Source organism: Balaenoptera acutorostrata, chromosome 20 (assembly GCF_949987535.1).
Source record: "Balaenoptera acutorostrata chromosome 20, mBalAcu1.1, whole genome shotgun sequence".
NCBI classification, from domain to species: Eukaryota; Metazoa; Chordata; class Mammalia; order Artiodactyla; family Balaenopteridae; genus Balaenoptera; species Balaenoptera acutorostrata.
In genome coordinates this window covers 41,100,329-41,155,905 of record NC_080083.1, presented here as the reverse complement: position 1 = coordinate 41,155,905, position 55,577 = coordinate 41,100,329, and the positions used below count along the sequence as shown (strand labels likewise).

Genomic DNA, 55,577 nt, shown 5'->3' with positions numbered 1-55,577 from the left:
ATATGTGGAATCTAAAAAATAAACTAGTGAATATAGCAAAAAAGAAACAGACTCACAGATATAGAGAACAAACTAGTGGTCACCAGTGGGAAGAGGGGAGGCGGGAGGGGGGAGATAGGGGTAGGGGATTAAGAGGTACAAACTTCTGGGTATAAAATAAAAAAGCTACAAGGATATATTGTACAGCACAGGGATATAGCCAATATTTTATAGTAACTATAAATGGAATATAACCTTTAAAAATTGTGAATTGGGGCTTCCCTGCTGGTGCGGTGGTTAAGAATCCGCCTGCCAATGCAGGGGACATGGGTTCGAGCCCTGGTCCGGGAAGATCCCACATGCTGCGGAGCAACTAAGCCCGTGTGCCACAACTACTGAGCCTGCGCTCTAGAGCCTGCGAGCCACAGCTACTTAGCCTGTGCTCTAGAGCCCCTGTGAGCCACAACTACTGAGCCCACCTGCCACAACTACTGAGCCTGCGTGCTGCAACTACTGAAGCCTGCATGCCTAGAGCTCGTGCTCCGCAACAAGAGAAGCCACTGCACTGAGAAGCCTGTGCACTGCAACGAAGTGTAGCCCCCGCTCACTGCAACTAGACAAAGCCCGCGCCCAGCAATGAAGACCCAAAGCAGCCAAAAATAAAAAAAAAAATAAAATAAAAATTGTGAGTCACTATGTTGTACACCTGAAACATATAATATTGTAAATCAGTTATATCTCAATTAAAAAAAAAAAAAAAGACTTCACCTCTGGCCAGAAGACAACTCTCTCAAATTCCCTATCTCTTCCCCCAACTTCTCTGAATGCATCTATCATTCATTTAATAAATTTTTATCAAGTACTCGCTACATGCAGGCATTGGATAGACTTTGGGAATACTGGAATAAAAACAAACAAAACACAGTTCCTGCCTTCAAAGAATTTGGTAAGACAGAAAGATGAAAAACGACGTGTAGTGTGGTAAACGTTATGGTAGAAGTCAGTCCATGCAGCCTTGGGAACACAGAGTGTATGTTCCTAACCCCAGACGGATGGATCGGGTACCTGTGGCAGGGGCAAGCCAGATTTCCCACATCCTCTGCAGGGCAAGCCTAGATATCGGCCCAGCCCTCCCTCGCTCCAGAGGCCACTGCTCAGTCATTTATTCCCTTCTCAGATTGCATTTATCTTCACTTCTCCCCTTCTCCTCTGCTCTTTCCTCTTGGCTTATAAACATCTTCAGGAGTCTCACATCTCTCAAGCCGCAGCACCCCCCCCCCAAATATTCCCTGTTCCTCTCTAGCCTCTACCCTGTTTTTTGGGAAGAGAACAGTAAGGGGTGCTCTTCACACTGCCGATGGTAATGAAAATAGGTCCAACATTCTAGAGGACAATGTGGCACCGTGTATCAAAAATCTTAAAAATGTGAACATCCTTTGACCCAGTAATTCCAGTTCCTGGAATTTACCCTAGGGGAAAAAAAAATCATGGATGTGTACAAATAACTGTCATAAAGATGTTTATTAAAATGCGGTTTAAAAACAAAGTACTGAAAACAATCTAAGTGTCTATCCAAGTGAGATGATTAATTTAAAAAAGTATAGTGCAACGTGGAAGGTAATACTGTTGAGCAGCTATTTAAAACTGTGCTCTGATGCTACAAAAATATTCACCAACATGTGAAATGCTTTATGGTAATAGCTAAGTGAAAATAGTAAGGGACCAAATATTGGCAATAAGATTATATTTTATATATATATATTATATATATATATAATACATACACACACACATACATAGAGGGGGGAGAGAGAGAGGGAGGGAGAACTGGATAACTTTAGCTATACCACTAACTGCATAATTTGGACAATTATTTAGTCTCTCTGAGCCTCAGTTTCCAAATCTGTAAAGTGGATACAATATGAGGTACTTGATAGGGCTCCATGAGAAAATGTATGTGAAGTGCTTAGCACAGTACCTGGCATATAATAAACTCTCAAAAGCATTAACAGTGGTTCAACTCGGTGCTTTTTCATTCCCTCAAATATTTATTGAGAGCCCTCGAGCCTGCTGTTCTCTCCATTTGGAACTTCACTTGGTAAATCTGTACTCATTCTTCAAAATTTTCTTTAACTGTACTATGATGCCCTGCCTTCTCCTGTGTTCATCACAACAAAAACACTAAACTTTAAATCCAAAAGGTACATTTATGCAGAAATTGAAACAGTAACTTTTATCTCACAAACATAATGTTGATCAAAAGAAGTCAGACAAAAGAATTGAAAGCAGGGACTCAAACAGATACTTGTACATCAGTGCTCACAGCAACATTATTTATAATGCCCCGAAGGTGGAAACACAAATGTCCACTGATAGATAAATGGATAAAGAAAATGTGGTATATACATACAATGGAATATTACTCAGCCTTAAAAAGGAATGAAATGATATGGTCTACAACATGGATGATCCTTGAAAACATGCTAAGTGAAATAAACCAGACAAAAAAGGACAAATATTGTATGATCCCACTTACATGAGATACCTAGAATAGGCAAATTCATAGAGACAGAAAGTAGAAATAAAGGGGGGAGGAGGGAAAGGAAATGGATAAATAAAGGAAATGGATAGTGATGATGGGTGCACAACATTGTGAATTAATGCCACTGAATTAGCCACTTAAAAATGGTTAAAATGGTAAATTTCATGTATATTTTACCACAATAAGAAAAGACTGAAAAAGAAAAAAAGAAGCCGGACACCAAAGAGTACATACTGTTTGATTCCACTTATACAAAATACAAAAACAGAAAACTATGGTGACAGAAATCATAGTAGTGACTACTCTTTGGAAGTTAGTGGCGAAGAGGACTGAAGGGCAGTTCTGGGGTCATTTTCTATTTCTTTCTTTCTTTATTTTTGGCTGCGTTGGGTCTTTTTTGCTGCGCACGGGCTTTCTCCAGTTGTGGCGAGTGGGGGCTACTCTTTGTTGCGGTGCGCGGGCTTCTCATTGCAGTGACTTCTCTTGTTGGGGAGCACGGGCTCTAGGTGCACGGGCTTCTGTAGTTGTGGCACGCGGGCTCAGTAGTTGTCGCTCGTGGGCTCTAGAGAACAGGCTCAGTAGTTGTGGCACGTGGGCTCAGTAGTTGTCGCTCGTGGGCTCTAGAGCACAGGCTCAGTAGTTGTGGCGCACGGGCTTAGTTGCTCCACGGCAAGAGGCACCTTCCTGGACCAGGGTTCGAATCCGTGTCACCTGCATTGGCAGGCGGATTCTTAATCACTGTGCCACCAGGGAAGCCCTCATTTTCTATTTCTTGATCTGAGTCCTGTTTCCACCCATGTGTTCAGTTGGTGAAAACTAACGAGCTCTTCGCTTTTGAGTTTGCCCGTCAATATTATTTACACTTCAATCAATAGTTCACCGGAAAATAACAGCAAAAACCCCAGAACGTCTCTAGAACAAATTTTAATTTCAAAAATCCGGATAAATTCTTGTAAGCTGAACCTTTTTTCCCTGTCTTTCTTGGGGCTCCTGCTTTTCCTGTGTCCTAAGCCTTCAATGAATCTGTGCCTTCTTTTGAAATGCTTTCTTGCCTTATTTACCAAGCTTCCACACTACCTGGGGCCGCATTCTCGGAGCACCCGCTGGTGACTAAATTGTCTCCTTGTCTGTCATCTCGACTAGTCCTGAGTTGAACTCTTTGAGATCAGAAAGACCAGTCCCGGCTGATTCCGCTAACCTGGAGCTCAGTGCGCGTTGCAGAGCAGTAATAAATCAAATCAGCCCGGGAGGCTGGGAGCAAGGCCGGAAGAAATATGCTGCGAAGAGGAAAGCGCCACTCTGGTCTACCCAGCGGTGCCAGCCCGCTCGGACATCCAGACGCGAAGCCACACCCCTTGCCCAAGCACCTCCCCTAACTCCCTCCTGGCCCCGCCCCTCACCCGTGGGCTTCTTAGGCCCCGCCCACCAGGCGTGGCCCTGCCCCGGGAGGGCCAGGATCCCGCCAACAATAACTCCGCCCCTCCTTCCGCTGAGAAACCTGTCCCTTTTATTTAAAGAATACGTTTACGTCAGCCCGCTTTACGTAGCTTGTCGTCATCAGTGCAAGGCGCGGAGGCGGAACTTCCTGTCTCTGGTTCTAACAGCTTCCGGGAGAAGCCGGAAGAGACCGGACCCTGGACAGAATCAGGGCTAGCCAGCCCCTCCCCCGGCCCCTACAGAAAGGTGAGTCCACGGGCCGTCTTGGCGAAGTCAAAACACTTAGTCTGGACGTTTCAGGTGAGGATCTCCTTCCTTATCCAGGCACAGTACCGGTCCAGATCCCCTTTAATTTCCCATGTTCCCCTGCGTACTCAAGCCCCGCCCCCAATCTCCCGGCCCCGCCCCGAAGTGTGAGGGGTGTGGATGGTTTGTGAACCCCTCAACTGACTACCCGTTGTGGGCTGGGAGAAGAGGGTTTGGCCACGGCGGCCGGAACTAGGCAGCCTTTCGGCTTGGGTGGACCCACGGACTCCTCTCCAGCGCCGCGGGAATAGGACCGCCCAAACGCGGAGCCTTCGCGTCAGAAAAGGCAGGATCGGGGACCCCTCCTCACCGCGCCGTCAGGGTCGCTAACGGGTTGAGGAGCGAGCAAAGGCCTCTGAGGAGGGAGACCTGGGGTCCTGCCCAGTCCCTCCCCTCGAAAGTTCCCTGTGCCTGTGCCAGTCGTTTTTGCCTCTGTTCGCCGCAGTTTCCTTTTCTTTAAATCAGGGTTAATGACGTTAACCTTCTTACCATTAGGGGTTAGTTGTGGGAGTGATAAATAACTGCTACTGTTTGTTTACTGAACAATTGCAATGTGCCAGGCACTGAGCTAAGTATTTTGCTTCGATGATTTCTCGTCATCTTCAAAACAACCTTATGAGGTAGGTACTATTTTTAACCCCATTTTACTGATGAGAAAGCTGAGGCTCTGAGAAAATTGTTTGAGGTTACAGAGCTAGTAAGAGGCAAAGGGGGTTATAGTTAGTTTGGGGTTTGTTTTTGTTTTTGTTTTTTTCCTGATTCCAGGGCCCATGTACTAAATAAGGATGTGAAAAGTATTCAGATGTTGATATGTTCCGCAGTATTCTTTGAGCAGCTACTGTGGGGTTATGCTGGGCACTATGGTACATAGAGAAATACATGTGAACCTTATCTTCCAGGAGTCTAGTAGAGAGATGGACTGGTAGATAAGTATAATGAAGTTTTATAGGTGCTGTGAGAATAGTCTGGTAATGATAATCATCAGACTGGATTTGCCCAGGGACAGCTTCGAAAGCAGCAGATTCTCCAAGGGAAAGAGTAGGTACTCCAAGGAGCAAGCAGATATCCTTCCTACCTTTCTAAGAAACTGCCGAGGGAGAACACAGGACAAGGGGGGAGATTGCGATATGGATTGTGAGAGCCATTTTGGAATCTTGTCCGAATCAGTTCCGTGCAGGTAGTGGTTTTGCATTTGTGAGCCTGCAGTGACCCAGGAGGGTGGTGCTTCTGGTGTCTGTTCTGCTTTGCTGCCAGAAGAATTTCGGAGGAGGCAGACACAATGTCCGCTGCATAGTGTCTGTTGATGGCCCCTACAGAGCTGTCCCTTTGGGGTGGCCTGACTTTGCTTTTGATAAATTAATTTTCTTTGGCTCTTGACATCTGGACCTAGATCCATGACCATGAATGAGACTGAGTTCAAATGACACAATCTGGCAAGAGTGGCTGCACTATGCCTCCAAAGGGGCCCCAAATAAAATATTCCGGGCTTTTTTGGTTTCTCTGAAGCCACCTTAGAGGCATCTCGGCGGGGGGGGGCATAGTTGCTTTACCAATAGATAAAAATCCTAGAGAAACTCAGGGCTCAAAGAAGCAAATGTTTTCCCCACCTGCCAAAAAAACAACGAACAGTAGCAGTAGCAGCAACAAAGCTGTAAGGTTTTCCTGATGATCCATGCTTACTGGGGGGTTGGAATGTGAGAGAGGAAGGGCGTGGAACCTGAAAGCTAGCGTTTCACAGTAGAGGCAAGGGGTAAGTCCTTAGCTGTAGATTGGGGGTCCGGAGTTCGGAAGGTTTGTGTCTCTACAGGACGCTGAACTCCATTTTCTTTCAGGGCTGGGTCAGTTAGAGCCTAAGTAAACAGGAAACCCGGTTGCAACCCCTCATGCCCTGCTGATGCTCTCCCCCTTTGTTCCTGCAGTGTGGACCCAGTCAGCACCCAGGCCATGGAGCTCTCTGATGTCACCCTTATTGAGGGTGTGGGTAATGAGGTGACTGTGGTGGCAGGTGTGGCGGTGCTGATTCTAGCCTTGGTCCTAGCTTGGCTCTCTACCTACGTAGCCGACAGTGGTAGCAACCAGCTCCTGGGCACTATTGTGTCAGCTGGCGACACATCCGTCCTCCACCTGGGGCATGTGGACCATCTGGTGGCGGGCCAAGGCACCCCAGAGCCAACCGAACTCCCGCATCCATCAGAGGGTAATGATGAGAAGGCTGAAGAGGCTGGCGAAGGTGGGGGAGACTCCACAGGGGAACCCGGAGCTGGGGGTGGTATTGAGCCCAGCCTTGAGCACCTGCTTGACATCCAAGGCCTGCCCAAAAGACAAGCGGGCCCGGGGAGCAGCGGTCCAGAGGTGCCCCAGAGATGTGAGGATAGCACCTGCCTCATCAATGTGCGGCTCAAATTCCTCAATGACACCGAGGAGCTGGCTGTGGCCAGGCCAGAGGATACTGTGGGTGCTCTGAAGAGGTAAGTGGGCTGGGAAGTGGGAGGCTGCTTGTACCCCATGCCCCCAGCCTTTGGTCTTCTCGGAGGAGGCTGATACAGACGTGGGAGCAGCAGGGAAGCATCAGGTGCAGCCCTTACAGGGCGGGTGGGGGAATACTTCCTTAGAAAGCCACCCTGCAATTTCCCCCCAGTGCCTTGCTTTGTTGGTCCAGGCCTTTCGGCCTTCTCATTCCTTGCCCTCTGTCTTTCCTTCTATCTCTCTCATCCTTACAGTAAATACTTCCCTGGACAAGAAAGCCAGATGAAACTGATCTACCAGGGCCGCCTGCTGCAGGACCCAGCCCGCACACTGCGTTCCCTGAACATTACCGACAACTGTGTGATTCACTGTCACCGCTCACCCCCTGGGTCAGCTGTTCCAGGCCCCTCGGCCTCCCTGGCCCCCTCTTCAGCCACTGAGCCGCCCAGCCTCGGCATCAGTGTGGGCAGCCTCATGGTGCCTGTGTTTGTGGTGCTGTTGGGTGTGGTCTGGTACTTCCGTATCAATTACCGCCAGTTCTTCACAGCACCTGCCACTGTCTCCCTGGTGGGGGTCACTGTCTTCTTCAGCTTCCTAGTATTTGGGATGTATGGACGATAAGGACCGTAGGGAGAAAATGAAAGGCGTGGTCTTCCTCCTTTATGGCCTCCCCCCTTTCCTGGCCAGAGCTGGGCCCAAGGGCCTGGGAGGGAAGGGTGGAAAGGATGTGGTGGGTCCCCCTCCATAGGACCCAGGAGGCAGGCATGGGGCCTCTGCTTCACGTCCACGAGGGTACAGACATCCCCTCTGTGCAAGCACAACTCAGGTAGAAATGAGAATGTCATCTTCCTTCACTTTTAAGGTCCTGAAGTTAAGAGCTGAGCTGGTGTTCCAGCTCAGTGGGGAGCCTGGGCTCTGAGGATTCCCTCCCAGCTGTGGCCCTAGCTCTTTCCATTATCCTGCATGTCTGCTCCTCAGCCCCCAGCGCTGCCTGTCAGGGCAGCTCAGCATGTCCCCAGCATACTTCTATAGGGAGCCTGGAGTATCTTTCGGTTCCCTAGTGGAATATCCATCTTTTGAGACTGAAATCACATGGGCAGGAGTCAGCCTTCCCTGTAGGCACCTGGGCACCTCTACCTTCTCCCTCCACCCCATAGCAGGAATAGGGTGTTCTCTGTGTTCTGGATGGTTTCCAGTGTTCTTTTTTTCAAAGCACTTTGCTTATATTCTTTTTTTAAAAAAATAGTCCCTTATAGAGCTCAGTCAGGAAGGGGATTGGGGCACAAAGCCAAGCCCCCAGCATTGGGAGAGGCCGGGCCACAGCTGCTGCTACCCTAGGCCTAAGGCTGTAAAGAGGCAGCTCTGGCCCTCAGCCAGTGTCCTACTCTGCCCAGCTCCAAGGACGAGCTCTGGGTATGGAGCACTGGGCCCCAGGCCCTTGCCTCTGGGGCTCTTGGATGGAGGGCCAGTATCTGTGACTGAATAAAGTTCCATTTTGTGGCCGTGGAGTCTCCTGTGACATTAAGAGAATGCCGCTGCTCTGCCCCCAGCAACATGGGAATGAGGGTGGGTAGGCTGGGCTACCAACGGGAGATGCAGTTTATTTACACCAGCAGCCATGGGGGCAGGGGGAATACACAGCGTTTACAAAGTTAGCTACCTGTACAGGATGGATTACATATGCAAAAATAAAAATCTCAAGACCACAGGACAGCGTGAGCCCCACCCCCCTCCCCCAATGACCCCAGCATGCGGTAATGCCAGGCGGGTGGCCCCTGGGCATGCGGGGGGGAGTGATGCATGGAAGGAAAAGCCACCGGCCATGGAAATTAGTACAGAACCCCCACACACACACTCAGACACATGATAGAATACAGGGTGGACGACACCTAGCCGGGGTGGGAAGGATGGGAATTGAAACCCACACAGCCTGCTGTTAAGAGGGAAGGGAGTGGGGAGCTCCTAGCCCCTGTTCAACTACATGGTAGGGGGGGGCACACTCTCCCCGGAAGGAAAGGGGTTTGCTCCCTCAGGGTCTCTGCTGGACCAAGCCCATCTCTTACCCAGCCTGGGCAGGGGGCTCTGCCCTGAGAGCGGGCCAGGGAACAATGGGGAAGTGGATGTGGACAAACCAGTTCCCAAACTACTTCCCACTTCTCCCTCCTCCAACCAGAAGGGGGAAAGGGAGAGGCCAGAGGTGAAAGGGTGTATTAGGGCCTGAGCTGCAGCTGCCTCTCAGAAGGAAGAGTGGCCCGCGGCCTTCCTCCCTTCACCTTCAACCTACTCCCAAGTCTTCATTTGGGAGCAGGCTGGAGGCTGGCTGAGATCCTCCTTTCCCTCTGGCTTCCCCTTAGAGGGAGAAGGCTGTGGAAGAGCGAGAACAGAGGAGCCCAGGCCCCAGGATTTATTCTAACTCCCGCCAAAATTTGGCTTTTTAAAAAATAATCAACAATTCTTGGGTTAAAAACCAGTTTGTAACCAGGCGTCAGCCACAATCAGAGCCACCCCAGGGGGAGATTGGGGTTCCAGACAGGGTACTACAGCCCTATCTCTGTTGTTCCCTTAACCCTCTAGGGTCCCTAACCCGAATCAGTCCAACCAGTCCTGGGTACTAGCTACCCAAATGTGGGATGGCTCCTCCTGGGAGGAGGACAGGGGACACGTCCTGCAAGTGCCAGAGAACATGGCTCAGGGTCAACTCCATCCCTGTGTCAGTCAGCTCTGCTCCCTGCCCAGACTGCAGTCCTCCAGCTCGGCTCCTGAGAGCGATGGTGCCCGTGTGGAGGTGGGACGATACATCTCTTCAGGATGTAGACCAGGCAGGTGGGCACACTGGCACCACAGTCCCACAGAGGGGCACTATCTGGGCATGGCACCCCTTCCCCCTCCGCTGACAGCCCAGAGCACAGAGACCACCCTCTCTTCCTGCCCCACTCCTAGCAAGAGGGGAGAAGTAAAAGATCAGGATTTTCCTCAGAGCCCCAAACCACAAGTACAGAATAAATAACTTAAAAGCGGCTAAGGAAGGGGAAACAGGGCAGGCTTCAGAGGCAGGAGCATCGAGAGAGGAACTGGAGCTGGTCAAGGTGAAAGAGGGGGTGGCAAGCAGCAGTTGGGAACTTGGGCTGCCCTGGTAGGGCAGTGGGGCAGGGTAGGCAGGAGCAACATGGGGCCACCCCAGGAGGGTGAGGCTGGGCCCCTTCCTGGGGCAGGGAATGAGGTAAGAAAACATTTCAAATAAAGCAGCACCGTTCCCTCTCACCTTGGGGCCCCACTCCTCGCCAGCCCTGGGTCAGGGAGGAGAGGTAGGGGGGGGAGTCATTTTGATACACAGCTCCCTCTTCCTACCCTCCCCCTGCCCTTGAAGCTGTAGAGGCTGGAGGCCCTTTCCTGGCACCCAACAACAAAAGGACAGCTCCTGCTGCCAAGGAGGCCCATGGGGACTGAGGGGAAAGGGCTGCCCCTGTGAGGGGCAGGGAAGGCGGCGGCAGTTCTGGACGCCTACCTCAGCAGACAGCTCGCTGTGCCTGCCTACCCCTGGGGTGGGGGCGTTTGATAGGCTTCTTCTGCACACAGACAGGACACGCCCAGCCCTGCTCCTCAGCTCCAAGCACCGGACCCATTCACATTGCTGAGGGCAGCTGGGGGAGGCCCCCTCCAGGCTCAGCTTCCAACCACCGCCTCCCGGGTAGCCACGATGCTCCTCGGCAGGGCTTAGTCCAGTTCCTGGCGTGGGGGGGCGGCAGTGCCCTGGCACAGTGCCCAGGTCAGGCCCCTGGCCTAGCTGGACATCCAGTAACTCACAGAATAAATAGGAAAACCGCCTCCCCACCGAACTTATGTCCAAGGCATAATATGTCCAGGTCTGAGTCCTGCACGCCGAGGGCTCGTGCTCCGGCGCAGAAGACCCTGACACCCCCCAGGGGTGCATAATTGGATCCTCTGCCTGCCTGGCCCACCAAACTTCCCAAGCCCAAACCCCCAGCAGCCGTCCATTTGCCAGGCTATGCCACCTGGGTGGGGGTCGGGAGGGAGGGCTCTGCTCAGCCAAAGGCTATCCCTTGCACCCAAGTCAGTTGATGTCATCATAGATGCTGGGCGTCGGGGGTGCCGGAGGCTTTGGCTTTTTCTTCTTGTTGGAGCCCAGGCCAGAGGCAGTCCCTACCAGGCTCAGATGGGATTTCTTTTTCTTGGTTTTCCGTGACTCGGAGCTGTTGGTACCTGAAGAGAAAGAGGCGCGAGGGTTGAGGGGAGGGTCACGGCAGGGGAACGCAAGGTGCTCCCCCTCCTCGGCTTCGGGCAGAGAGTCCCTGGGGCCCAGCTGTATCACCTACCTAGACCCCATCCCTGATTCTCACTCGTCTTGGAGGAACCTGAATCAGAGGGTGAGAGATCAGAGGAGCCATCCCACTGAAGCCGGCTGATCAGGGCCTGGCTGTCAGTCATGTCAAAGCTGTCATTATCCAGGGAACTCTCGACCTCTGGAAGGACGCTGGAAAGGGAAGAGGCCAGAGAAGGGCTTCAGGGATACCAATCATCATCCTTATCCTCCACAACCCACCATCTTTCCTGGAGGGTCACTCACGCTGAGGGTCCAAGGAAATAAATCCGCACGGCTCGCCGCTGCTCATCCGTGTGCTGGGGGCAGCGCAGGGACCTGGTGGGGAGAGAATTATCAGACCCTGACAAGGCAGGCAGGGTCTGAGGAATACAGGTGAAGCCCCTCCCCTCAGCAGAGGTGGGAGGGGTGGACACAGGCAGGGAAGGGATGAACAGAGAGCCCCCAGATTGTGGCCCAAGGCCTGACCATTAGAAGAGGGGAGGGGAAGGGTGGGAGTCCCGCTGCTCAAGTCCAGGGGTACTCCCGACCCGTGCCCAGGGTGAGTGTGCAGGAGGGCCCCCTGGCCCTGTTCCTAGGTTCTGAGCTCACCTTGTGCACATCTTCTTGGTGTGTTCAGAAATCACCCCACATTGCTGGAAGAGGAATATAAGCTGAAAGGAGGGATGGAGGAGAGCCTACTCTAGACACTAGACATTCTCTTCTGTACAAATGCTAGACTGTAAGCAGAAATGGCCCCAGGGTGAATACGGCAGACGGCCCCAGACGACCAATGGCCAGGAAACCTAATTCCAGAGAGAGACCTAGGTGCCCTCACTGCTATGTCAGCAGCCTCTTTCAGGGCCTCAACCACTGCCTGTGGCTCAGCGTGCTCCCGAGGGCCTCCCCTTCCCTGGTCCCTCACCGTGGTGAGCAGGCTACGCAGCTCCTCCGGCCCCAGTGTCTCGTAGCTGATCCCAGTTGAGTTGTTATACTGGGCAAGAACCAGAGGTACAGGTTAGAGAAGGGGCAGCCAAAGAAGGGAGGGTGGGGGGTGGGGGGCAGAATCAGTCCCTCTCATCCCTTCCTAAGTGAGAAGCCCCTAAGACTGCCCAGCAGTTTTCCAACAATCCCTTCCATCCCACCTGCACAGGGGTAAGGGGTTGGGACCTCAAAGAACATAAATATGCAAGACCTAAATACCCCATCTAGTGCTTCTGGCTGTCAGCATTCTGATCCCCACTTGTCCAATCCCACCCAACTCACAACAAGGACAATGAGAGGGAACCTACAAGGGGCAGCCCCTACTCACCTTAAAAGGATCCGAATTGCTAAGTTCCCCTGAAGAAGAAAAAAGAAGGGGAAGGGTGTTTGATGCAGAGGTACAGACAGAGAACCCTGAAAATAACCAGAGAGGAAGTGGGGGTGATAGAAGGATCACAGGCCCTCCCTCGATACCCCGGCCCGGCCCCTGCCCCCCCCACCCCGCCCTCCAGCAATGAGTCCCAGAAGACATAGCTAGAATCACTTCTGTTGTTCCAGCCCCACTTACCATTTTTGTGTTTTAAAGACTTGGATCTTCGAGGGGAATTGGGGTTCTGGAATGGGAGATACCATAGCTTTGGGGAAAGGGTAACGATAAGGGGGAGCCGAGAACCCAGGGAAGGAAAAAAGATTTGACAAAGAAACATCCTCAAATTCCTACTCTTCCCCATCAGTAAGAGGCCCGTCTACCCATATTCCCTCCTCCCACCTTCCCTCAAGGCCTCTGCTGCCCTCCTGCCCACCAGACACCCTCATCCCAGAACCCAGAGAGGTACCCAACGACCTCAGACTTGAGTCAAGACACCCGAGGACTCCCTACCCAAAGGGGAGGGTATGTGTCCTTCGCCCAAATCTCCCTCATGCTTGCCCCAGCTCTCACCTTGTCTGATTTCCTCTTCTTGGCTGTGTAGGACAAAACGATAAAAGGTAGGGTCACTTTAAGTTCCCAATCTAAGGGCACCTAAAGGAAAGTACAAAGCTACACTCTCCCCCCTCATTCAGGATAACAACTTGTGACCGTTATGTACCCAATTCCTGCGTGCCCGCCTCACCCCAGTGGCCCCCAAATTCCCCAGATCCCCAAACACCTTTCTTCTCTGAGCCATAGGACCAGTCGTTGTCATTGATGTCATCGTTATCCTCTTGGTCACTCTCAGACTTGTTCATGTTGTTGCTATTGGCAATCCTGCCAAGGGTAGGGAAGAGGAAGGGTCAAGGCTGCCACCTCTCTGCCCCCGACTTCACAGGTATAGTGGAGCATCTGGGGCCAAGCATGACCCACCCTCTGTGCCCTACAAATGCCCCTGGGGGGCTACACCATGGGACGGGCTGCAAAAGACGAGCCGCTCTGGTTTTAGCAGGGGGAGAAGCCCTCACCGGCGGTTGGCGATTCGACTGCTGTTCCGACCCATTCCCAGGCACTTCTCCAGATGGGGAGCAAAACGGGAGGCGGCAATGCTGCGGCTGCAATTGGGGCAAACACACTCCTTGCTCTTCCACTGGTTGAAAACCTGTCCAAAGATGTCCAACCCCGGCTGGTCCACGATCTCTGGGGACAGGAGAGGCGTGTCGATCAGGGCGGGCGGGCAGGGGACCCTCACCTCTCGTTCCCACCCATGGCCCCATGGCCTCTTCAAAGCCCCTGCCTAAGCTCACAGGAGCTCCACGTTCTACATGTGGTGCGGTTGCCAGAGGACGACCCTCCAGGCACTCCCAGGACAGGGCTAGACTGCTCTCCTTCAACCCTGAAGCTCACCAAAATCCTTCATGCTATCAGGGTCCGTGTCGTCCAGGAAGAAATAGCCACACTTGACAGCCCGGTGTACCTCAAAGCAGAATCCCAAACAAGAATCCTCGACCAGGTCCGCATATATCTCCTGAGCGATGGCCTGGGCCCGGGGGAGAACATCCAGGGTCACAAGAGTCATAGTCCCACGGACTGAGAGCAACTCTCACCAACCAAATCTCCTGCCAATTCGCCCTGGTCAGAAATAATGCCTTCTTTGCCATTTTCCCCATCTTGACTTCGAGTTCTTTCTTCTTCTGGATCCTCGGGCCTTCTTAGCTGGCTATTCCCTTTACGGAACAAGGCTGACTACCCAAATTCCTCTCTGGTGTGGATGCCAGATAAAGTGACGAAGAAACATCAAGAGAAAGAACTGGAGGCACACGTGGGGGAGCCCTCACCTCTAGTTTGCTGTTATCCAGGCCAGACAAAGACATTTCCTCCATTTTCATTTGTAAACTCTTGTGGAGACGGCGCTCTGACTGCTCATAGCACAGCGGGCGGCAACACGGCTGCACACATGGGGGTGGGGGTGTTGGTGTGAGTCCAAAGGCACCTCTGATGACTGCCACCTCCCCTCCGCACCTCGCTGCCCAGAGCTCAATGGTGGCATCAGGATCTACCTCTCCCTAAAGCCTAGGCTCACTAAGTCTGGATGGTCCTTCAGGGCCTGAAACCCAAGGGCGGCCTAGTCCTTCCCAAGCCTGAACTCAGGCCCTGGACTCTACTGCCAATCAGAGTCTGGGTCTACAGGAGGCAGCAGCTCCCCCCAGGTCCCCAAAACTCAAACCCCTCTTCGATACCCATGGTGCAATGCAGCAGGGGGAGGAGAAGGAACTCTAAGGCCTCAAAGCAAACCCACAGGGTGTGGCAAAGAACTGCACAGACTCCTAAATACACTCCCCTCCCTTCCCTAGGCTCTCCTCAGAGTCACCTCTGCTTTCAGCCAGGATGTCCACTTGGGGGGGTACTGCTACCAGAAGTAGGAATGGCCCTAGGACCCTACAACCTTCACCCCACTCTATCTTCCCTTGAAATAAGCCTGCCACTACAGAAGGGGAGCAGAGCCCACAGAAATCTAGAGCTAAAGGGGCATTTCTAGCCACCATGAGCAAGAGGAGGTAGAGTCCGGTGGGATGGCAGGCCAAGAGTGGGCACTCCCCTTACCTGTTCTTCTTTTAGATAACCACCCTCCCTCCCTCAGGACCAGCCCGGAAGTCTCTCCAAGAGCCCCAAAGTCCAGAAATCCCCACCAAAGGATTCAGAAACAGCGCCCACAGTCCGGGGCCCCTCTGAACGGTGGGTACGAGTTTAAGGAGCTGCCGGCCTAGAGTGGGGTGGGGACTGACAAATGAGCCGGGGGCACTGGGGAGGGTAGGAGGCCGGGCCTCAGCTCTTCCCCCGTCCCTGCGGCACTGCTGCTGCATCATACCAACTGGGGGGAGGAGAGCCGAGCCGCCGGAGGCCGGCGCCGGTCCGGGACAGACCGACCCCTAGAGAGTGGGCAGAGTGGGACGCGTCCCGGCCCTTCTTCTTCCCCGCCCGCCGACAGCCCCGGCCGGCCGGGGAGAGGAGTCCGGGAGGGTGTCTCTATTGTCCCGGGGGCTGGGGCCTGGCTCCCTAACAAAGGCCCCGCGCCCCCTCCCCGGCCGGCCCTGCCCCGCCCAGGGGGGACCCAGACAGGGGGAGAGCGGGGGGCCCCGGCCGGGCCGGGAAGCCGGGGGAAGCCGGGCGTTTCCGCGTCGGCCCGGGGGGAGGGGAAGGGGCGCTGACCCAGACCTGGGGGGAGGGGGCCCAAGCCCCGCCTCGGGCCCCGCCCCCCGCCCCCCGCAGGCCCCTCCCCCGTCCCCGTCTCCGTCCCGTACTCACCCCGCCCGGGGGGCCGCGCCGGGGCCCGGCGGCCTCTCAGGGCCGCGTCCTCCGGCGGCGGCGGCGGCGGCGGCTGCTCCGGAGCCCCATGTCCGTCGGTCCGTCCTCGCCTCTCCCCGGGGCCCAGGGCCCGGGGCCGGGGGGTCGGGCCGCCCCCCCGCCTCGCCGCCTCACCGGGCGGCCATGGCCCCTTCCCCTCCCTTCTCGTCCCGTCGCCGCCTCCTCCTCCTCACCTCACCCCGCCCGCGCGCAGTCCGCGCGCCGTCCGCGCGCCCCTCCCCCCGCCCCCCACTCCAGCCCGCCTCTCCCGGGCGGGGGGTGCGGCGCGAGCCCGGAGCGCGCGCGCGTGCCGCGACCGGAGGATGGATGGATGGAGCGAGCGAGAACGCGAGCGTGCGCGCGCGCGCCCCTCTCCCCCCTCCCTTCGCGCGGGCGCGAGGCCAAGCGCGAGCGCGCTCCAACCTCCTCCTCTTCCTCCTCCCGCTCCTCCTCAACACCCCGCCCCCGCCCTCCCTTCCTCTTCCTTCTTTCGCTTTCGCGCGCCCAGCGACTGCTCGCGCCTGCTAGAAGGGCCCGAGCGCGTGCATCTGCCCCACGGCCGCAGCTCGGCAGCATTTGCTCCAGGGGGCGGGGACCGGGCGGGGAGGAGGGGCGCCACGCCGCCGTCCAAAGTACCGGCGGACGGGGACGGGGGCGGGGAGATGGGCGGGGCCTTCGGGAGCCACCTCGGCCAATTGCCGTCTTGCCTCGGCCCGGCCGGCCCAATAGGATGGCGGTGGGTGGAGCGGCGTTCAAGGTGAGGTGCGCGGTGCGCTGGGGGCGGAGACGTTGTGCCGTCCCGGCCGGCTCCGGGGCGGGGGCAGCGGGTGGCGTCGAAAGAGAGCGCCGGCTCCCAGCCGAGCCTGGGACGCCTTCCGGCCCAGGCTCCCCCGCCCTTCCCTCCGGGCTCCCGGCTCTTTTTCCCCCCAGCGCCCCCACCCCGGAGTTCACCCCGAAGCGTGCAGCCGCTGTGAAGAGGCCAGAGTTGAAGTGGGACGCAACTCAGGCCAGAAAACCTGAAGGGGGCTCGTCCGAGCCTCGGTTCCCCGTGTTCCTGGGCGGGTCTCAGCCCACTCCAGGCCTGAGAACCAACAGACGCCCGAGATGAGGGTCCTCCGCTGAGGGCGGAGGCCGAGCTGTGCCAGTCTGAGCGGAGCGCCCTCCCCGCCCTCATCCTAATTTAGATCCCACACCTGCTCGCCTTTCCTGCTTCCGGAACCCACGATGGACCCCCCCCACCACCACCTCTTCTCTCCACAGCTTGCCAGTCAGTGGCCAGACCCAGTTCTACTCCCCAGGGTGTGCCCATATCCGCGCGCTCTCACAGTCCCTGTTCTGGAGTAAAGGGCCTTTCCCAGCCGCAGTAGGTGCTTAGACTGGCGCTTCCATCTCAGTTACTCTCTGTGTCTGGAGTCCTGGAACGGGTATATGACAGCCCTCTTCCTTCAGAAGATGAGATTAAATGAGGAAAGTCTTAAATCATATACTTTGGGACCATCACTGATTCTTTAGTCTTCAGCAAGCATTTATAGAGGCAATAGTCCTAAGTGGTTAAGACCAGGAATCATCTGAATTTAAATCTGTGGACTTGACAAATGAGCTTCAGCAAACGAGCTCTCTGTTGCCCCAGTTTACACTGTTGTCACTGGGTATAATGATAGTACCTATCTCATTAGGTTGTTATGGGGATTGACAAGTCAATACCTGAGAAACTCAGCTCAGTGTGTTTGATAAATCTTAGCTGTTACTCTTACGGTGCACTGTAAGAATTCTTATGGTGCATCCGTGCTGGGATGCAAAAATAAAATAAGACAGTTATACTTCCTCAAGAAGTTCACAATTTGGGGGGTAGACAACAGACCTGTAGGAAAATAATTGCCAGTGTAATAAGAATAAGAGAGCTGGGGACTTCCCTGGCGGTCCAGTGGTTAAGACTGCGCTTCCACTGCAGGGGGCCCGGGGTTCCATCCGTGGTTGGAGCTAACCATAGGGGACAGAGGCGGCCAGGCGGAGGAATCAAATGATGTAAAAGGGTTGGTCAGGAAAGGCTGCTTTTAGTGGGAGAGGAGCCAGGTCAAGTCAGGCCAAGAAGGTACTAGATATCTCACACAGAAGCTTCAGAAGTGAAGTGCCCAGGGACTTCCCTGGTGGCGCAGTGGTTAAGAATCCGCCTGCCAATGCAGGGGACACGGGTTCGAGCCCTGGTCCGGGAAGATTCCACATGCTGTGGAGCAACTAAGCCCGTGCGCCACAACTACTGAGCCTGTGCTCTAGAGCCCGCGAGCCACGACTACTGAAGCCTGCTCGCCTAGAGCTCGTGCTCCGCAACAAGAGAAGCCACAGCAATGAGAAGCCCGCGCACCACAATGAAGAGTAGCCCCCGCTCGCTGCAACTAGAGAAAGCCTGCGTGCAGCAACGAAGACCCAACGCATCCAAAATTAAATAAATAAACAAATTTATTAAAAAAAAAAAAAAGTGGAGTGCCCGGAAGTCTGGGCACTGGCTGGAACATAGGAATGGATGGGGAAATAGCAGGAAGTAAGCAGGGCAGACCATGCAGGACTAAGGGTGTGCTGAGGAGTCTGCGGGCTTTAACCCTACAGGCTGTGAGGAGTCCTTAAGGGGAACTGTTTGACTTGCATTTTAAGTAGATCACTCTGGAATGTGGAGTCTGGATAGCTTAGAAGTAGTAGGTTTTTGTTATAGCTTGAGATGTGTGGGGTAAAGGAGAGAGAGACCCTGAATACATCATTAACCAAGATGGGGAACTCTGAGGAGGAGATGTGAGGATACAGGACAATGACAAGTTCAGTTTGAGATATGTTGGAGTTACTGTGGAATCAGCTGGTGGAGACTCTCAGAAAGTGTTTGAACTTGAGTCTAGAGCAAAGTAGTGGGGCCAGGACTTCATGTGTCTCCACAGTGTGAATCAGGAATTCTCCATTCCGATGACCCTGATCTGTTTCTTAGTCTCGGAATATGTCCAATACATCCTGCCCTAAGGAATTTACATATGCCCAGGAAGCCTTCCTATCTCCTCCCTGTTTACCTAAATCCTTCCTCACTTCTCCACCCCTGGCTACCCTCACAAGAAACTCCTTTAAAACTGGATTGTACTATTCATTTGGCACTTGGCCTGAGCAGTCTGTGGTGGTGACCTCTTTGGGCACGTGCCCGGTCTCCACAGTTAGCACCAGTCAATAGACACTAAGGACTACACTGGTCCAGGCTCTGGGCGAAGTGCAGCGAGCCAGAGAGACACACAGACCTTGTCCTAGTGGGGTTTGCAGCCCAGCAAAGCCTGATGTGGAAGAAAGATTGAATGTGAAGGCATCCAGGCTGCCAAAGAAACACATGCATAGAGATCTTTTAGTCAGGGGGTCAGGGGAGGCTCCCTGGAGGAAGTGGTCTTTTAAGTGGAGCCCTGAATTAACTAGGAAGAGAGGTGAAGAGGAACATTCTAGGCAGAGGGAACGGTTATGTGTATAGGCAGAATGTGTAGAGGCCTGGGAAGAGAGTGTGGTGTGTTTGAATCTTGGATGGCTTGTGTAGCTGGAGTTGGGCAGAGAGGCCAGCAAGGGCACCAGATCCCCCAGGGCATTGTGGGCCCTATTTATTCCCTCATTCAACAAATATTTCCTTTTTTTTTTTTTCTTTTGGCTGCATTGCACAGCATGTGGGATGTTAGTTCCCTGACCAGAGATCGAACCTGCATCCCCTGCAGTGCAAGCACAGAATCTTAACCACTGGACTGCCGGGAAAGTCCCTCAACAAATAATTCTTGACTGTAAAATGTATGCCAGGCACTTTTAGGTGCTGGGATTACTGTAATGAATGAACAGATACGTTGCCTTCTACTTGGAGAGATGATAGACAATGAACAAGTAAACAGATACAGAAACAAGATGTAGAAGAAGGCCTCTCTAGAGAGGGTGGTCAGGGAAGGCCTGTGAGGTGACATTTGAGCTTAAGTCTGAAGGATGGGAAAAACAAGCTATCTGTAGTGTTGGGGGAATGGCATTTTGGGCAGAGAAAACAAGCGCAAAGGTCCTGTGGTAGGCATGTTTGAGGAACAAAAGACAGATCCCTTGGCTCGATCCTTGTGAGTGATTAGGAAGAGTGGAGTGAGAGAAGGGAGAGGGGAAACAAGGGCTAGGCCTTTTAGGGTCATTGTAAGATAAGGAGTTGTAAGTGTAAGGTCATCAGATTTGTTTTAAAAAGATAGTTTTGGTTGCTGTGTGCAGAATGGACTGCAGGGGGCCAGAGAGCAAGCAGGAAGACCAGTTTTAGGTCTTTGCAGAAGTTGAGCAATGGTGATGGCCTGAAGAGGATGGGGATGGAAGCAGGTAGAGAGATTTGAGAGAGATACAGGAAATGAAATGGAATGGACGGGTCTAGGTGAGCGAATTTCACCTCCTTTCACTAAGAGATGAGGAAGATGGTTCTAGAAAGAAGGGGCAAACAAACTGGCTTCAAGGGTCTTTCCACATTGAGACTGTCCGGTCGCCCCTGTCTCTACTTGCCCTTCATTGAGTCCAGTGATCAGACAGCAGTCAAACCTTTTTTACTTTATTGTACAAAAAAAGGGAAAACAAAACTTCCACAGTTGGCCTTCAGCTTAGGCAGACACCTCTAAGCCATTCCCTCCCACCTCCCATGATGCAAATTCAAGTTGCAGTTGTTGTTGAAACCTACAAAAACACTTCTTAAATATTAGGAAAAAAAACGGGGTGGGGGGGAGTGAGGGTCCTCCCACCCCAGCCACCCCATCCCAGTGCCAAAATGCACCGAGTCACCTCTCACAGCACTAACTCCCCCACCACCACAGCCCTGTTCGTACTGTAAGAATTTTTCAATTTTTAAAACAGGAAAAAAAAAGTGCCCCAAAGTTGTTTTTAAATGAAAACACATTCCGCTAAAACACAACAGCACAGGGGTACTCAGGGTAATGGGGTCCTTTGCAGGGGCTCTTGGGAAGAAATAGAACCTACGGACCCCTGTACCTAATTCCAGGATCAGGACAAAGGGGAGTAGGAGTGGGGAGTGTCCCTCCCTAGCCACCCCCCCCACCCACCCCAGCACCATGGCTAAGGCAAAGCAGATGGTCTGCCTTCCTCTGGGAAGGGGACCTACCTTTCCCATCCCACCTCCTAGGTAGAGTTCCCATTCTTCCCCATCCCTTGGCTTTCATTCAGAGGGGAAGGTGGAAATGCACAAAGCCCCAATTAAATAGGTCACTGACGTGATTGTTTTTTTAAAAGAAGAGAGAAGCCAAAATTTAATAAAAAACAAACAAAAATTAAACCTACAGAGGCAAGGTGGCTTGGCTTATGAAGAATCTAGGAATCAGGGTACCAAAATGAGGGGGATGGCTGGGAAGGTTTAGGAGGACAGCTGCAAAAGCAGCTTTTGCAGACCTCTTCCCCAGCTGTGGATTTGGGGAGGTGAGGCGGGGAAGGGAGCACACCTGAGAAATCAAAGGAAACAGGCGTGGGGTAGCTGGAGGATATGCGGAGGGGAAAGACAGGAGGGATGTGTAAGTTAAGAGCTTCCAACACATTTCTTGAAGGCCAGGTTCAGAGCCCAGGGTGGCTGGGTGACCCCTCAGATGAGCTGCAGAGGCCTTTCCCACCAAATCAAAGCTTTAAGGTTCACCTGGTCTGTTCCCCCTCCCCACAGTCCTGCTGGATACTGGAGACTAGCAGTAGCTCCAATGACCCTGACAGAGGGAAACCAGTATAGGAAACATCAGAGTGGCTTCAGTACACCCCCCAAATTGAATTAGAGATCAAGCAAAGCAGAAGATATGGAGAAAGGGGCCACCCCAGCCTATCCCCACCAGGATCAATGTCTCCCAGGCCCTCACCAACCCTTTTACCAGCTTCACAGACTGAGGTGGGCGCCCCCTTCCCTCTTACACGCACAAATGCACATGTGCCTTTGCACACATCCACAGGTGCACCCATGCTATGTATAGGCCACACACGCGCACGCACGCGCACACACACACACGCGCACATACGCTTTTCCATACGCATCAAGACCGTTTTAAAAAAGTCCCAAACCTACCCTCTAAACCCTCCCTCTCCCAGAAATGACAACAGAGACGGCAGCCGAGGTCGGTAGGAAACGTCTCGTTGACAGCTCAGAGCTTAAAAAAAAAAAATATATACACATATATAAAAAACACTTCTGCCCCCCCCCCCCCCCCCGTGAGTGGGTCCAGGCAGCTCCTTCCCGCAGGGGGCAGGAGAGGGCCATGGGGCAGTGCCTATTTTCCCATAGGCGCCCGCCCTCCTCTCCCATGTTCCCTGCCTCCAGTTCCAACGTAGGGGTCCAGGCTGCAAGCCCCTCTGGAAAGAAAGGGGTCTTCCCCAAGCTTCCACCCTCCCGTGGGTCGGGCTGCAGGTGTAGGGGGGCCTCACTGAACTCTCTGGGATGCCCCCCATCCCACTCCCAGGTCCATTGTCCATGCCGGAACCGCAGGTGCAGAGGGGGGTGGGCTGGGCCGGTCCAGTGGTGGCTCAGTCTGACGGTTGTGCTCCCTGGAGGGCCCCCCAGGGCTGATGTCTCTGAGGCCGAAGAGTTCTGGCCTGGGCGCCTCCAGTGCCTCCCCCCCACCGTATTTTGTTTAAAAAAAAAAAAAAAAAAAAAAAGGAAAGAAAGAAAGTGGGGGAGGCCAAGGGACAGGGGACAGAACATGGGGGAGAAACAAAGGTGGTCAGTCAGGGAGGGGAGCCCCGGGTGGGGCTGAGCCTCAGTTGGAGTCAGAGTCCGAGGAGTCCCCCGAGGAGGAGGAGCTGGAGCTGCTGCCCTCGGACTCGTTGTCCTCATCCTCATCATCGTCCTCGTCATCGTCCTCGTCGTCGTCGTCCTCCTCGTTCTGCGAGGCAAGGCATGTGCAGTCACCAGGTGGCCGTCCTGGCAGGGCCCCGCTCTCCCCTCCCACCGTGCCCCACCCATCCCACCTCATCCCCATCCTCGCTCTCATCCTCGCTGCTGGATTCGGAGGAGTCCCCGCCGTCCTCAGAGGAGTCCCCGTTCTCATCATCTTCCTCCTCCTCATCCTCATCATCCTCATCTTCATCCTCTTCATCATCATCCTCAGACTCCTGGGAGGGATGGAAGCACATCAGTGGTCCCTGCCACACCACTCCAGGCACCTCGGACCCCCACTCCCGGTCCCCTTTCTGACAGGGGCTCCTTACCGACTTAGACTGCAGGGTAGTCCGGCTGGACTTGGGGTTCGGGCCTCGCAGCTTGGTCATGCTCTTACGTTTCTGTAGGAGAGGATGGGGACGTGGGCAAAGGGAGCAGCCATGAGTTCCAAACATCCCCCCACAAGTTCCCTCCTTATCCCAACACCAGCCCACTCCCAGACTCACATTAGAGATGTACTCTTTATATGCTGCACGGTCCTGGGGAGACAGACTCTGGGGGAGACAGAGAAGGAGGTGAGGGTTGGAACACGACCCAAACTACTGCTGACTGAGCATGCTGGCCAACTGCCAGGCAGTGGGCTGAGCACTGACTGCCATCCCACCTTCGCCCGTCCCAGTCTCCCCATACCTTGGGTCACTGCAGAGAACCCCAGGGACCTGAGAACACAGCTCAGTGTTTCTGCTTAAGATGCCCTGAAGCCTTTCCTAAGCTACCCTGTCCTAAGACTGTTGGTTTTCATGTCTGTCCTGTTGCTCTACCCGAATGGAGGCTCCAGAGTCAGGGGCTTCCTCAACTCAGAGAAGCCCCACACGATGACTTCCATAGCCTGGCTGCATCACTCCTCCCCAGAAGCCAAGTCCAGAGCCACTGCCAACGCAGTCTGGGGCTCACCGAACTTCTCAAACACTTCAACCCTGCTAATTCCCTGGGTCCTTGGCCAACCTGCCTGGGTGGCTGGGGAGGACATCAGTGACTCTCCCCGCTTTACAGATCTGACTGCTCAAGCAAGGCACAGAAGGGAAGCTCAGAGGCTAGGGGCTAGGGGCTGAGCCAGAGTCCCAGCTGGAGGGAGGAAAAGGCAGTCTGATTTGGGTTTTCCCACTCACTAGCTGTATGACCTTGGCTAAGTTACTTAACCTCTCTGAGCCTTGGTTTCCTTATCTTTGATAGTAATCATTACCCTGAAGGACTGCTGGGACACTGAATGAAATCATGAATGCAGACCAGCCAGCACGATGCTTCCGTCTTCCTTCCTAGGGTCCCCCGGCCCTCTCACCTTGACCCAGAGGTCCAGGTGCACTTTGTACTGCTTCTGCTGCTCCTCGGCCTGCTTTTTGTAGTGCTCCTTCTGGCTCTGGGAGATGCGCTGCCAGCGGCTGCCAATCTCCACCATGCGCTCCTTCAGTGGCAGGTGGTTCAGCTGCCCGTTGGACAGAAGCTCCTGGGAGAACTTCTGGTAACCGTTCCTGGGAGGCGGGGGTGTTGCAGGGAAGGTCAGGAGACCAACCAAGCAGCCCTCCTGCCCTGACCCTCCCCATCCCTAGGGTGGACTCCAGCCCCCAGACTCACATGGGAGGCTTCTTGGGTTCTCCCTGGAACTTCATCTTCTTGGATGAGTTTGCAGCAGCCGGGGGTGCCCGCCTCTCACTCAGCTCTCTCTATGGGGACACCCGGAAAGGTCACACTCATCCTCCCGCTTGCCCCATGCCATCAGTCCTTAGCTGATTCTCCTTTTATGTGCCAGGAAGGAGGAGAAACTGAGGCACAGCCAGGGAGCAACTTCGTAACAACTCACACCTGTGTCAGACAGGCACTGCCGACTGAAAGCGCTTTCATAATTGCACTCACACGACTAGTATCACTGCCGTCGTTTTAGTGATGCATCACTGAGGCTAACAGAAGGAAGTTAAGAGACTTACTTAGGGTCACACAACCCAAGCTGGGACTTCTGGCTCCAAGTCCCACGCAGTGAGGAAATGCCCACCCCGGAGGGTGCTCCTGAGTTTTAAGTGGAGAGAGGTGGCCCCAGCTCCATCCTGCCCCACCGTGCTAACCAGAAGCCCTCTTTCTACCTCATATCGCTTTTGGTCTTCGGCCGCCTTCTTAATCCACATTAGTTTTTCCTTCTTTTCCATGTTGTTCCAAGTCATCTCCATGGCTTTCAAGGCCTTCTCCCGGTCGTTCTGGGGACAGACAGGGGTGTCAGCTGTGGGAAGGGTCACCTAGGGCTGGAGCGGGTCTGCATGGGCAGTGGCAGAACAACCCCTTTCCTATGAAATTAATAATAAAGCAACTACTTTTCCAGAAAAAAAAAGAGAAAGAAAAAGAAAACGGAAAAATAAAGCAGAAAAACAACAACACACACACACACAAACCAAAAGAAAGAAAAAGAAAATAAAAAAACCCCCAAAACAGGGGCTTCCCTGGTGGCGCAGTGGTTGAGAATCTGCCTGCTAATGCAGGGGACACGGGTTCGAGCCCTGGTCTGGGAAGATCCCACATGCCACGGAGCAGCTGGGCCCGTGAGCCACAATTGCTGAGCCTGCGCGTCTGGAGCCTGTGCCCCGCGACGGGAGGGGCCGCGATAGAGAAAGGCCCGCGCACCGCGATGAAGAGCGGTCCCCGCACCGCGATGAAGAGTGGCCCCCGCTTGCCGCAACTGGAGAAAGCCCTCGCACGAACCGAAGACCCAACACAGCCAAAAATAAATAAATAAATAAATAAATAAATAAGAAAATCCTTTAAAAAAAAAAAAAAAAAAAAAACCCCAAAACAGCCCCTTTCCCCCTGCCTGCCACCTTGAAGCGGGCCAGGTAGTCGCCGATGACACTCTGTTGCCAGATCTCCTCGGCTCTTTTGGGCGACTCTGGCAGCTTCCCTGGCTTCCTCTCTGACTGGGCCTTCAGTGCTGCCTCCCGGGCCTTGTACTTGGCCTGTGGACGGACGGCAGACGCGTCAGCCTTCCGGCCACCCCCAGGGGGCGCACGTGGCTCGTCCAGCAGTTGAAGGCTCTCCCCGCCACCAGCAAGGGTGGGGTGAGCAGAGGCGTGGGCCGGTGCAGATGTCTCCTGCCAGGGGCTCAAGCTGCCCAGCGGCCCTGCTCCCCAGGGAGCCCCCAGCCCACAGCTGACCGCTTCCCGCCTTCCGGCTCGCTGGGTTCCCAGCCCCACCATCTGCGCCCAGGCACCCGTGCGGCTCACACCCCACACACACCTGGGGCAGGGTGAGGAAGTACAGCTAGCCCCCAGGGGAGAAGCAGCCCAGACTCTGCCCGGCAGCCCCTCGGGTCTGGCAAGCCTGACCTTTTTCTTCTCTGACAGGTCATTCCACATGCGGGCCAGCAGGCGGGTCAGCTCGCTCTCTGAAAGCTCAGGCCGCTCCTCCTGCAGCTGCCGCCGCTTTTCTTCCGAGAAGATGAACATGGCTGACACGGGCCTCTTGGGCTTCTCTGAGCCACCCTTGTAGATGTGCAAAGAGGGTCGGGGTCCACGGGGTGCTCACGGGGAGCCCCGCCTCCGCCCCCCCCCACCCCAGGACCTGCTTGGTCGTGCCCCCTGCCCACCTTGCCCCCTTCCTGGGAGGGCTTCTTGGAGGCTGGGCTGGTGGCTTGCTTCTTGTTGATGTTCAACATCTTCTCCTCCCCCAGGACCCGCTGCTGCTCCTCCTCAGGCAGGCTCTGGGTGGGGAGAGAGGGCAGCACAGGGTTGAATGTCTGGTCCCCAGGCTGCTTCCTGGTTGTCTTAAGGGCGTTGCTCACCAATCCCCCGGCCTCTCTCTGCCCACTGTCCTCCCGAAAGGAACACTCACCTCTAGAAAACGGAGCAGTTCCACCTCATAATCCTTCTTTTTCTGGGAAAGGAAGGGGAGTCAGGGTCAGCATGGGGGCAGCCTCACTGGAGACCCTCCCATGCTCAGGGGACAAACAGTAGCCCTCAGCAGACCTTCCAGAGCCTGGACAGGGCCTAGTCTCCCTCCACAGATGGTAAGCGCGAGGCCCGAGAATCTGCCTGGATCAGCCCAGATGCTAAACCTAGTACAACACCATGTCTGAAGCAGGTGCCCAGGGGTCAGACCTCATGCTTCAAACCCCCAAGGTCCTCCAGGAGTCCTCCCTCTCCAGGGCTGGCTCCTGCCACGGCTCACCTGGTCGCACTTCTTGTGGTAGGCATCCTTCTCCTTCTGGGAGAGCAGCTTCCACTGCTGGCTGCACAGCACCATGCGCTCTGTGCTGGGCACGTCCTTCATGTTGGCCATCAGCTCTGCGCAGTACAGCGAGTAGCTGTTCCTGTCACGACCGGCAGCGAGGGAGGAGCGGCCCTGTGAGCGAGCTGGGAGGCCCAGGGCGGCAGCCCCCTCACCTGCAGAGCCTGGGCTGAGGCCCTCCCCCAGCCCGGCTCCCTAGCTGCCCACCCGCCCCAGGGCAGCGCTCACGGAGGTGGCTTGGTGGGTCGCCCGTCAAACTTGTCCTTGAGCTGGCGTTCGGCCTTGGTGAGGGTGGACTTGGTGATGCCCTCCTCACTGATGTTGAGCTCGGGGTGCTTCTGGATATAGTCACGCATAATCTCCTGCAGGGTGAGGCGGGGGGGGGGGATGGAGGGCAACGGGGTGTGGGGTTAGCCGGGGCCGGGGGGGTGGGGGAGAGCCGCTGGGAAGGGGAGGCAGGGAGCAAAGCTGGGGGGTGGCCGTGTGTCTGCTGTGTCACACGAGACGTGGTGCCCTGCCCTGCCCTAGCCTGAGATCTCATGGGGGGGGGCGGGGCGGGGAAGGTAGGGGCAGAGGTGAGGGGCCCAGGAGGCCCCTCCCTCAGCGGTAGGACGGGGAGAGACTGCCTGCCGCAGAGTGCGGAGGCCACAGAGTCAGAGGGCAGAGGCTCGTGAAGAGCCGGGCGGGGAGGAGCGCAGCGGAAGCCTAACCTCGTACTCCTTCCGCTGCTCCAGGGCCTTATGAATCCATTTCAGCCTCTTTTTGTCCGAGAGCTGAGACCACTGCTTCCCCAGGGAGTCCTTCACCTCCTTCGTAGTGGCCTGCAAACCAAAAGCCGTCAGACACACACAGGCAGCCAGGGGCAGGGGGGAGGGGAAGGGGAGGGGGACACAGAGGCCCCCGCCCCCTCAGGCCACAGGAGGTCACGAGAGTGTCCCCCACAGGCCAGGAGGGGAAGGCAGAGAGGCGGCGGGGAGGGGGGCGGGGCGGGGGGGTCCCGCCTGGGTGCGAGGGGACAGGCTCACACACGCACACATGCACACACTCGCACGCCAGCTGGCCCAGGCCCTGTCCATGCAGCCCACCCCTGGGGAGGGGCCTCCTCTCCTGCTCCCCTGCACCATGCCCGGCCGACCTGGCGCGGCTCCCCCTTGCCACTACCGTGCGCCCTCCCTGCCACCCCTTGGCCGGACACTCACATCTGGCCGCACTTTGAGGTACACCTTCTTCTCGTGGGTGTACCACAGCTGCTGGGGGGTTTTGGGCTTCTCAGGGATGTCCGACTTCTTGGCATTCTGGATTAGGTCTGGGTGATCCTCCCTAGCCAGGGCACGGGGAGCAACAGTCAGTGGGGGGAGGGGGATCCTGCCAGGGCAGACCCAAGCTAGCTGCCCCACCCACCAAGGCTCCTTGGCCTATCAGCTGGGGCCTAGTGGGACAGCAGTTGCCTGCCGGTCCCTCCCCTTGAGCCTGAGCCACTAGGGTCTACAGGTGACCCATCCATCTTCCGTGCCTCAAGTGCCAGGCTCTGGTCATTGCTACCCTCTCCTGCCGCACCCAGCGCCCTGTGGCCCTCCTCTGGGCTCCACTGCCTTACCTGAATCGGGCGAGGTTTCGCTCAAACTCCTGTTTCTCCCTCTGGAAGTCCTGAATATATTTCATCTGGGGGGAGGAGGTGACGGGGTCATCCACAACCCAAGGCCTGAGCTACAAAACCCACTAAGTCCTCCTTGCTAGCTATTTTGCCTTCCAGTTGGTGATGTGTACAGAGGATGTCATGAGCAGGAAAGGGATGGCGGTCTGCTTTCCAGTGGGCTGGGGATGGGGGACTCAACCGTAGCCCAGACAGTGGGAGCTACAGGGGTCTCCCAGAACACATCCTACATCCTATCCCCTCCCTTTAAGAAAGGGAAAGAGTCCCAGGAAGGGGACATGGCATTATCCAGTCACACAGTAAGCAGCGACAGGGCTGGGACTCCCCACAACACTACCCCTCTGCCTTTCCGGAACGCCACGACACTCCCAGTGAGAGTCAGAAGATGTAGGCCTTGCCCCTGTCGCGCTCTCCTCCTGTGTCTGTGGCAGCTAATACTAATCTGCCCCCTCATAGGTGGCCCACAGGGCAAGTGGCAGGCTGAGTCCTGCTTCCAAAGGGAGATCGCAATGAAGGGAACCCAGAGTGAATCCTTGCAGCCCAAATCACATCTTAATAGATCTGTCTCCTGTATCTGGATTTTTTCCCCCCATCTGCTACCTTTGGGTCCCTGGCTGTCCTTGGCAATCCTGACATCATCCCCACCCCCACCCCCTTCCTCAGTCATTGCCACCTTCCCTGCCTCTGATCCCTTCTTCCAGGCTCTTGGCTCTTTGGCTCCTTGAGCCCTCCCTCCCCCAGCCCCGTCATTCTCCTTTGCTGCTTGGCTTCCCTTCCTTCACCTGCACCGGCTTCTATCAGCCTGGTTCTCCCTTCCCACCATCCCACCTCCATCCCAGTATCCTTCCTGCCTCTCCACACCCCTCACTCTGACTTCCTTTCCAACCTGTCTCTTTCCCTTCCTCATCTACATCCTGTCCTGGCTCCCACTCAATGTCCATCTTTCCTTCATGCCTCTTCTTCCCAGATTCAAAAACGAGTTAGCACTGGAGGGGTCCAGGGGCTCAAGCTGATTGAGCCCAACCCCTGCCTCTCATCAGGCGCAAGAAGTGAGGCAGCTCCACTTCCCTCCGAGGTTCCCGCAGAAAACCGGGAGCAGAACCCAGCCTCCTCAGCCCCAGTCGCAGCCCTCCTCATACAAAACAGCAGCTTTTAGAGCCGGAAGGCACCACCCAGATCAGGCTCACTCTCCACACCTCAGATCAAGATCAGGCCCGAAGGACTGAAGTAACTTACCGAAGGGCACATGCACAGCGATTCAGTGGTAGCCAGGAGAACAGGCCCAAGGCCCGGGTCCCCTAGGCCGGCACTCTGTCCACTCTACCACGGAGTTTCTTCTATCCCTCCCTGAGCCTGAGACCCTCTGCCTCTCCCTCCCACCCCGTGGAAATGTCTCGGTGTTATGTGTACAGTCAGTTCTGTGCCGGCCTCATCGCAGGGGTCAAGAATAGCTCCAGCGATTCATACTCCGGCTTGGCTCAAGCAGTAGTTGCAGACAGCCGGATCTACCCAGCCAAGCTAGCTCCTCCTCTGGGTACAGAACCAGGCCACGTGAGCTCGAAGCCAGGGTGTGCAGACCAGGAAGAGGGCTACTCCCAGTGCTGGTGCCCTCCCGAGAGCTGGCTGCCTGCAACTCTGTGTCCTCTCCCAGCAAATAAATGTGCCCTCTTGTCTCTCCTGGTGCCCCTTGCCAACATCTCTCCCTGGCTCCATCTCACCATGTAGCATCTCCTTTTGTGTCTCTCTCCCCACCCCATCTCACTCGTGTCCCAGCTGCAATGCTTTGCTGTCTATCTCTGCAAGGTACCGCATGATCTCACTGTGCTGTGTCCACCCTTGCCTGGGAGGCTGGGCAGCCCCTGCCCAAGGTTAACGGGCTTGAGGGTCTGGGAGAGCGTGAGGCCACGAGGGACAATGTGTGCAACGGGAAGCCCGCCCACGTAACCTGTGGATGTGGCAGTGAGAAAAGCACTAGGCAGGGAGCCTGAGCACTAAACCGGAGTCCTGGGACACGATATCCTCCTGCACCCCACCCCAGTTCATTGCCCACAAAATCAGGATAACCCAGTCTCCCGGGGTTACCTCTACAAGCATCAAACGAGACCATGTGGGGAAATATCAGAAGTGAACAGCTCTGCAGGCCTAACAGTGAGGACGTGTGTGTGAAAGAACACTACGGGTTTTGCCTGCCTCAGTCAGGGTTACACCTGCAGCAGTGCCCACGCCTGAGAGTGTGTGGGCCTGGGAGAGGGTGATCGGGTGTGGCTGCCCAAGACCCTACCCTGCTCAGCTGACCCACCCACGCCCCTGATGCCAGGTCCCTTGGTCTAAGCCCTCACCACCCCCGACAGATGACCTACACCATACCAGCTGCTCCCGGCCCCTTCCCTCCCTGCACCTTAGTCCCCCTCCCCCCACCTTCTTCTTCTCTGGCAGCTCTTTGTATTTCTTGGACAGAATCTTGGTCAGGTCCAGGTTGCTCATCTCGGGGTGGAGTTTTGCGTACTTGGCCCGCTTCTCCATGAAAAAGCGGAAATAAGGGGTCAGGGGCTTCTTTGGGAAGTCCGGGTGTTTCTGGAAGGAGGGACAAGGACATGGTCAAGGTGAGACACTGTCCGTTCTTTGGACCTTGCCTCTCCAAACCTTTGTGCTCCTTCTCCTGGAAACTCACCTTGAGTTTTTTGCCTTTGTAAGGATTTTTAACATGTTCCTGAGCATCGAGGATCAATTCTGTCAACGTACGGAACTTCCTCACCTGGAGGAAGAAGGGAGGTGAGTGGAAGGGGAAGTTCCGAAGAGGGGGACACCACCCAGGAACGAAGCCTTGTTTCCCAAATGGCCTTCTCTACTTTCCACTAGACTGAAGTTATCAAAGGAGGAGGGCAGGGGCCGACAGTGACACAACTCAGGCAGCCCTGACCCCCAGGCAGACGCCCAGGCACTGGTCTGTGCTTACTGCAGAGGCCCAGGCAGTCAGTACACAGCACAGGACAGCAACAAGGCGACCACCTGACCTCGAAATGGTTGTCCATGTCAGCACCTCATTCAATCCCCAGAACAGCTCAGGCAACAGATTCTCTAAGACGGTAAGTATTCAAGGCCACACAGCTAGAAAGTGGCAGAACTGAGAAGTCTTGGTCAGTGCTGTCAACCGTGCCACCTCCCGAAATGCACAAGGGCGACCACAAGAGCACCTTGCCTAGCCTCTTTCCTTCCTGTTTATAGACTTCTGTTCCATCTCTTCCACCAGGAAGGTTGAGGCAAGGGTAAGTGTAGATGTGTGTTTGAATGTGTCAGGAAGGGGGTGGGGGGATCCTTTACCTCGTTAGAAATCTCCACCCATTTGAGCTTGCACATGTCTCCAGAAAAGTCTTTAAATGCTACTTTTTCCCAGTCCATATGTGACTCGGTGGTTTTGAACTTGGAGCTGTCATTGGATGGAAGGTTGTTCTTCATGCATTCCAGCAAAGTCAGCATGTCTTCCTGGGACCAGCGGTCTGGGGAAGGGTAAGAAAAGCCATCATGCCCGGCTCATGCCAGCCCCCATCTGCTCCCCAGTCCTTAAGCACTCAACCCTTCCTTCCCAGAGCATCCCAGACCCTGATTATTTCCCATCTGAAGGCATACACAAGACATGGCCTGGCCTTAAGGAAAAGCCATGGCCATACAGATTAGAGCGGGGACTCCAGTCCAGACAGCATCAGGCCTAGAAAACTGGACTTGGACTCAAGTCTGGCTTACTTCAAAGCTATTATCATTTCTAACATGCCAGCCTGACATGGGTTACAATTTACTGTAGTGAAGTGGGGGGAAAGGAAGCTACAGTGATTTGGGACACTGTTGGAGAACAGCTAGCTTATCAGAGAAGGAAGGGAAGGAGGGAGGCAACACACCTAAACGTGAAGCTAAATTCAATCCAAGTTCTAGGTGGCTACCCTAAATGTGCAGACTGAGGAAGGGGTGTGGGCAGTAAGGAGAACCCATGCTGATGATGTTTCTCTCCAGCACAGCTAGAAACTAACATTAGAGGCATGAGTATTCCACCATCCTACCCCTCCTCTCAAAGAGGACCAAAGGAGAATTTGGGTAAAACAATGGTAGAACCATACAGGGCAGCTGTGAGGCAAGGCAGGCAGGTGGGCAAACGCTCCCAGGGCCCTGCTCCAGGGAGACACCGCCCCTCCGCCTCCTCCCCTAGAATTCTGAGTTGTCTTCTCAGTCCAACTCCCCATGGAGGCAAAAAACGGAGTCTGGACCAGCTATTTCCAGCCACTGAAAGGTAGCTCCAGTGAGGCCTCTCTGGAGGGTGGCTACCCTGAGCTAGGAGGACAGCTATCCAAGGCTAGGAGTCAAAAGGGCTCTTGTATTTACATCTGGTAACCTGGGCCAGGGTTTCCACAGATGGGTCACATGAACCCATAATCCTCTCTCCTCTCAATGTCCCACAGGCATTGCCAGATGCTCAGATTCATCCTACCCCCTGCCACCCTACACACTGGATCCCCACTGGGTGGGGTAGGGTGTAGTTATTTATCTTTGAGACCTCAAGCCATCAAAACACCCTTTCTCTCCAACCTGCCTCACCAAAAACTGTCCTCTTAATAACAGTAAAGAACCTGAAAAGCCTCCCCAATCCTTCTCATCTCCCCCTTCCTCCACATTCCTCATCTTCCCTCCCTTTCCAGGACACTGCTGGGGACACACTAGAGCTGACGGGGAACCCCAGAAGGAAGACTTGCATATGCCTCCTTCTCCCCCTCTGACGTGGGGGTAATGGAGTGTGAAAAATACAGTTTATAGGTTCAAGGCCAAATAATTTGGGTTTAGCCAAACCCCCAGTGTAAGGGATGTTTGACACTCAAGCCGCTCCCTCCCATATCATTTCAGAGAATGCAGACTGGAGAAAACCTTTAGAAGGGGAGTGGGCCTTGCAGACCTACGTGAGAAAAGAGGATTTAAGTTAAAGAGGCCTGAGGGTCGGGGCTCCTACCTTGGCCTTTGGGGGCGGCCATTTCCAGGTCTGTGGGGCAGTCGGCTTCTCCGTTCATTCTCCAGCCGTCCAGCCACCTCCTCGGTCGTGCTGGCCAGGCAAGCCGGGGTCAAAGCCACCTCACCCTTTAGAAGAGACACGAGTCCCCACTCAGGCGGGCTGAGAGGTGGGGGACTGTCTATCCCTCCCTCCCCCAAAGGGGAGGGGGACACAAGCCCACACTCTCAGAGACCCAGCCAAGACTCTAGGAGGCTTAATGAGTTGGTGGGGGTGGGAGTGCGCTCCTCCTCTACCTCCTAACTCCACCCCCCCCGCCCCCCAGCCCCTACAGCCCCGCTCCTCGGCGTGCGCCCTCCCCTGCCCACGCGAGAGACTGCTCCCTGCTCCCGCGTGCAGCTATAGCACCCGCCCTCCGCCCTCCTTCCCCCACCCCGGCCAAAAAAAAAAAACAAAAAACCACTCCTCCTCTTCTGTGCGCCCCGCCCCGGGGAGGCCCCAGGCTGGAGGGCGGGGGAGGAGGAAGGGCGGGTAAAGGGCGCGCGCGGCCGCGGAAGCGGGCACGCGCTGTAGTCTCCTCCTCCCGCTCCCCGCGATCGGTTCCCCCCGCCTCCGCAACCCGGCGGGGACCCGGACGCAGCGCAGCCGCCGCCGGCCCCGGAGCTCAGCGGCCGCACCGCCCCCGGGGACCGGATCCGGATTCCCGCCGCCCTCCCCCTCGGGCTCCCGACGCCGTCCCCGCCCGCCTGGGCGGGCGAGCAGCCGGAGAGAAGCGGCCTGGCCTGCCCCCCGCCCCCGAGCCACCCACCCCGGCCAGAGGCGCCGCCACCGCCCAGCCACCCCGACGCGCACGGAGGAGCCCGGCGCAGAGGCGCGACCACGGCGGGAACCGCCGCCTCCTCCCCCGAGCCTGCGGCCCAGCCCCGCCGGCGCCCCCGCCCCGGCCTCCGGGGAGCCGAGCCAAGGAGAGGGCGGGAGGACGGCGGCCGGGAGGCGGGGGAGCAGCGCTCACCGGCCCCGCCGCCCCCTCCGGCGGCCGGAGAGAACTGCGCCTGCCGGCTCGGAGAATCGCGGGCTCCTCCGCCTGCGGCCGGGGCTCGGCTCGGGCCTCGCTTCCTGCCCTCCCCTCCCCCGGTTCTCGGCGTCCTCTCCAGTGCCCTGGTCCTCTCTCGCCCAGTTCCCTGCCCGGAGGTCGCCCCGGGTCTCCCCCGGGTGTCCACCGCACCCACGGCTCGCGCCCCGACCCCGGCGCGCGTCCTCAGCCGCCTCGGTTACCCGGCGCAGCGCGGCCTCCGGACTTCCCGCTCCGGCGGCTCCCTCCCCGGCTCTGAGCGGCGGCGCCCTCCCCCGCTCGGCCGGGCACAGCCGCAGCTCCCTCCCGCGGCGGCAGCGGCTCCTCCTCCGGGCGCGGCGGCGGCGCTGGGGCGGCGGCTGCTGCTGCTGCTGTGGCGGCGGCGGCTGTGGCTGCTGCCTGCTGCTCCTCGCGGCGAAAAGCACAAAGCACAGCGCCCTCCGCCTGCAGGCAGCCCGCCCGCCGCCCGCCCGCCGGCCCCGGCCTCAGCTCGCACACCCCCCGCCGCCGCCGCAGCCTCCGCCGCCGGAGCGGGGAGGAGGAGGGAGAAAGGAGGAGGAGCGGGAGGGGGGGGCGGGAGAAGCGGGGCAGCGAGCGCGTCCTTCCCCGTAGAGCGCACACCGACCCCCGGGGAGCGAGCGCCAGCCCGCCCGCCTCGCCGGCTCCGCTCCCTCCCACAGCCTGCCCGGGCGGGCTCCGCGGGGGGCAGCTGGGAGGAGGGGCGGGAGCTGGGGGGACCCGGGCGGCCGAGGCGGAGGGAAGGAAGGAGGGGAGGGGGGTGGTGGTGGTGGTGGTGGTGGTAGTGGTGGTGGCGGCGGCGGCGGCGGCTGCCGCCGGGGAGGGGGGGGGCCGGGGCAGGGAGACACGCAGCCGCCCGGATGGCGGCGGGGCTCGGAGCCGAGGCAGGCGGGCGGGCGGGCGCCGAGAGCGACCTCGCCAGACCCGCGGGGGAACTAGCAGGCTCGGCCGGCGCGGGAGGGAGGGCGCGAGGTGCGGCCGCAGAGAGGGTGCCCGGAGGGCCCCCAGGCGGCTGTGGAGGCTCAGGGGTCGGCTGCAGCCCTGCTCCGGAGCTCTCTCCCCAGTCTTCCCAGCTCAGATTCGGGCTTCCACTCCAGCTCTCATACGCTCCCCTCGCCCGCCTCGCTGAGCGGGCGGTCCGCGCCCACCCTTATCCCCGGAGCGTAGCCACCGGCTCGGGGCGCACGCACGCCGATCGCGGCGCCAGGCTTCGGCGCCTGCCTCGCGGTCGCCTAGCTGCCAAGCAGCACACACGCGAAACTTTAAAAAAAATTATCCCTACAAAATATCCTTGCAAATTAAAAAAAAAAAAAGTCTCCTTTGCTCCTTAAACCCCGCAAACGGCGAGGGGGCGACGGGCTCCGGCGGAGGAGCCTCTCTGGGAGCTGGTTCAATCCAGCCCGGCATGGCTCCCCAGGCCTGCCCGGGCGCATGGAGATCGGCGCCGCCGCCACTCTCAGCAACCCCTCTCCCCCGAAATCGGCGGCGCCGGGGCTCACTTACCGAGCGTGTGAATGGGAGCGCGAGCCAGGGGCACCTTAGGGGTGCGGCGGGCCGAAGAGCCGAGCCGCAGCTCCGCCGCAGCCGACGCCGGGGCAGCAAGTCGCCAGACAAAGCCCGAGATGGCGAAGCGGAGCGACGGCTAATGGCGAGCCCCACGCGCCGCGCTCCGCCCGCCCCGCTCCGCCCGCCCGCCCGCCCGCCTCGGCGCAGCGCAGCGCCGCTCCGAGCGCTCGCCCGTCAGAGCCGCCTCGGCGCCGCCGCCGCCTCCCGGGCCACCCGGGCCTCGCCTGGCCCCTCCGCCTCCTCCGGGCGGCTTAGCCTCACCCCTTCCCTCCCACCGCGCTGGGGGCTGCACGAAAATAAAAAAAAAAAAAGAAAAGGAAAAATGCTTTTTTTTTTTTCCTTTGGTAGGGCGGGCGTGTTGAGACTTTCGGGTCTTTTTGCCCCCAGCTCGCACTCACCTGCGGAGCCGCCGGGAGGGCTGGGGGTGGGCGCGCGGGGCTGGAGCCGGCGAGCGCGGGTTGAAAGCTAGCCAAGCTCTGCAGCGCCCGACCCGGGCGTATACGCCGCCGCCAGTCCCCGCAGAGAAATCGTCCTCCTACCCCCGCCTCCATCGCTCTGCGTTTCTCTTCCAATCAGCCGATCGCTTGGCGGCTCCTCCATTCTCCGGCCAAGCCCGCTGCCTAGAGCGAGCTCCACTCCTCCATCTGCTCGCCCGGCTCCTCGCTCCCCTGCCGCGGCCGGCGAGACGACGTGGGGACGGAGGGGGATTTGCGAGGGAACCTGCGGCTTCCCGGTCCCATTGCTCCCTCCCCGCTGCCTCCTGCCTCCTGCTTCTCTCCTGCGTCTTTCCAACTCTCCCCTGTCGCCACTGGTGTGTGTCTGAGTGTGTGAGCGCTTTTTTTTTTTTTTTTTATTGCTCTTTGCTTTTGCAACCCTGGAGCCAAAGGGGGGGGGGATAGAAAGGGGGGGTGTTACCAAAAAGAAAAAAAAAAAGCAAGCAAAAAGCTCTTAGGTTTGTAACACATTGGAAAACCGGGGGAGTACCCCGCCTCGTCCGATCTCGGTGCCCCGCGAGGGCCTTCCGGGTTTTAGAGCGAGCCTCTCGCTATTCTCAATAGGGTTTAGGGTCCGAGGAGTCCGAGCAAATAATTCTCCCCCTGGGCCGTAGCAAGGGCGTGTCAGGGTGAGAGTTGGGGGGCATTTCTCAAGAAGCAAAACCATCCCTCCCACCCCGGCTTCGGTAGCTGGGCCGGAGTCCGGGTTGAGAGCAAAAATCCCGGTTGGTTTAGGCGAAGAGGATTCCGGGGCGAAGTCGGAGCCGCGAGACCGCGCTTCGAGCATCTCCCCTTCGGTCTCTGCCTCCTGTCCCCTGCCTGCTCCCCGTTTAATTTTTTTTTTTTTTTTTTGCCCCCTCTCCTTTAATCTAATTTCTTCCAACTCCACCTTTGTTGTTAACCGGCGTCACGCCCGGACTAGCCAATCCCCGCCACGCAATCAGCTTGTCAAAAAGGCTCGGCCAGCCCTGGGAAAACAGGCCGCGGGCACTGCCCCCCCCAACCCTACCCCCCGTCCCCCACCCGGCGGCGGCGGCGGGGAGCCGCGAGGGGAGCCTGGCACCCCGGCCTCGCCGCCCGAGCCACAGCAGGGCAGCCTCCTCGTAGATTTCCGCTCTCCACCATCCTGAGGGCCGGGGAGTTTAGGGCCTGGGCGGGGATCGAAAGGCCTGGGCGGGACCACCATCTACCCTCCCACGGCCGTCGGCTGTGGTTGTCTGTCTCTGCCTCTCCTCCTCCGAGGAAGGTTCATCTGGACGCAGGAAGCCAGAAGACAGTCTGAAGAACGCCTGCTTCCAATAGGCGAGCCTACGGTTTGGGCCATCGCTCCGGGGACAGAGCCATTGCTCCCGGGTCCCGGAATGCCAGTCTACCACACCAACACTGCTACGGCCCACATCTCGGCCAGCTGGGTCACCGGCCCCTTTGGACTCTCCCCTGGCACACAGCCTTTTCCAGCCTCACACAACAGCCTCGCTGCTGCTGTAATTCCTCGTCTCCTGGGAGAAATGAGATTCCTTTCCCAGGACTTCCATAGCCCACATCTGCCACGTTTCACAAACAGGGAGGAAAATCCTGTCAAGATCTGGTGTGTCCGGATTTTTCAGTGGGTAGGGCATGTAGGAGGGGCCGATTTACCTTGATGCTAATGAAGCTTAAGCTTCAGGGCTCCTCATCGCAGGGCCTGTTCAAGGTCCTGTCCTTAATTTTGATTCATCATTTGGTATTATTTTTGAGTCTCCCCCTCCCCTCCAGTTGTACAAGTTTCAGCCCTACAAACCCAGCTCTGCCCTTGGAACCTACAGAGGGCATTTTGTGTAGGACCAAGACATCTCACACTGCACTTGGAGCCTGCAGGGACTGACTTTCTTGTTTTGACTGGGAAACAGCAAAGGGTTTGGAGTCAGAAGTCCCAGCTTCCGAGCTTCTCGGCTTCCCAACCTTCTTAACGGTGTGAGTTTAATTGAATCTCTTAACCTCATCTGGTCCCAGTTTCCTTGTCTATAAAATTAAACTAGCAATCCTATGTTCTCTGCTTTCCTCGCCAGGGGCTGGAGGGTCGAGTGAGATGATGTACGTAAAACTGTAAAATACTCCACAATGTCACTTGCGATGTTTACAATGAGACTTAGACCCCAAGAAAGTTCCAAGTCTTCCACACACAGATCTGGAGTCCAGGTGTCCTGGCTCCTGGACCTGAACTTCTTGGCTGGGCCAAGGGGCCTTTCGGTCAAGGGCTTTGGAATAAAACAGGATGAACATGAATCATAAGAATGATAATTATCATTATTATTTTTTAAAATTTATTAATTAATTTATTTTGGCTTCATTGGGTGTTCGTTGCTGTGCGTGGGGCTTTCTCTAGTTGCGGTGAGCGGGGGATACTCTTCGTTGCGTTGCACGGGCTTCTCATTGCAGTGGCTTCTCTTGTTGCGTGCAGAGCACAGGCTCTAGGCGCGCGGGCTTCAGTAGTTGTGGCATGCGGGCTCAGTAGTTGTGGCTCACGGGCTCTAGAGCACAGGCTCAGTAGTTGTGGCACACGGGCTTAGTTGCTCCGAGGCATGTGGGATCTTCCCAGACCAGGGCTCGAACCCGTGTTCCCTGCATTGGCAGGCAGATTCTTAACCACTGTGCCACCAGGGAAGCCCAAGAATGATAATTATTGATTTTTCATTTCTTGGGCAGCAAAAATCATAGCTGGCACTTTTCCCACTTGGAAACCAATTGGCTTGTTTTACATCTATTGTGTCTCTGGTGAGGTCAGGAGTCTAAGACTTGGGCTATGGGCCAGAGCATGAGGAAACCTACCCTTGGTCTTTTTTCTATGACGCCTCTCCCAATTCATTCCCCCCTCCCTCCCAGTTTTCTGCCCTGTGCCTTGAAGCAGAGCCTCAGCATTCCACAACCCCAGCCAGGCTGGTGACAAGGCATAATCCTAGTTACTCATTCTCCACTTGGCCCCAGCCTTTCCTTGGGTTGCCAGTATCCCAGCACTAGCTCATATAAAACCCCTACTGTGCCTGGAATGCATTAACCAAAGTGTGGCACTTAAATTCCTAGTGTACATGGAGTAATTTTAGATGATGTACAGATGAATATATTGTTTTCAAAGTTATGTATTATAATGTGTATTTGGAAATGCTTTTTTTTCTTTAAATTTAAGATAGTGACATAAACCTGCTTCTTTTTTGGGGGGGGGAGCTACTGTCCCTCATTTATTTTTTTCTTTTTTATTGAGGTGTAACTTACAGATAATAAAGTGTACACATCTTAAGAGTACAGCTTGATGCATTTTTTACCTATGTATACATAATATACATGTTACATATATGTATGTATATATATATACATATGTATACATATATATATAATGTAACTACCACCCTGATCAAGATATTGAATATTTCTAGCATTGAGCAAGCTCACTCAAAGTCAATATTCTCCTCCAAATGTCACCAGTATTCTGAGCTATTGCCAAAAGATAAGTTTAGCCTGTTTTTGGAGTTCATATACATGAAATCTTTCAGTATGTATTCTTTTACATCTAACCTCTTTCACTCAACATTATATCTAAGATTAATTTATGATGTTGCACGTAATAGTAGTTCATGCCTCTTCATTGCTATGTAGTATTCCACTGTATAAATATACCACAATTTATTCTTTCTACTTCTAATGGGCAAATGGGTTGTTTCCAGTTTTTGACTACTATGAATAAAACAGCTTCAAACCTTCTTGTGCCTATATTTTGGTGGATATATGCATTCATTCCTCCTGGGTGTATTTCTAGGAGTGGATTCCTATATCATAGGATATAAATATATTGGACATTATTAGATACTGCCAAGTAGTGTTGTCAGTGTTTTTGGATTTGGGTCATTCTAATAAGTGTGTAGTGATATCTCATTGCTTTAATTTGCAATTCCTTAATGGCATATGATGTTGGATATCTTCTCATATGCTTAGTTGCCATCTGTATATCTTTTTTGGTGTGATGTCTGTTCAGATCTTTTGCCCAGTTTTTCAGTCAGGTTGTTTTCTTTTTTTTTGGCTTGCCATGCAGCATGTGGGACCTTAGTTCCCCGACCAGGGATTGAACTGCCAGGGAAGTCCTGAGTTTGTTTTCTTATTGTTGGATTTTAAGAGTTCTTTGTATATTTTGGCTAACAGTCCTTTATCAGAGGTGTCTTTTGCAAATATTTTCTACCAGTTTGTGGCTTGTCTTCTCGTTCTCTTGACATTGTCTTTCTCAGAGCAGAAGTTTTTTATTTTAATAAATTCCAGTTTATCAGTGATGTCTTTCATGCCTTTGGTGTTGTATCTAAAAAGCCACCACCATACCCAAGGTCACCTAGGGTTTTTCCTGGGTATCTTCTGGGAGTTTTATAGTTTTGTGATTTAGATTTAGGTATATGATCCATTTGGGGTTAATTTTTTTTGAAGGATATAAGATCTATATCTAGATTGATTTTTAAATTTTTTACATGTGGATGTCCAGTTGTTCCAGCAACTTTTTTTGGCCGTGCCACGCAGCTTGTGGGACCTTAGTTCCCCCGACCAGGCATTGAACCTGGGCCCACGGCAGAGAAGGTGCCCAGTCTTAACCACTGGACCACTAGGGAATTCCCCAGCACCATTTGTTGAAAAGACTATCTTTGCCACATTGTATTGCCTTTGCTCCTTTGTCGAAGATCAGTTGATTATATGTATGTGGATCTATTTCTGGGCTCTCTATTATATTCCATTGATCTATTTGTCTGTTCTTTCACCCATACCACACTGTCTTGATTACTGTAGCTTTATACACATCTTGAAGTTGAGTAGTGTCATTCCTTGAACTTTGTTCTTCTCCTTCAATATTGTATTGCCTATTCTGGGTCTTTTGCCTCTCCACGTAAACTTTAGAATCAGTTTGTTGATATCCACAAAATAACTTGATGGAATTTTTAATGGGATTGCTTTGAATCTGTAGATCAAAATGACAAGAACTGATGTCTTTTTTTTTTATTGTTTTTTTTTATTTTTGGCTGCGTTGGGTCTCTGTTGCTACACGCGGGCTTTCTCTAGTTGCGGCGAGCGGTGCGCGGGCTTCTCATTGCAGTGGCTTCTCTTGTTGCGGAGCATGGGCTCTAGGCGTGCGGGCTTCGGTAGTTGTGGCATGCGGGCTTAGTTGCTCCTTGGCATGTGGGATCTTCCTGGCCCAGGGATCGAACCCGTGTCCCCTGCATTGGCAGGCAGATTCTTAACCACTGTGCCACCGGGGAAGTCCAGAACTAATGTCTTGAAAATATTAAGTTTTCCTATTCATGAACATGGACATTTCTCCATTTATTTAGTTCTTCTTTGATATTTTTCATCAGAGTTTTGTAATGTTCCTCATATAGTTCTTATGCATATTTTGTTAGATTTATACTTAAGTATTTTTCTTTTTTTTTTTTGAGTGCTAATGTAAATAACACTGTTTTTTATTTCAAATTCCTCTTGTTCATTGCTGATATATAGGAAAGCAATTGACTTTCGTATATTATCCTTGTGTCCTGTAACCTTGCTATAATCATTTATTAATACCAGGAGTGTTTTTTGGTTGATTCTTTCAGATTTTCTACATAGATGATTGCGTCATCTGCAAAAAAAGACAGCCTTATTTCTTTCCTCCTAATCTGTGTTTCTTTCTTCCTAATCTTTCCTTTTCTTTTCCTTTCTTTTCTCCTTATTGTATTAGCTAGGATTTCCAGTACAAGTTGAAAAGCAGTGGTGAGAGAGAACATACCTACCTTGTTCCTGATCTTAGTGGGAAAGCGTCAAATACTCACCATTAAGTATGTTAGCTGTACCTTGTTTGTTGATGTTCTTTATCAAATTTGAGGAGCATACTCTATTCCTAGTATGCTGAGAGTTTTTATGATGAATGGGTATTGAATTTTGTCAAATGCTTTTTCTGCCTCAATTGATATAATCATGTGATTTTTCTTCTTTAGCCAGTTGATGTGATGGATTACATTAATTGATTTTCAAATATTGAACCAGCTTTGCATATCTGGAATAAATCCTACTTGGTTGTGGTGTATAGTTCTTTTTATACGTTGTTGAATTTGATTAGCTAATATTTTGTTGAGAATTTTTGCATCTATATTCATGAGAGATATTGATCTGTAGTTTTTTTTTTTTCTTGTAATGTCTTTGGTTTTGGTATTAGGGTAATGCTGGACTCATAGAATTAGTTAGGAAGTACAGTTATCCCTTGGTAACCACAGGGGCTTGTTTCCAAGACCCCTGCAGATACCAAAATCCACAGATACTCAAGTCCCTTATATAAAATGACTTAGTATTTGCATATATCCTATGTACATCCTCCCATATACTTTAAATCACCTCTAGATTACTTATAATACCTAATACAATGTAGCCGCTATGTAAATAGTTGAAAATTCAATGTAAATGCTACATAAATATTTGCCAGCACACAGCAAATTCAAGTTTTGGTTTTTGGAGCTTTCTGGAAAAAAATTTTTTGGAATATTTTCGAGCCACAGTTAGTTTAATCTGCAGATGTGGAACCTGAGGATAAAAAGAGTTGACTGCTTCTATCTTCTGGAAGAGATTGTAGAGAACTGTTATAATTTCTTTCTTAAATGTTTGATAGAAATCACCAGTGACCCATCTGGGCCTGGTGCTTCTTGTTTTGGGAGGTTACTAATTATTGATTCAATTTCTTTAATAGATAAAGACCCATTCAGACTTCTTCTTGTGTGGATTTTGGCAGATTGTATCTTTTAAGGAATTGGTCCATTTCATCTAGGTTATCAAATTTGTAGGCATAGAGCTGTTTATAATATTTCTGTATTATCCTTTTAATGTATATGGGAGCTATAGTGATGTCCCCTCTTTCATTTCTGATATTAGCAATTTGTGTCTTCTCTCTTTTTCTTAGTTACCCTGGCTAGAAGCTTATCAATTTTGTTGATCTTTTCAAAGAACCCGCTTTTGGTTTTGTTGATTTTCTCTATTGATTTCCTGTTTTCAACTTCATTGATTTCAGCTCTGATTTTTATGATTTCTTTTCTTCTGTTTAATTTGCATTTAATTTGCTCTTTTTGTTCCTGTTTCCTAAAGTGGAAGTTTAGATTATTGATTTTAGATCTTTCTTCTTTCTGATACTATATGCACATGGTGATATAAATTTCCCTGCAAGCAATGTTTTTGCTACATCTTACAAATTTTGATAAGTTGTATTTTTGTTTTCATTTATTTCAAAATATTTTAAAATTTCTCTTGAAATTTCTTCTTTGACCCATGTGTTATTTAGAAGTGTGCTGCTTTATCTCCAAGTATTTTGGGATTTTCAAGCTATCTTTCTGTTGTTGACTTTTACTTTAATTCCATTGTGTTCTGAGGGTAGACATTGTATGATTTTGGTTTTTTTTAAATTATAAATTTATTTATTTATTTATTTGTTTATTTTTGGCTGCATTGGGCCTTCGTTGCTGTGCGAGGGCTTTTTCTAATTGTGGCGAGTGGGCGCTACTCTTTGTTGTGGTGTGCAGGCTTCTCTTGTTGCGGAGCACGGGCTCTAGGCATGCAGGCTTCAGTAGTTGTGGCACACGGGCTCAGTAGTTGTGGCTCAAGGGCTCTAGAGCGCAGGCTTGGTAGTTGTGGCGCATGGGCTTAGTTGCTCCACGGCATGTGGGATCTTCCCGGACCAGGGGAGATCTTCCCATGTCCCCTGCATTGGCAGGCGGATTCTTAACCACTGAGCCACCAGGGAAGCCCCACTGTATGATTTCTAATCCTCTAAATTTGTTAAAGTGTGCTTTATGGCCCAGAATGTGGTATATCTTGGTAACTGTTCCACGTGTGTTTGAGAAGAATGTGTTGTTGGATGAGTAGTCTATAGATGTTAATCATTTACAGTTTATTCACAGTGCTGTCGAGTTCAACCATGTTCTTACTGATTTTCTGCCTGCTGGATCTGTCCGTTTCTGATAGAGAGGTGTTAAAGTCTCCACTGTATGGGACTTCCTTGGTGGCGCAGTGGTTAAGATTCCGTGCTCCTAGTGCAGGGGGCCTGGGTTTGATCCCTGGTCAGAGAATTAGATCCCACATGCATGCCACAACTAAGAGTTTGCATGCCACAACTAAGGAGGCTGCGTGCTGCAACTAAGGAGCTCTCGAGCCTCAACTAAGGAGCCCATGTGCAGCAACTAAGCAACCAGCGAGCCACAACTAAGACCTGGCACAACCAAAAGAAAAAAGTCTCCAACTGTAATAGTGGAATCATCTATTTCTCCCTGCAGATCTATCAGTTTTTGCCTCATGTACTTTGACACTCTGTTGCTAGGCCCATACACATTAAGGATTGTTATGTCTTCTTGGAGTATTGACCTCTTCATCATTAAATAATGCCCTTTTTATCTCTGATTACTTTTCTTGCTCTGAAGTTGCCTTTGTCTGAAATTAGTATATCTACCCCCACTTTTTTTGGGGGGGGCCGTACTGCGTAGCTTGTGGAATCTCAGTTCCCCGACCAGGGATTGAACCCAGGGTACAGCAGTGAAAGCACTGAATCCTAACCACTAGACATCCAAGGAACTCCCTCCACTTTCTTTTGATTAGTGTTAGCATGGTATATCTTTCTCCATCCCTTTGCTGTGAATCTATATTTGTACTTATATTTAAAGTGGGTTTCTTGTAGATAATATATATTTGGGTCTTGTTTTTTGATCCACTCTGACTATCTTTGTCTTTTAATTGGTGTATTCATTTATTTGGCTGTGCCGGGTCTTATTTGCGGCACTGCAGCACGTGGGATCTTCATTGCAGCACGCGGGATCTTTTAGTTGCGGCATTGGGAATGCTGAGTCTTAGCCACTGGACCACCAGGGAAGTCCTTTAATTGGTGTATTTAGACCATAGATGTTTTTTTTTTTTTTTTTTAAAGACACAAAGAGCTTTTTAATTATTATTTATTTATTTATTTTTGGCCGTGTTGGGTCTTCGTTTCTGTGCGAAGGCTTTCTCCAGTTGCGACAAGCGGGGGCCACTCTTCATCGCGGTGCGCGGGCCTCTCACTATCGCGGCCTCTCTTGTTGTGGAGCACAGGCTCCAGACGCGCAGGCTCAGTAGTTGTGGCTCACGGGCCTAGCTGCTCCACGGCATGTGGGATCTTCCCAGACCAGGGCTCGAACCCATGTCCCCTGCATCGGCAGGCAGATTCTCAACCACTGTGCCACCAGGGAAGCCCTAGACCATAGATGTTTAAGGTGATTATTGATATAGTTGCATTCATACCTACCATATTTGTTACTGTTTTCTATTTGTTGCCCTTGTTCTTTGTTCCTAATATTTTCTTCCATACTTTTTCTGCCTTTTGTGGTTTTAAGTATTTTATGTGAATTCATTTTCTCTCCTTTCTTAGCATCTCATTATACTTTTCCACCCCCACGTTTTTTAGTGGTTGCCCTACAGTTTGCAATACATATTTACAACTAATCCAAGTCCACTTTCAAATAACACTATACCACTTCATGGGTTGTGCAAGTACTTTATAATAACAAAGTATTCCTAATTCCTCCCTCCTGCCTCCTGTCCCTTGTATCATTTCAATATTCATTTCACTGATACATAGGCATACACACATAGATATAAAAGCATATACAGTCAAATACATTGTTGCGATTATTATTTTGAACAAACTGTTATCAGTTAGATCATTTAAGAATGAGAAAAATAAATGTTTTACTTTTACATTCACTTATTTCTTCTCCAGTACTCTTCCTTTCTTTATATAGATCTGAGTTTCTCACCTACCATTTTCCTTCTCTCTGTCGAACTTCTTTTAACATTTCTTGCAAGGTAGGTCTACTAACAACAGATTCCCTCCATTTTTGTTTGTCTGAGAAAGTCTTTATTTCTTCTTCACTTTTAAAGGATAATTTTGCAGGAGACAGAATTCTAGGTTGGTGTTTTTTCCCTCTCAAAACTTTAAATACTTCACTTCCTCTCTTCTTGCTTGCATAGATTCTGAGAAGTCGAATCTAATTCTTATCTTTGTTCCTCTGTAGAAGAGTTTATTCCCTCTGGCTTCTTTCAAGAGTTTTTTCTTTAGCTTTAATTTTCTGAAGTTTGAATATGATATACCTATTCCTATTGCAGGGTTCTTGTGTGTGTGTGTGTGTGTGTGTGTGTGTGTGTGTGTGTGTGTGTTGCGTTGGTTTTGTTTTTTGACATTTATACTGCTTGGTGTTCTATGAGTTTCCTGGATCTGTTGCCTGACATTAATTAATTTGGGGAAATTCTCAGTCATTATTGCTTCAAATATTGTTTCTGTTTCCTTCCTTCTTTCTTTCTTTCTTCCTTCCTTCCTTCCTTCCTTTCTCTCTCTCTCTCTCCCTCCCTCCCTCCCTCTCTCTCTCTCTCTTCCTTTCTTTCTTCCTTCTCCTTTTGGTATTCTCATTACGTGTATGTTGCAACTTTTGTAGTTACACTGAATTCTTGGATATCCTGTTCTGTTTTTTCTCTCTCTTTCACTCATTATTCTCTTTGCTTTTCAGTTTTGGAAATTTCTATTGTCACATCCTCAAGCTCAGAGATTTTTCCTCAGCTCTGTCCAATCTACTAATGAGCCCATCAAAGGCATTCTATATTTCTGTTACAGTGTTTTTGATCTCTAGCATTTCTTTTTTATTCTTTCTTAGAATTTCCATCTCTCTGCGTACATTATCCATCTGTTCTGGCATGTCACCTATTTTTTCTATTAAATCCCTCAGCATATTAATTATAATTTTAAAAAACCTAATCTGTTAATTCTAACATTCATGCCATATCTGACTCTGGTTCTAATGTTTGTTCTGTCTCTTCAAACTGTGTTTTTTGCCTTTTAGTACGCCTTGTAGTGATTCGTTGAAAGGCAGATATGAAGTACTGGGTAAAAGGAGCTATGGTAAATAGACCTTTAGTAATGTGGTGGGAAGGTGGAAAAGCATTCTATACGTCTATGATTAGGTCTCAGTCTTTTGGTGAGCCTATCCCCCTAGACTGTGAACTTCACCAGTACCTCTCAGGTTTTTCTCCCCTTAGGTGGGACAGGATGACTACAGGGGGCTGGAATTGTTCAATTCTCAGTTAGATTAGTCTCAGATAAAACCCCAGCAGGTAAAATAGTTTCTCCGGAGGGCAAGCCTTGTTAAGAAGAAAGGAATGCTCTAGCATATTTCAAAATGGTTCCTTTCCCCTCTCCCTGTCAGAAGCATGAGGGGATTTTTCTCTGATATTCACTGTGAGGACCTGGTAGAGCCCCTGGTATAAAACTCACAAGGGACTTCTGGATATAAAACTCACAAGGGACTTCCCTGGTGGTCCAGTGGGTAATGCAGTGGTCCAATGCAGTGGTCCAATGCAGGGGGCCTGGGTTGCATCCCTGGTTGGGGAGCTAGATCCCGCATGCATGCCACAACTAAGAGTCCGCATGCCGCAACTAAGAGGCCGCATGCCGCAATGAAGACCCAGCACAGCCAAAAAGAAATAAAATAAATAATAAATAAATAAATAAATATTTTAAAAAACTCACAAAAGTTTGGGATCCCATTGTGACTGGGTCCCCTTGGAGTTTTTAACTCTCAGACATGTCCACACTAAGCCTCTAGCAATTTGTCAATTACAGTTCAGGTTTTCGTTCCAGCACTGGTTCCAGTGGCGGTTTCTGCTCAGGTAAATTGTGATTCTCTGTATCTGCTTGTGTGTCCCTCCAATGGGGGGGGGGCGGCGGGCACACACTGGTTTGCCTTGTGACCTCATTTCTCTGTCAGATCTAAGAATTGTTGATTTTTTAGTTTGTTCAGCTTTTTACCTGCTTTTAAAACAGAATGAAGGGGGCTTCCCTGGAGGCACAGTGGTTAAGAAACCACCTGCCAATGCAGGGGACACGGGTTTGATCCCTGGTCCGGGAAGATCCCACACGCTGCAGAGCAACTAAGCCTGCAAGCCACAACTACTGGAGCCCGTGCTCTGCAACAAGAGAAGCCACTGCAACGAGAAGACCCCGCAGTGAAGAGCAGCCCCCGCTCACCGCGGGCAGCAACGAAGACCCAACACAGCCAAAAAAAAAAAAAAAAACAACCAGAATGAAGATATCTAGGCTTCTTATATGCTGGACCAAAACCCAGAAGTTCTCTATTTCTTTTCTGTTGTTCTTTTTGTTTTTGCTTTTGGTTTCCCCTTTGCTATACTATTTAATTTAATTTATTATTTTCCCAATTTTTGTGTGCTAAAATACATATAACATAAAATTTACCATCTTAACTATTTTTAAGTGTGCACTTCAGTGATATTAAGTACGTTCATAATATTGTGCTGCCGTCACTACCATCCATCTTTATAACTCTTTTCACTGTGTGAAACTGAAACTCTCTACCCATTAAACAATAACTCCTCATTCCTCCTCCCTCCAGCTTCTGGCAACAACCAATCCACTTTCAGTCTCCATGAATTTTTTTTTTTTGAAGTATAGTTGATTTACAATGTTGTGTTAGTTTCAGGTGTACAGCAAAGTGATTCAATTAGTCTTTATGTTTTTTGACTACTCATATACCTCATATATTTTGTCTTTTTTGTGATCAGCTTATTTCACTTAGCATAATGTCCTCAAGGTTCATTCATTTTGTAGCATACGTCAGAATTTCCTTCCTTTGTTTTTTTTTAAGATTTTTTTTGATGTGGACCATTTTTTTTTTTTTGAAATGGACCATTTTTAAAGTCTTTATTGAATTTGTTACAATATTGCTTCTGTTTTATGTTTTGGTTTTCTGGCTGCGAGGCATGTGGGATCTTAGCTCCCCGACCAGGGATCGAACCCGCACCCCCTGCATCGGAAGACGAAGTCTTAACCACTGGACCACCAGTGAAGTCCCAGAATTTCCTTCTTTTTTAAGGCTAAATAATATTCCGTTGTGCATGTGCATATATATACATATATATATATATATATATATATATTCACATACCACATTTTGCTTATCAATCTACCCATTGATGGACGCTTGAGTTGCTTCCATGTTTTTAACATGAATAATGCTGCTATAAACAGCAGGTGTATAAATATCTCTTCAAGATGTGGCTTTCAATTCTTTTGGGTATATATCAAGAAATGGAATTGCTGGATCATAAGGTAATTCTATTTTTCATTTTTTGAGGAACCACCATACTGTTTTCCATAACATAAGTACCATTTTACATTCCTACCAACAGTGCAAAAGGTCCAATTTTTCCACATCTTTACTAACACTTACTGTTTTCTGTTTTTTTTTTTTTTAATAAATTTATTTACTTTATTTATTTATTTTTGGCTGCCTTGGGTCTTTGTTGCTGCGTGCGGGCTTTCTCTAGTTGGAGCGAGTGTGGGCTACTCTTCCTTGCAGTGCAGAGGCTTCTCATTGCAGTGGCTTCTCTTGTGGAGCACAGGTTCTAGGCGCGTGGGCTTCAGTAGTTGTGGCGCATGTGCTTAGTTGTTCTGCAGCATGTGGGATCAGGGCTCAAACCCGTGTCCCATGCATTGGCAGGCGGATTCTTAACCACTGCGCCACCAAGGAAGTCCCTTTTTTTTTTGTATCTATACAAGATGATGGATGCTCACTAAATTTATTGTGGTAATCATTTCATGATGCATGTAAGTCAAATCATTGTACTGTACACTTCATCTTTGATATATGAGTTATTTAATTCTGTTACGGACATAAGTTATACTCTGTATGATTTCAGTTTTTTTACATTTGTTAAGGTTTTTTTTATGACCTAGAATATGGTCTGTTTTGGTGAGTGATACATGTGCAGTTGAAGGGAATGTGTATTTTGCTATTGTTGCTTGGAATGTTCTACAACTGTAAACTAGGTCAAGTAAGTTGATGGTGCTCTTCAGGGGTTCTGTATCCTTAATAATTTTCTCTCTACCTGTTCTATGGATTATTGAGAGAGTAGTTGTAGTTTCCTACTGTAACTGTGGATTTATCTGTTTCTCCTTTCAGTCCCATCAGTTTTTGCTTCATGTATTTGAAGCTCTGTTAAAAAATTATATATGCTCTATTAAAAAACTATATATGTGGAAACGAGTGTTCACATATAAATATATCTGGAGGAAAATACTCTAAGTTATTAACAATGGTTACTGGGGTGGGGGGGTATTGGAGGCTTTTATTCTCTATGTTAAATAGTTCTGTAATTTTAAGTGTTTTATAGTATACATGTATTATTTTTGAAATTTGAAAATATACAGACATGTTTTAAGGGAAAGAGAAAGATGATTGCATGCCTGCAAATGTGTCCTCCTAGCCTGGGCTATCTTGGAAAAAAGTCAGCTGGGTGCTTCTGTCCCATTCCTGCCAAGCTCCCAGACCATGGCTTCTACCTCCTGCTTCTGCTTGCTTACCAGCCCTTCCTTCCTCACTTCCTGTCATCTGGCTTTGGGCCCAGGTGCCTGGGAAAGAAACAATTTTTTGAGGTCACCATGTGGCCTGCCAACCCAGCAGGCTTTCCACCATGTGACTTGACTTTGCTGAGCAAATTTCACCCACTTTATCTTCAGATTATTTCTCAATGTTTTCCATTTTCCCGACTCTTATTCTCTCAAGATATTCCCCGTTTCTCATCACTGGGCCAGCTCTTACTTTTCCCTCAGGAATCAGCGTAAACGTCTCCAGGAATCCTTGCCAAACCTCAGCCGGCCTCTGCTCCCAGCACTCCCTGCAGAATACGCATCACTCTTGTTGAACGCCTGGCTCCCACACGGACTGGAAGTCCTATGAGAGTTGGGGCTATGTCCACCTGCCTCTGCTGTTGACTCACCTACGTGGAAAGATTCCCAATTTGCCTCTTTGCAGCCAACCTCTCCTGTATATAGCTCCCAAGTGAATCACTTTAATCATGTCATCCCCAGTTCTAGAACCTGCAGTGACTTGCTAGTGCCTATTGAATCAAATCCAAACTCTTCCTCTTGTGTATATTTAATTACATCAACATTAAAGATTTCTGTTCAATGAGGTGGACAAAGTTAAGAGAGAGATGACAAAATGGGAGAATATTTTTGCAAGGTCCAAAACCAACATAGACTCTTCCAGATCTCTTGCAAATCAACCTCCAAAAAGGCATCAATAGAAATATGATCCAATGATATAAAAAGACTTTATATAAGAGGAAACGTTAAAGACTAATCACCAAGCGCGGAGATGCTCAAACTCTTTGGTGATCAGACAAATGCAAATAAAACAACAGTGAGATAATACCTCAGTCGGGGTAGGAAAAATCAAACAGCTGGATAATATCAATCATATGGGAATATAGGAACCTCCTGCTCTGCGTGTGGGAGTGTGGCCTGGTGCAGACATTGCAGAGAAAAATATGGCTGTACTTAGTCAAATGAAGACAGATATATTTATACCCTATGACCTAGCAAGTCCACTCGTGGCTTCTACATTTATAACCCAGAGAGATTCTCACTAGATCCATAAGAGGACAAGGCTGAGGATGTGCATTGCAGCATTTCTTACTGGAGGGGAGTTGGGTGCAGTCAGATGTCCCTCCCTGGGAGAGTGGAGAGGCCAAAGGTGGGGGATGCCCCCATGGAGCACCCCACAGCAATTAAAGCAACTCAGTGTTCACAGGGCAACCTGGCTGGATCTTAAAGCCACAGTGCTGGGTGCAAAGAAGACCAACAGAGCGAGGCCTAGAACACAGTGCTGGTAATGTATAGAAATACACACACACTGTATGGTCAGGCCATTTAAGATGGCTGTTCTCTTGCTCTGTGTACATCCCCTGCCCGACCAGTGCCTGCTTCACCTATACACTATGCACATGACTGACCTTCCTATGTACTTGCCCCAGGCCCAGCTAGTGATAGCTTATCAAAGCGGTGGTGAGGGGCATGCCTCTCTGCTGCTTTCCCTGGTAACTAATGAGCCAACCTGATGTTAGTTCCCCCTATATGTGGCAGTCTCCCGTTCCCTTAGGGAGCAAAGACTGCCGCCACGTCCTGTCTGCCGTACATGGTGAGGTGTCGCTCCAGGACCTTGCTTCACACATGTAAGCTCCCCCATCCATTAAACCATTGATGTGTCTATTGCTGACTCTGGGCTCTTTCTTCGGTCTCGAAGCTGGGCAAGCGCAGGGCTTGTAGGCCTGTGGGGTACAGCCCAACACACACATACCCCCTGAAACCAACCAAAAAGAGACATTCTGAGAAATTTGGTTATGGATTGAATATTAGGTTTTTTTTGCTTTTGTTTTTTAAACCTCATGCACCCTTTTTTTAAAAAAATTTTATTTATTTATTTATTTATTTATGACTGTGCTGGGTCTTCGTTTCTGTGCCAGGGCTTTCTCTAGTTGAGGCAAGCGGGGGCCACTCTTCATCGCGGTGCGCGGGCCTCTCACTATCGCGGCCTCTCCTGTTGTGGAGCACAGGCTCCAGACGCACAGGCTCAGTTATTGTGGCTCATGGGCCCAGTTGCTCCGCGGCATGTGGGATCCTCCCAGATCAGGGCTCAAACCCGTGTCCCCTGCATTAGCAGGCAGACTCTCAACCACTGCGCCACCAGGGAAGCCCTAGGTATTTTTTTTTCCTAATTTTGTTGGGTGTGACAATGGCACTGCAGTTGGGTTCAAAAATGATCAGTGCTGGGGGGGACGCATAGCTGAAAAGTATAAGGGTGAAATGGCATGACATATGAAATTTACTTTCAAGTATTTAGTTCAGCAGAGGGAAAAAAGAGAAATGTATTTTAGGCAAAGATTTAAGCAAGATTTTAAGGCAAAATCTTGATAAGTTCTGCGTCTGGGAGATGAGTATATGGTGTTTTGTTGTACTATTGTCTCTACTTTTGTGTATGTATTAAAATTCATAATAAAACTTAAAACACTATCAATGATACATATTTTCAAGGCTATGTTCACACAAAAAGATACACGTTAAACATGTGAGAGTGACCGCCTATGGAGGGGAAAGAAAATAGGAGGGAATAGAAAATGAGGACAAAGGGGAAGGAAGGACAGAAGGAAGGAAATAAGAATGGTCAACAAAAATCCACTCTGGACTCAGGAGGATGATTAACTTAACCCTTTGCACCTAAAGTCCAAAAGAAGGAGGAAAGAAATTGATATCCCCTATACCTCTACCACCGTGGCATTTTAATTTTTTCCATCTAAGCCTCTAACCTTCATTCCTGTGCCCACCGTACTTTTCCACAAGGCTGTCACCATGACAGTCACATCACTGCATGCTTCCCTTAGGAATAGGAATGCACTTTTTCTTTTTAAATTAATTAATTAATTAATTAATTTATTTATTTTTAAATTTTTTGGGAGGCTGTGTTGGGTCTCGTTGCTGTGCAAGGGCTTTCTTTTTCTAGTTGCGGCAAGCAGGGGCTACTCTTCACTGTGGTGCCCAGGCTTCTCAATGTGGTGGCTTCTCTTGTTGCGGAGCACGGGCTCTAGGTGTGCAGGCTTCAGTAGTTGTGGCGCACGGGCTTAGTTGCTCTGCGGCATGTGGGATCTTCCCGGACCAGGGATCAAACCCGTGTCCCCTGCATTGGCAGGCGGATTCTTAACCACTGCGCCGCCAGGGAAATCCTAGGAATGCACTTTTGCTTACTCAGTGCCAGCATTGGGCTAGGACCCACTGGTGTGTGATCTCAATTCATCCTCTCAGTAACATTATGAGGTAAGTACCGTGTCCTGATCTCCATTTTACAGATGCAGAAAACTGAGCTCAGGAATGTGGTTCTTAGCTGGAATTTCAAATATCTTGGCCTCAGATGCCCAGGATCACGTGATTGCACCAAGATGATCCAATCACTTCTTCATCATCATCGTTATTTTTAGGGCCTGGCTAATGGTCCATTATATTGATGTCGGGTAATTCACTGTAATTTACTAACCGCTCTCCTATTGCTGAGTATTTGGACTCTTTCTAGCTTTTTGCTTTCATAGACAGTCCTGCAAAGAATAGTTTCAGGTATAGAGATTTTCGATTCTGTTGAATTATTCCCTTAAAAGGAGTGGGTTAGGGTTAGGTAACTTTGTGTTCACACAAAAGGGTGTACCTCATTATGGCAGTTAATTCACGTTGAGGTAGTTTTCCTGAGAGGAAATGTGGACGTGGGGGGCAGGGCATCTGCAAGGAGAGGGGGCAGGAAATGTCGGGAGAGTGAGGTCTCGGGCCAGGCAGGAAGCTGGATCTTGATTGACTTTTGTGGTCTTCACATTTCCTTAATGCCTTCCCTGCTGGCTTAGGGTGTCCCTCTGTCAAGCCCTGGGGACTGGGACAACTCTGTGGGACATGAAGCTGCTGTGTGTGGCAGGTGAGTGGCTGAGACTACTATCCTGGGGCCACGGGAGCTCTCTGGCCCTTTGGCGGCCGCCCTGGCCAGCCTGGGAGGGGTCAGCTGGGGATAGGCAGCATGTAAATATAGATCCAGGGAAGGAAGCCAGGCGGCCCAACCCTGCACTGACCTCTCTTTGGAAGGTTGGGGTGGTTTGGGGTGGTGACGGATGATGTCCTGACACCTTCCTCACCAGGGGTGGGTGACACCTGGCCCAGGAGTCCCTTTAGAGTTTCTGGAAGTGGCTGGGGGTGGGAGTGGGGGGCAGGGCCTCCAAGGGCATCACAGTGGGGGCTGGTGGAAAGCTGGTCAAGAGATGCTGTTCCTGTGTGATCGATGGCAAATCGCATTTTCTCTCTGGCAATTTCTGTTAGAGGTGCTGCCCAGCCTGATATGTCCAGGCTAAGGGGCTAACTGGTCCTAAGGGATGTGGGGTTCACTGTGCAAGGGGCAGGGGGCGCCCCTCTCCCCACCTCCATGGGTCTTCCT

General features: G+C 51.9%; 3 protein-coding genes across 13 annotated transcripts; 1 reads left to right on the top strand and 2 right to left on the bottom strand.

The window, feature by feature from the left end:
* Positions 1–4,120: 4,120 nt before the first annotated feature.
* TMUB2 (transmembrane and ubiquitin like domain containing 2) lies at positions 4,121–8,238 on the top strand. Of its 3 annotated transcripts, none has more exons than XM_007180212.3 (3): positions 4,121–4,204; positions 6,184–6,732; positions 6,985–8,238. In XM_007180212.3, the coding sequence occupies exons 2-3, from the start codon at positions 6,209–6,211 to the stop codon at positions 7,349–7,351; spliced, it is 891 nt and encodes a 296-aa protein (XP_007180274.2). In that variant the 5' UTR covers positions 4,121–4,204; positions 6,184–6,208; the 3' UTR covers positions 7,352–8,238. The 3 variants fall into 3 exon arrangements, with proteins under 3 accessions (XP_007180274.2, XP_007180275.2, XP_007180273.2); XM_007180213.3 differs by having other exon boundaries at positions 4,138–4,258; XM_007180211.3 differs by lacking the exon at positions 4,121–4,204 and adding an exon at positions 4,292–4,884.
* Positions 8,239–8,311: 73 nt separating this feature from the next.
* On the bottom strand, positions 8,312–16,229 carry ATXN7L3 (ataxin 7 like 3). 5 transcript variants are annotated; one of them, XM_057535370.1, is made up of 13 exons: positions 15,748–16,229; positions 14,280–14,390; positions 13,849–13,981; positions 13,470–13,641; positions 13,181–13,278; positions 12,973–12,995; positions 12,601–12,667; positions 12,361–12,446; positions 11,974–12,042; positions 11,661–11,704; positions 11,316–11,387; positions 11,065–11,222; positions 8,312–10,951 (listed from the first exon to the last, which is right to left on the bottom strand). In XM_057535370.1, the coding sequence occupies exons 2-13, from the start codon at positions 14,328–14,330 to the stop codon at positions 10,803–10,805; spliced, it is 1,122 nt and encodes a 373-aa protein (XP_057391353.1). In that variant the 5' UTR covers positions 14,331–14,390; positions 15,748–16,229; the 3' UTR covers positions 8,312–10,802. The 5 variants fall into 5 exon arrangements, with proteins under 5 accessions (XP_057391353.1, XP_057391355.1, XP_057391356.1 ...); XM_057535372.1 differs by having other exon boundaries at positions 12,601–12,646; XM_057535373.1 differs by having other exon boundaries at positions 12,361–12,389; positions 15,748–16,228.
* Positions 16,230–20,340: 4,111 nt separating this feature from the next.
* UBTF (upstream binding transcription factor) lies at positions 20,341–37,016 on the bottom strand. Of its 5 annotated transcripts, none has more exons than XM_057535366.1 (21): positions 36,628–37,016; positions 33,577–33,701; positions 31,908–32,083; positions 31,258–31,341; positions 31,005–31,160; positions 28,530–28,594; positions 28,132–28,252; positions 27,643–27,753; positions 27,161–27,294; positions 26,873–27,014; positions 26,537–26,578; positions 26,292–26,405; positions 26,032–26,187; positions 25,528–25,662; positions 24,802–24,912; positions 24,299–24,387; positions 24,006–24,195; positions 23,173–23,220; positions 22,996–23,067; positions 22,756–22,899; positions 20,341–22,670 (listed from the first exon to the last, which is right to left on the bottom strand). In XM_057535366.1, the coding sequence occupies exons 2-21, from the start codon at positions 33,632–33,634 to the stop codon at positions 22,545–22,547; spliced, it is 2,274 nt and encodes a 757-aa protein (XP_057391349.1). In that variant the 5' UTR covers positions 33,635–33,701; positions 36,628–37,016; the 3' UTR covers positions 20,341–22,544. The 5 variants fall into 5 exon arrangements, with proteins under 5 accessions (XP_057391349.1, XP_057391348.1, XP_057391347.1 ...); XM_057535365.1 differs by lacking the exon at positions 36,628–37,016 and adding an exon at positions 36,167–36,345; XM_057535364.1 differs by lacking the exon at positions 36,628–37,016 and adding an exon at positions 34,849–34,988.
* Between the last annotated feature and the right edge of the window lie 18,561 nt (positions 37,017–55,577).

What these genes read in the sequence shown, in the direction of transcription:
- TMUB2 (XM_007180211.3), top strand. Translation starts at nt 4,850, where the DNA reads ATGATTTCTCGTCATCTTCAAAACAACCTTATGAG. An exon ending in CTTCAAAACAACCTTATGAG is followed by an intron (nt 4,885 to 6,183) that starts GTAGGTACTATT and finishes TTGTTCCTGCAG; the next exon opens with TGTGGACCCAGTCAGCACCC. An exon ending in ACTGTGGGTGCTCTGAAGAG is followed by an intron (nt 6,733 to 6,984) that starts GTAAGTGGGCTG and finishes TCATCCTTACAG; the next exon opens with TAAATACTTCCCTGGACAAG.
- ATXN7L3 (XM_057535370.1), bottom strand. Translation starts at nt 14,330, where the DNA reads ATGAAAATGGAGGAAATGTCTTTGTCTGGCCTGGATAACAGCAAACTA. An exon ending in CTATGGCTCAGAGAAGAAAG is followed by an intron (nt 12,996 to 13,180) that starts GTGTTTGGGGAT and finishes TGTCCTACACAG; the next exon opens with CCAAGAAGAGGAAATCAGAC. An exon ending in GCAATTCGGATCCTTTTAAG is followed by an intron (nt 12,043 to 12,360) that starts GTGAGTAGGGGC and finishes GTTCTTGCCCAG; the next exon opens with TATAACAACTCAACTGGGAT.
- UBTF (XM_057535366.1), bottom strand. Translation starts at nt 33,634, where the DNA reads ATGAACGGAGAAGCCGACTGCCCCACAGACCTGGAAATGGCCGCCCCC. An exon ending in ATAAAGAGTACATCTCTAAT is followed by an intron (nt 23,068 to 23,172) that starts GTGAGTCTGGGA and finishes CCTCTCCTACAG; the next exon opens with AAACGTAAGAGCATGACCAA. An exon ending in CTACCCTGCAGTCTAAGTCG is followed by an intron (nt 22,900 to 22,995) that starts GTAAGGAGCCCC and finishes CATCCCTCCCAG; the next exon opens with GAGTCTGAGGATGATGATGA.